This window comes from Suncus etruscus, chromosome 8 (assembly GCF_024139225.1).
Source record: "Suncus etruscus isolate mSunEtr1 chromosome 8, mSunEtr1.pri.cur, whole genome shotgun sequence".
NCBI classification, from domain to species: Eukaryota; Metazoa; Chordata; class Mammalia; order Eulipotyphla; family Soricidae; genus Suncus; species Suncus etruscus.
This window is the reverse complement of record NC_064855.1, coordinates 41,661,760-41,733,848: the sequence shown is the minus strand read 5'-3', so window position 1 is coordinate 41,733,848 and position 72,089 is coordinate 41,661,760. Positions and strand designations below refer to the sequence as shown.

General features: G+C 38.6%; 1 protein-coding gene and 1 non-coding gene across 3 annotated transcripts; one reads left to right on the top strand and one right to left on the bottom strand.

The window, feature by feature from the left end:
- The first annotated feature begins 49,603 nt into the window (after positions 1 to 49,603).
- On the top strand, positions 49,604 to 53,578 carry GPR12 (G protein-coupled receptor 12). 2 transcript variants are annotated; one of them, XM_049778298.1, is made up of 2 exons: positions 49,604 to 49,792; positions 50,600 to 53,578. In XM_049778298.1, the coding sequence occupies exon 2, from the start codon at positions 50,615 to 50,617 to the stop codon at positions 51,617 to 51,619; it is 1,005 nt and encodes a 334-aa protein (XP_049634255.1). In that variant the 5' UTR covers positions 49,604 to 49,792; positions 50,600 to 50,614; the 3' UTR covers positions 51,620 to 53,578. The 2 variants fall into 2 exon arrangements, with proteins under 2 accessions (XP_049634255.1, XP_049634256.1); XM_049778299.1 differs by lacking the exon at positions 49,604 to 49,792 and adding an exon at positions 49,872 to 49,907 and having other exon boundaries at positions 50,711 to 53,578.
- A 9,972-nt stretch (positions 53,579 to 63,550) lies between these two features.
- LOC126016660 (small nucleolar RNA SNORA51) lies at positions 63,551 to 63,680 on the bottom strand. The gene has a single exon (XR_007498445.1). It is a non-coding gene; the product is annotated as a small nucleolar RNA SNORA51 (small nucleolar RNA).
- Between the last annotated feature and the right edge of the window lie 8,409 nt (positions 63,681 to 72,089).

Here is a 72,089-nt window from a genome sequence, read left to right as displayed (position 1 = left end):
TGTTTCCACCTACATATAGATACATTTGGGAGTATTCTGAAAGTTTGATGGTGTAAAACAGGATGCTCTTCAGCCTCTACAGGGAGCCAAAGGAGTACTTCAAGACCAAGAATTACAACATGAGAATCAAAGAAGTGATGGTGCATTAGTACTCCTGGGAAATGAGATTGTGCTATAAAAGAATCGATTGCCTTTTTTCAGGGAGGAAGGACTCAAGGAGTTAATTTGTCTTTCTCTTATCTATAAGCCTTCAAATCTCACTTCAAGCTCAAAGGTAGCTTCAAAGATACCTGTATGCTTGCAAATTTGCCCAGTGAGTAGTGTGCAAATGCAGGGTAGTTCTAAGCCAGCACAGATCCTGTGCTAAGTAGCAGGTTTGCTTGTGATCTAGAAGGTGTGTGTGTGCACATGTGTGTATGCATGTGTGTGATTATGCTTGCTAGTCCCTCAAAAGACAAGGGTGGCCTTGGATGATTTTCTCTTATTCAGATATAAGAGCAGATATTTATTACCTGTCCTATTGAAACCTGGACAGACAAGGATCTTACCCCTTTTTCATTCCAGGTGTCCCAGAAGTGATCCCTAAATTTAAAGTAAGGATTAAGTCCTGAGCACCTTTATGTGAGCAAAATAAACAAACAAGCAAACAAACTACCACTTCCACCCAACATAATAGACCCTGCAGGAACCCTTGGACAGCTGACTCCTCCAATCAGAGCTTTCCTTGATCTAAAGAGAAAACCAAACAGCATCTGCTGAACAAGATCAATCTTCAAGATCTGAGACCTAAATTCTGAAAGGAGGCATGGATTAGCCCTAGTACCTTTGTATCTAGTAGCTCAAGAACAGAACACTGGCTCTTGAGTTGGTGGCTGGTGGCCAGGCAGGTTCATACCATTAAAACAATCTTTAATTGGATAATTGAATGTATTCTTGATTTGCTAAGCTATTTATAGCCTTCCTTGTCTTCTCTCTCTAGATACAGCTGGACTCTGGAGAGAAGGAGAAGCAGAAGTGTTGTGCATGTAATCCATAAGCTTCTCCAGGGAACTCCAGGCATAGTGATGCTTTACTAATCATCCATACCAGGAAGCATGACTAAAAGCACTGACATTGTCAGCAAACACTTGTAGGTGCAGTAAAATCCTTCTCAATCCAGGACACAGTGTCCTGCATTGCATAATGGGTTCTTTGTCTTTTGTCCGCACCAAACCTTGTCTGACAGAAGGAGAAATGAGGTTCAGTACCTGATGATATGCAAAGATGGGAGTCAATCTTTGCTAGTTTCAAACTTATCTCATTCTTTCCCTCAATCTTCCTCTCTCCCCATGGTTAATGTAGTCTTAGGCCTGTTAAAACCCATTCTGCCTAAAACTGGGATAGTACTAGAAACCCCAACCCTCAAAGACAGTCTGCACTCAGAGAGCCTTGTGAACACTAAATTCAACTACATCTCCTCCCTTCCTACACTTTCCCTGCTTTGTTCCCTTGAGGGCCCAGCCTCTGTAGAGATTCCCAAGTCCAGTTCTGTGGCTCTGCTATCTAGCCTCCTCCAAATACCCAGTTCATCCCGTTTTCCATAAGTCAGTAAGGATCTTAAACCAACAAAGTTCCAGGATTCCTTTCATTCTGATTTACCAGGTGCCCAGATAAAACACTGTTTTGTTTTGTTTTGTTTTGTTTGAATTTTTGGTACCACACCTGGCAGTGTTCAGGGTCTACTCTTGTTTCTGTACTCAGGGATAAATCCTGGTGGGCTTAGGCTTATGGTGCCTGGGATTAAACCAGGTTGAATACATCCTATGCAAATGCCTACCTGCTGTACTATCTCTCCAGCACCTAAAACACTCTTTTTCTACCTCTCCTTCAGCTTTGCACCTCAAATGGTGTATGCAATATTGTTTTCCTCTAATTTATTTTGAATATAGAAAAAAATGGTTGTATATATATTAAAAATATTGCTATATAGAACTATTGTATATATTCAAATATTCAGGCTAGTTCTCCTGGATAATCATAAAACTTTTAGCATTGTAATCTATCAGATATATCTTATTTACTGTTTTATTCAACTTAATAGCTGCTGTAATAAATTAAATACCATTGACTTAAATACCATTTAAACAACATACATTTATTTTTTTCTTAGTTCTAAAGGCTAGGAACTAAACTTCTGCTGAGGACTCTCATCCTGACTTATAGATACCATTTTCTTGCTATAGTTACACATGGTAGAGAGATAGTCACTCATTTCTCTCTTCCTAAGGGTATTAATGTTATGGCAAGGTATCTACTATTGGGGTATAATTACCTCTCATAGTCCCATTACTGAGCATCATTACTCTGGAATCAGGACTTCAACAGGTAAATTGGGGGGGGGCATGTATAGATCATAGCACCCACAGGTTATTTTTTACAATATTTTTATCTTATACATTATATAGGTATTTCCCAATTTAGGGACCTGGAATCAGCCCTAGGTAGTCTATGCAAAGTAATATATCTGTGACATTTTGAAACAGTCCAGAGGGATATTCAATCAGAAACATCAGAAAACCAATGCCTGAAAGGAAAGAGCCTTGAGTTTGGGTAGTGAATGAAATGGGGAAAACAAAATCTCTTCAGCTGTGGGCTCTTCAGACTCTATTTTTTTTTCAGGAATGATCCCTGAGTGCAGAGCTAGCAATAAGCACTTAAAAGCTATGGGAGCCACTTGGCCACTGAGAAAAAAGAAGGTATCAATCTTTTTTGTGTGTGCAAGGCACTATAAAAATATGTTCTAATCACATGTCTGTCAAATAACTATTAATATCTACATTTTATACATGTTCAGACTCTAATTTTAGGGTTTGCTTTGAGTGAATTGAGGCCTGAGCAGCACCTGGCTCTGGCAATCATAACTTCTGAGCACCCTAAGCCAATAAACTAAGCACCTCTATACAAAGGCAGATGCTATTAAGAGAACTTAGAAAACACAGGAAGCCTTTGCATATTGCCTGACTTTTCGATGATCTCAGTACATCAGAAGATTATTTTTGAATTCACAAGAAGGTTAAATCTGTTCAAGAAGTAGGAGGCCTGCTTGAACATACAAGTTGATGTCTTTGACAATAACACATTAAGTTTCCCATTACCAATTATTTCTAAGACTGACATCTAAATCCCAGGACTCTGGTCAGACTCAAGGAAATTAGTCCCTGGGGAAATCTTCCTCAGTTTTCTGATGAGTGCTACTTGCCCAGAGGCTGGTCCTTACTGATACATCATATGTTCCTCATGGGCAGTCACTCTGCATCCTGTGTCTCTCCTTATTGAAGACAGAGATACCTATAAACAGAAATTTAAAGCTAAAATTAAAGTTTTAAGGCTGCCTTGATTAAATTATAAATAAAACACTGAATTCCAGTAACATGGCTTTCTTTAAAAAGAGAGCTTTGACCTTTACTGCTGCAGATGTCTTGCATCCCTAAGCAAAACCTTAGTGGGGTCAGAAAACCTTCACGGAAAGAAAGTGGGTTCACAAGCAGACAATTATGAAATATGAAATAATTGAGACAAAATGCATTGTATGGGGACCCACATCTATGAGACAAGAAACAACTTTACTTTTCAGCTGATGACATTTTAAGCACAACTCTGGTATGCAAGGTATTTCCAGGGGAACAAAAGGCTGAGGATAAAAGAAAGGCTAATTTCTTACATATCAAAATAGTACCTGGCCCTAGGAGTCATTACTGATGTAAATTAAGGGATAGCAGGAAATCCTGGTTTTCTCCTGATAACAAATATACTTAACCTGAAGGAAACAGTATTCTAGCTAGAGGCTAAGACCCACTTCCTATGATCTGGTAATAGAAAGAGATTAAAACTAAAGACAGGGGTGCAGAATTATTCAAAGTGACAGGGAAAGTTCCTGAGATAAAAATCATTCTGCTGTGGTGCTCAAAGGCAGGGAGAGAAGACCATTGTCTTGAAGATGCTATGTTTTGATTTGGTCATAGGAAGCAAATAGTCTAACAGAAAGAGAGGTATCTGGCTTGGCTTTAGAGATGCAAATATACTTAGCCAGCAGGGAACTTCTAGCAGTTTTCTTTGGTACTAAAATTTCTTTATGACTGCAGGATAACTAAAGTCGAATACTGTGGTTTGCAAAGGAGACAAAGTCAAATAAATAAAAGTAAAGAGATATATAATGTCACAGCCATGTCAGAAATATGACAGAAATATCACCAGTGATCCATGCAAGGGTTCTCCAACGGGCCTTCTGGCAGAGATATTTCTTGGGAGAAAAATTAGGCACTGCACTAGGAAAGCCAAAAGCCACATCTGGTGTGTGTTTTCATAATACTGGAGACATGCATGCTGCATGCCTCGACACTTTACAACTTAATGAAAAAAAAATAGATTTTTTTCCTTTCAGTGAAATCACTACTTTTCTCTAGAACACTGTTCTTGCTTTTAAAGATGGTTAAAAAGTATTTTTATTTTACCTGTTTCATCTCCATATTGTAGGGTTTCAAATTTTCAGCACATTTTGGTTATCAAGAAGAAACGTTTTATTTACTTAGTATCAGAAATCAAAGCATTTTTCCTCTAGAAGGGTGTTCACTATCCAAAATTAACAAACAATCACTGAATTCAAAAACTGTATTTCATGGTGGATGTTACTTCACATCTAAATCAGCTTAATCATAAACTACAGGGAAAAGGAAACACAATTTTTTCGATTTAGAAGTTATTTCATTTGAAAACAAATTATCTGTTTTTGCTCAAGATTTTGAGAGAGAAACTATGATTCACCTTCCAAGCCTGTTGAAACATCGCCAAGATAATAATTCTGATATTGGCATTACCTATTTTAAAACAGCACTTTTTAAATATGAAGGAAGCTTTTCTCAAGAGGTTTCAGGATTTCAGAAACAGCAAAGCAGCATTGGCCTTTGTTAAAAAACCTTTGGATACCACTGTAATGGAATTACATTTTTCTTCCTTTAATATAGACATTGGCAACTTTGAAATGCAATTTCTGGATTTAAAAAACAAAGAACTGTGGAGCTCGAAATTTTAATGTCTTGTGTGCTAATTTAGAAAGATTGGATAAACACAAATGTGAACTTAGTTCACAACACAAGTGGTCTGCTTTGAGAACCTGGAGAAGGAAGATATGTTGATTTTTAACACCTGGAATAGTATTCCTGACTCATATAATCAACTAAAAAAGCTAGAGTTTGCTGTTCTTTCCTTGTTCAGGTCTACATATTTATGCGAACAATCATTTTTGAGCATAAATCTTATCTAGAGTAGATTGAGAAATCGTCTCATCAATGAGAACCTGGAATCGTACCTAAAATTAAAAACAACAACATACAAACCTGACTTACTCAAACTATCCTAGGAAATGCAAAGCCAATGTTCACATTAGTGTTTGTGACTTTTTCAGTCATTGTCAGGATGTAATTTTCTCTACATTGTAAGGAAAATTTTTATGGAATTTAACATTATTGATAAATAATATAATTTTAAAGTTTTTGTTTTATTAGTTGTGTTATTTGTATCCTCCCGACCTATGTGGATACTTGCATGCAGAATATTCTCAATAAAAGTTATTAAAACTAAAAACAGTGTACCATCCTATGTATTTTCGGTTTTAAAAATGTGGCTCTCAGGGCTGGAGAGATAGTATGGAGGTAAGACATTTGCATCTCATGCAGAAGGTAGGTGGTTCGAATCCCGGCATCCTATATGGTCCCCTGAGCCTGTCAGGAGCTATTTTTGAGCATAGAGCCAGGAGTAACCCCTCATCGCTGCCAAAAACAAACAAGCAAACAAACAAAAACAAAAAAATTAAAAAACCTCAAAGACCAAAAAAAAAAAATATGGCTCTCAAAATAAATTTCAATCGTGTGTTTTGGCGATAAGCATTAACCTCAAACTCTCTATGTCTTTGTGCATTTTGAAACTTAATGTTGAGTTCACTCACTCATAATATCTCGTGGTATAAATTAGACAAGTCCAGAAGCTGGGTGTGGGTATGCAGAAAGCCTAATTTTCAGAACCATGTAGGGCCAAGTACATTGATTTGTACAAACCTAGGAAATCATAAAAGTGCTTGCCATGTCCCAGGATTGGGCTTAGCCTTTTACGTGTTATCTTGTTTGATCCTCCTAATAAATTTGCATAATGGTGTGATCATTATTTTCATTTGCCAACAAAAATCAGCAGCCCTGGCCTTCTACCCAAATTGGCACAGTGGCAGAGCTACACCAGACAGGAGATTGTTGTCTTCCAAATAAATGCTTTTTCTGACAAGTGCACTGGATTAAATGCAATTAATAATGATATAAAGAAATGCCTGAAAATTAATAGCTATAAATCTGGGACAGATGGAGTTTAAATAGCAAGCAAGACACATACTTGACATGTATTTTATTCTATGAAAAACTATACACAAATGTCAGAAGAGAGGTTAATAGGTATTAAGATAATTACCTTGCATGTAACTGACCCCAGTTTACTTTTTGGCACTATAAAGCCTCACCAGGATTGGTTGGTGATCATGAAATCAGGAGTAAGCCCAGAATAATGCTGGTATAGACCTCCCCCCAAATCAAAATAAAGAACTATTTTATAGCCCTTCAAAATAAAAATAAAAAGTAAACTATATGAAAAGTGGAGGCTGGAATGTAGCACAAGTGGTAGAGCTCATATCTAACAAGTGGAAGACTAGTTTCATTCTGGACATGGGGGGGTAGACAAAGAGAGAGGAGTGGGGACACTTGCATCACACTGCAGTCTTCTTATTGCCCAGTTCCCATAAATCAGTGAAGGAGTTACTCCAAACTAGAGCTTTGTAGACAACTGAACATTGAGGACCACTAAGACTGCATCAAACTATACTCAGAGGACCCACACTATGTCTTCTATTTCTTCTATTAACCCACAACTATGGCATATCACAACCTTGCTTTCCAATTCAGCTTATCTCTGATGCTTTCACTGAATTTTAGCTCTGTCTAACTAAAGATCAAAAAAGTGCAGTCACAAAAAAAAATGGGACTATTTTTCACTTCACGCAAAATGTCATTGAATCACAACTCTATGAGCTCTTCCATGATGATGTTAATGACTTAGCTTAGAGCTTTCTCTCTGGAAAGGCAGGTGTCACCACACTGAAATTAAAGGGCAAATCAGTCCCCCTTCCGTTCACCCCTCCCGTCTTCTGCACTGTATATCCCAAGTTCTGATCCCAATGAACAGTCCCTCTCCCAATGACTCACAAATTGTTTTCCCCATAGGTGGTATTGCTTACTTCCCCAGAGGTGGATTGTAAGTACCCCTGAATTTGCTTTTAAAAAATCTTAATTTCCAGCACTTCAGAATGGGACCCCATTGCTGTCCTTTATCAAGATGAGTCATTCATCATAGTAGCAGACTGGGACCCTAGCCTGAGCTGACTGGGTTCCCTACAAGAAGTCGATCCTGGACACATACATGAATGTCACTTGGGGATCTGGGATGCCACCAACAATGAATTATAGGCATCAGGGGAGAAGTCTCCCTGAGTCTTCAGATAAAACATAACCCAGCTGATCACTTATTTGTGGACATCCAGCTCCAGAACCGTGACAGTGGAACAGCTCATGATTGCCCCCTTGACACTGAACCTGTCTCAGAAACTCTAATTCCACTAGTTTATGCTCTCTAGCATCTACTCTTCTATTTCTCTACTCATGTGGGGCTGACAGCCCTACTGGCTCTGCTGCTTTGTTTTAATATACAGGATTTGAATCTGAGGGACTCCCAGATACAAAAATTCCAAGAGAAGTCACCTCCTTTTGACTTGTGATTGCTGTTGTCTATGAAAATTTTTGACTTGCTAGTGTTGAGGCTATCTTTTCTTTCTACCTATTCTATGGACAACAGCTCTTGCCCAGGTTAGCCCAAGTTGCCCAGAAGAATGGGAGCTTCTTCCACATTGGGTGCTGGTTGCTTCTCAAGAGGCTCACCAGGATTCATGTTGTCTCTCCTGGGTCTGAGGGGAGATTGGTGGGAGGCAGACATAAAAAAAAAAAGTCATCACAAGTATCTAAAATTGTGGAACAATGGTCTGGAGTACTTGAGAGTGATGGAACATCACACCTGTTTGCAGTTTTTGTTTCAATTGCTGATGAACCCGGTACCCCATATAGATGTTTTCCCTGGGCCTTTACCCCAATACTTCTGAAATACTCTGAGGCTCTATTGATAAAAGAGCTTAGAATCCTGACAAGTGTTCTGTAATCTTCCAGAGAAGACCACAGGCCAGTTGCCTACCACTTTTATTTTGTGTGGACATTAGCTGGGGCTGAGAGGAGGAGCAGTCAATTAAGGTGTGTCTTGTTTGATTAGAAGGTTCTCTGGGGGCAGCTAAGAAATGCAGCTGACCCTGGTTCTGTTCTTGGTACCACATAAAGTACCTGAGTATCACTAGAACTATTCTCTGAACAGAGGCAGGAGTAAGTCTTGATCACCCCTAGGTATGGCCCAACAACTTAAATACATTCCCACCCCAAATCAAAGACAGAAACACAGAAACTCAAATCTCTATGATCTTATAGAGGCCTCTGTCCTACTTCTTTAGGCTTCTATGGAAAAGAGCTACATATGCTGCTAACCCTAATGGACCAAAAGGATGGTGCCTTGTTTTGCTCTCTTCCATAGAACAGTCATGATATATCAGAGACTACAGAATCTTGGAAAGAGGAGATCACATTGTAAAACAAACAGAAGAAAAACACGGATAAGAACTCACCATTCAGGGAGTTGTGCTGCAGAGAGAAGTGGGAGCACTGAGCATGATCTTGACTTATGCTCCCTGCTTAACCTTCATCCAGCACCAACCAGCTCAGGGCTCTGGAACACAGAAGGCCTTCTCTTCAGGGAGCTCCAGATGTCTCCAAAGGCAGGTGAGCATGGAGAGAAGCTAGAGGGAGGAAGGGAAGGTAAAAATCGACTCACACTGGAATTAAAGGAGGAACCTGGATATGGAGAAGGGAACCCAGACTCTAGATTAAACTGACTTGACTTTGCATGACTCCCTTTTCAAAGAAGAAAATTTTCAACATTCCTGTATTAATGTACTTTTATGCAAACAAATATAAAGTGACTTCCCCAACTCCGAAAGCTAGAACAACCCTATGGTACATCTAGCTTCCCTATTGTGTGGAGAGAGTATCATCATTTTGAGAAACACTGTGATAACCCCAGATGGGACAAATAGTTAAGAGGACACAGATGTAGATAGGATAAGTACTTGGGATCACTAAAAAAGACATAACTTTATCAAGTTGCTTAATTGATAAAAGCAAAAATCAGGATAATAACTACTGGGATACGGGAGGGCTTTTAATAATTAATATGTATGTGAAGAGGGCCTAGAGACAACGATATTATCAATCAAAAATCACATTAATGAGTAAACCAGACTCAGCTGAGTTCCCAAGGAGAATAGGAGGGGGAACTAGGTTAAGATGGCCCTTGTCCAATCTATGCTTCTTAGAAATGAGGCTCCGTGCAACCCACAATGATGATACCACAGCCCACATGGGGCTGACATTTTCTGCAACTAATTATCCATGTCGTACACTACAGAATAAGGTTTTACAGGAAGTGTGCATGATGAATGAGCAAATCTGCTGCCTGATTATAATGTGAAACAAAATTTAGAGAGCAAAGAGTAATCAGATATAGAAGAGAGACTGACAAAAAGAATTGATGATGTCCTGAGATGTCTAACTCAGAAGACTCAGAGCTGATTCCCCACAGAGCTGCTTTAATCAATGCAGAGGCAGGTAGCACAGGTTTGGTTATAGCAGGCACCCTGAAACTGCCACAGCACACTGAGCAAAACATCTACTTACTCGAGGAAATGGAAGGATCTATTTCCTTCTCTTAAAACAACACACAGTAGAAATACTAAAATACTACCTGTATTTTGTTGTGGGAAAGCCACAACATTGTCTTATTAATTCTATTCAATTTGCATGTGTGTATGTGCATATATATTTATGCATTTTTAAAAAGCCAGACCTAAATTCCACAAAAATTTTGAGAATACAAGTTATTATTTCATCCTTTCCTGACCTGCAATTGTTGAAAGTTATTTTGTTGAAAGTGATAATTTCATAAGAGCCCAAATTTGAAAAAATAGCAGATGATAAATATATTTTCTCTCTCTCAATATATGATTATGACAAAAAATTGTGAAGTTTAATATTGTATTTAAGCCAATGTTGGCAATTAGTGAGTCAGTTTTACTTTTCCCGTGATTACTAATTTTTTTCTGAAAAATAAATATGCATTTATGGGAATTTTATTTTGACATTTGTCAAAATTTCAAATATAGATATGAAAATAGGCAATATTTCTAGATCAACACATACCCTCATGTTAGAACTACAATCTGAACTGAGAGCTTTTGGAACACAGTGCATCCAGCTATCAATAGGGTGAAGAATGAGATTCTGCAGTAAGATGCAGTTTTCCCAGGGTGAGAAGGAACAAAGAAGGTTTAGGTTAAAGTTGCACTTTTCTTGACTTCAGGCAGTGCAGAATGGGTGCTGTCCTTTATTTAGACACTATTGGTCAAAAATGTTGGTCTACATTGTTGCCTAGCAATGTCCACTTTCTTGCAATCAAAACAAAGCAAAGCCAACTTTTGAGACCTAGATAACATCATTCAATGGAGAAATAAAGCATCCCCAAACTCTAGCACTTAAAGGCTGAATCCGTAGAGCTCTCCTTACTGATGGCTCCATACACTTTTCTCTGCACAGAGCTGGGGACTTATGCCACTTTCTTGCCTTCCAATTCCCCTATCAATGGCTCCACCTTCAATCTGCAACACACAATCCCTTATAGTACAGTAACATCATAAAGAACTAGGTTGGCTTCACAGATCACTTGATATGAAGAGTCACCTCTTCCAAGACCACCGCCTCCTAAATCATTCCTTACAATGCGATACTTATTGTAATCTGATTCAACTGCTTTGCTCTTTCAAGTGGATGTTCATAAAGTGTTGGCAGCACTTCAACCTCTCCTCATAATAGCAGGCTGTGAACTTGGGGCTTCAGAGGCTGTCTTGGGAAAAGGTGTACTTCAAGAATGGGAAAGAAAAGGAATTGGTATTAGTGTTAGTTCATTATGACATTTATGACATCTATTAATATATTTGATCATTTGTTAAGAATGAGTTCAGGAACTCTTTTTAAAGAAATGTTTTATAGTTACCTGATTTTATAATACTGTTAATCATATTTTTATGCCTACATCATTCCAGCATCACATATAACAACACAGAGCTTGCCTCCCTCACCAGTGCTCCATTGACTCCCTCAAACCACCACAATGTTACTCCACCCTGGATTTACGTGTAGCGACCTGAGACCCACCCATTTCTGGGAGGGGTCTTGGGTACCGGATAATAGGTGTGACCTTACCTGCAAAGCCCGGCCCATTCCTGGGAGGGGTCTTGGAATAGGTAGATAAACCCGGAAGCCAAGGGATTAGGGGGCTTTTGCCTTTTGGCCCTGCTGGGCTCGCTGAGGGAGATGGCTGAAAGAGGATAAGACGCAGGGCAAGCCTAGAATGGCTGTATGCTTGAAAGGTTATGAGTAGGCCACACACATGTGGTGGCTAGGGCCTAAATAAAAATGATTCTTCCTGAAGCCTGCCTGTGAGTAAGTGATTTCACGTTTCACCTGGGCCTGGAACTCGCCTGCTGCATGGGGGATGAAGCCACGTGGCTGGGGCCTAAGCACAAAGGCCTCCATCCATCGCCATCCAGCCCCATCATTAATTAATTAACACTACACCACCTCACCTCACAGAATCTCCGTTCTGTACATAAAATCTTCTATTCCTAGATTCCTAGGATTCCTAGATTCCATTTATAATTTGTTGTTCCCTCACTTTTATATATATAGCACACATGAGAATATCTCTCTAAGTCATAGAAGTGGTGATACCAATACAGAGTTGTTTGAAATTTCACAATATTGTAATCAATTGTACATCAACAAAGTTTTTTTTTGAAAATCAAGTCTTTTGGGGCCAGAGAGACGATAATACAATGGGAAGACCACATGCAAGCATACAGACAACTTAGATTTATTTCTGGGTACTCTGTTTCATCCCTTGAGCACTGCTAGATGTGACGATTGAGCACAGAGCTAGGAGTAATCCCTAAGCACTGGTAGGTGATACTCAAAAGCCAAAAACAAAAAAATTAAATTTTTTGTAACATTTAATCTGTAATTACATACATTCAGTGCATTTTATTTAATGTCTAAGATTTTTATTTTATTATTTTTAAATAATATCTTTCTTTGAGCACTATGGTACAAACACATTTGTGGTTGGGTTTCAGTCAAAAAAAGGACACCCTCCCTTCACCAGTGCAACATTTCCACCACAATGCCCCCCATCACCCTCCTCCCCCAACCCCTGCCTGTATTCAAGATAAGCATTCTTTTTTTTTTTTTTTTTGGTTTTTGGGCCACACTCGGTAACGCTCAGGGGTTACTCCTGGCTATGCGCTCAGAAGTCGCTCCTGGCTTGGGGGACCATATGGGACGCCGGGGGATCGAACCGTGGTCCGTCCAAGGCTAGCGCAGGCAAGGCAGGCACCTTACCTCTTTGCGCCACCGCCCGACCCCTCAAGATAAGCATTCTACTTCTCTCACTTATTAACATTGTCATGGTAGTTGTTGGTGTAGTTATTTCTCTAACTGTACTCACCACTCTTTGTGAGCCAGTTCTTTCTGCCCTCATCTCTATTGTTTCTGAACATTATTACAATAATGTCTTTAATTTTTTTTAAAACCCATAGATGAATAATACTAATCTGTGTCTATCTCTCTCCCTCTGACTTATTTCACTCATATTAATAGTTTCCATGTCCATTCATGTATAGAAAAGTTTCATGACTTCATATCTCCTGGCTGCTGCATAATATTCCATTGCGTATATGTACTACAGTTTCTTTTTTTTCTGTTTATACTTTGTTTACAGTTTTTTTAATTATAAATTTTTATTTTGACAATATTGACTTACATATCTTTCACAGTAGTCTTTTAAGTACATATTAACATAGAATCAGGGGAATTCCCATCACCAAATTTGCCCTCTCTCCACCCCCTTTCCCACCCTGCATCTCATAGCCCCCATTCTCACCCCCAGGCTGCTAGAATAAGTCGTCCCCTCTATGTCTAGCTTACTACTTAATGAGCATACATCTGTTTGGTCCTGGTACTCTTCCTTACTTCCCCCTCTATTTGAGAGGTGGAACTAAATAGTTCAAGTTATGTGGCTTCGTTTGAAGAAAAGAAAAGCAATAAAATGGGGTAAAAATCAAAAAAGCCAAAAATGGGCAGAGTCCTTCTAGAGGCTCTCAACCTCAGTTTGAGAGAGGAAAGAAAACAAGGAGTTGAAACACCACAACAATACAAAAAGAAGTATCAAATAAGATATCCAGTGGGCACTACAGCTATAAAGACAAGCACCGCATAACAGCCATGGTCCTGAAATATTAACATGGCAGAGCACAAAAAGGAAAAAGAAAAAAATAATGGAGACACCAACTCACCAACTTCAATATCCACATCAAGACAAAGAAGTAAAAAAAAGTAAATAAATGGATAAATGAATAAAAAAGATTATTTTGTGGTTTTTTTTTCTGCATAGGCACAGTAAATAATGGGGACATTAGAGAGGGAACTCCCTTGGCCCAAAAGATACAGGGTTTCTCCACCCTTGAAATATACTGTCATGGGATTAACTATAGACCTCTTGCATATTCATTTACTCTCCCCTCAGTGCTTTTGTGGTGTATGGAAAACTTCTGCTCCTTCACGGGTTATAAACTCAGATCTCTGTAACTAGAAATCTTGGTATTTTACAGGTCAAGGAATGGAGCTTATGCTGAAGTCTTTCTTTGTGGTTCTAGAAGTTTTGTTCCTTCAGTGTCATTTTAATCCATCTTCTGTAATTAGTGGTCTTGGTCATTGCGCTGATCCTAGGATGGTACCTGGAATAGTCTTTCGTTGTGTTTCCAGTAACCCATTCAGTTGTGATTGTCTCAGTCAGACCACTGGAATTAGAGATCTTGTTTGTTGTACTGATTGTAGATGAAAGCCTACTGTAGGGCTTTTTTTTTTTTTATCAGTCCCAGGATACGTACTGACTGGTGTTGGTTGTAAAAGTCAGTCATCTGTAGATAGCGATCTTGGCTTTTGCACTGATTAAAGGGTATCAATTCTTCTGATTTTGTCTTATCATTGGCTGGTGTGGTAGGACAACCTGCTCTTAGGTCAAGTTGTTCCCATTTCCTCCTTGTCAGGCTATCGTATTAGAGCTGGCACATGTTGGTGTCAGAGCAGTATTAAGGATGTCCCGGAGGAAATTTGGTTCCTGGAGCTGTTATGGAGAACTGTGTCGTTTCTATATCTGGGATCCAGGAGTCAAGACTGGACGGTCGGTGTCTAGTCCCCTGGGGTCTAAATTGGGTCCACATGACATATGTTCAAGGTGGGAGGTGCCCCTGTATTGTAAAAAAGTATGAGTTTTTATCCCTAGTAGATAAGAGCTTGTTTTTATGCGTAAGATTCACCCCCCTTATTTTTTAGTATGTCTTTGCAGAAAGAAATGATGCTATCTTATATTGCTGGTGCATTTGGAAGTGGAAAGAGAAGAAAACAGAAATAAGACAAAAATAACAATATATATGCTCATATATATATAAAGAAAAAAATTTTAATGAATTAAAAAAAGTAATTGAAGGAACAAAGTGGTGCTGGATTCTACCTTACAATTGGGGAAAAACAGGTTATGAGGTAGTGTTATATAGGTCTTATACTTATGATGAAGGTATAGACTTCCCCCAATGTCTTTTGAGATTCTTTTGTGGGGTGTGTGCTCCAGGACACCTTTTCATGACACACCCTGGCCTTCTTGAGATTGAGGAAAAAAAGTATGAAGGGAGATCTTGGGTAGAGTCCTTGCAGTGGGGATCCTTTTGGTACTAAGTCCAGTATCAAGCAGCAGTCCATGTAAAGGAGATGTGGTAAGGAGGGCCACACAGCATGAGTCAGCAGGGGTGTTGGTTGTATTTTCTTGTCGGGGATGAGGTGTGGGTTTGAGTGGGTGTCCCTTCATTTGGGTGCTGGGTACTGGTTCTTTGGGGTAGGAGGTCGTTCTTGATACCTACTGGATTAAGAACTGAGGGTGAAGAGTTTTAATGAGGTGGGGAATTGGGATGGGATTGAGGGGTAAAGGGATCGTCGGATTTCTGAAGGGGGGAGAGGCGATAGAATATGGGAGGGGCTATATCACTATAGGTATGGGTTGTTTATAATTTAGGTTTGGGTCTCCAGGAGGATTCCTATCTCTGTGTTCTCCTGCCCACATATAAGCATATAGAAATTAGCTTGGGTATAGTTTAATGACAAGAGGTGGGGAGAGCAGGAGGTAAGCTGAGTACAGAAAGATAGGTAAATACAATACATGTAAGGTAAAGAAACTAAAGATCAGCTTATGGATATATGTAGGTTTTGCATCTCGAGTATTAAACATTGTGTTAGTGATGTTTATCTATATAGGTGTTTACCTTATGCAGTAATGTCTGCAGCACCTTATATATCAACTTTCCTTTCCTTAAAGAGGAGATAACAGTGTGGTGTTTATTTGACATGGATTGAATTGATGATAATGAGGAGGAAAAGGTAGAGGAAGAAGAGGGAGTAAAGAGAAGAAAAGAAAAAGAAAAAAGTAGTGAGAAGAGAGGAGAAAAGAGCAAGAGAATGTTAATTTGCTTGAACATGTTTGATGAGTAGGCCCTGTAGTATAAGTCTGTGGGTCACAGTTGCTGTTTCAGTGGTCTGGTGGTCTTGCTGGTCACGTGATTCAGGTCCTAGAAGAGGGCATAGCCTAGGAATAAAGGGTATGTTAGAAAGTTTTATAGAGACATTTTCATAATCCAAGCTGAGTATGGTCTCTCGTGTGACTGAGCACCGAGGTGCCACCTTAGGTTGTCCACCCTTTGTATCCTAGAACCCTTGTGGACAGAAAAGCTGAGAAATTATTTTAAATACAATGAGAATAAGGCATTAAAACACATTTTTTAAAATGCTTCCTTTGGAGTCAGTGATTTCCCATTCTATTCTTTACCTGTAATCCTGTATAAGATACCTAAGAAATTATTATGGGCCTTTAGTAAAAGGCTGATTACATACCATTTGTTTTGGACACTACTTCCCAGTATATTATGTACTACAGTTTCTTTAGTCATTTATTTGTTGAAGTCTGGGAAGTAGTGTCCAAAACAAATGGAAAAGGAACAACACAAAACCTTGACTACACATTATACCATAAAGAAACCAGCATCAGCAGAAACAGCAGCATGGAGAGAACAGGTATGTAATCAGCCTTTTACTACAAAGGTCCATAATAATTTCTTAGCCAGACTTAATCTCTCCTGATGGCTGCATACTATTCCATTTTTTGTGTTTCTGTACATATACACATGCATATGTACCACAGTCTCTTTAGCCATTCATTTGTTGAAGGGCATCTTGGTTGTTTACAGATTCTGGCTATTGTAAATAACACTGCAATGAATATAATTGTGAAGAAGGCATTTTTTGTATTGTATTTTTGTGTTCCTAGGGCACAGCCCTAGGAGTGGTATAGCTGGATCATATGGGACTTCAATTTCCAGGTTTTTTGAGAAATATCCTATTGTTTTCCATTAAGGCTGAAATGCGAGTTCTTTCTCTCCACATCCCTGCCAGCACTGATTGCTCTTGTTCTTCTTGATGTGTGCCAATGGTGTGAGATATTTCATTGTTGTTTTGATTTGCATCTCCCTGATGATTAGTGATGTGGAGCATTTTTAATGTGTCTTTTGGCTATTTGTATTTATTCTTTGAGAAAGTTTCTCTTCATTACTTATTCCCATTTTTGATGGGTGTCTAAAACTTTTAAACTTTAAAATTTGGTTTCAGGTTTTTACACCTATGTGTTTCTTAGTATTTATTTTTTCTGTGCATTCATACATTTAAGAATATGTATAAAGGCTATTTAACATATTTGGTGTTGATTTTGCTTTTAAAAATCTGTTTATATTATTTTCTTTCTCTTAGGTAAAATATTTCTGCTTCTTTAAATTCCTAGTAAATTTTTATTGAATTTTGAACAATATGCATTAAATAAATTCTGGGTTTGTATTTCTTTGCATATTATTTGCATATTATTATTTTAGTGACAATACAATTGCAAGTAATTATACTCATATTTTGAAAAGTGATTGTGTGGAGCTAAGACCCTCAGAATGCTTATGCCTGTGTCCCCTTCGGGTGTTTGAGAGGCTTCTTTGTGGGGAGATGACTGACACCTGAAGATCTTCTGCTGCAATTAGCAGCTACTGCTAGCTCTCTTCCTAGAGTCTTTTGGAAATGGAAGACTGCAATGGGGATGGAGTAGTTATTGCCAGCATTTAGGGGAACAGACACTAGGGAAGCTGGGACATTAACAACATTCAAGTGAGTTGACATGAAGAAGAAATTCCCCCACAGCCACAAACACCTGCAAAATGCTCATGTCAACATCTAGTTCTGCTCATATCTTTTGCAGGACTTTATATCTCATCTAGATGAATACAAGCTTGCTTTTAATGACTATTAGCTGGGAGAACTATTCACAATAAACCAAAACTGGAAACAACCTTAGTGACCAAGAGCAAATGACTGGATAAAGAAACTGGTATATATATATATATATATATATATATATATATATATATATATACACAATGGAATTCTACTTAGCTATAAATAAGATAAAATGATACAAATTTCCACTATGTTGATGGAATTGAAAAGTGCCATATTGAGCGAATTCAACCAGAAGGAAAGGGACAAATACAAAATGAGCTCTCTTTTATGCAAAATATGAAGCACAATGAGAAAATAAAACGAATGGCCTAAAGCAATAGAAGCTGAGATCTGGTCTGTAGAACTGAATTTACTATGTTAGGTAAGGGACTTCAGAAAAGTCCTGAAACAAAGGTAGAGTGAAGCAAACACTGTTGGAGAGTTTGGGTTAGTAATGTTGCATGCATAAAATCCTATCGTTTATGCATGATATATGTTACATTCAGTAACAGTATTGCAGACAGTGCCTAAAAGGAAAAAAGAAAAGAGAGAGATATGGAGGGAGAGAGAGATATGGAGGGAGAGAGAAAAAGAGAGAAAGTCTGCCACAGAGGCAAAATGGGAGTAGGGAAACTGGGGACATTGTTGGTGGTGGGAAATTTGCACTGGTGAAGGGATAGGTATTGGAACTCAAACATCAACAATTTTTTTTTAACTATGTACCTAATGGTGATTTTTTTAGCCCCATTACTAAGGCTTTATTACTAGGGTAATATGCGTATAACATTTTATGATAAATCATAGTGACTCAAAACAAACAATAAAGAATAGAGACTATTGGCTGCAAGGTCAGACAAATTATCCCTCCCTAATAGCTACATTTTCACCTTCATCAAAGCATACACACATCTTGATCTTGCCCTCATGATCTCAGAGGAAGATTTAATAGATCCCCTGCTGCCAAGCTTAGTGTTGTGGGGGCTTTATTCTCACTGAGAGTTGGAAGGAAGCATATTCCTCCAGCCTGTTGAATCAGGCTACTGAGGCAGGTTTCCAGGAAAAGCAACATGATAATTATTATACCTTAAGTAGCACACACTCTGCTATGGTCCCTCACTTCCTACTGTGCAAGTTTTGGAGGGAGGTTCCTGCAGAGCCTCTTATGGAAGACACTGAGCTCGTGTTCAGTGGTAGAAAAGCACCTCAGCTTCAGTCAGGGTGACATTTACTGTTAGTGTTGAAGCAGGATTATCCTAGGACCATACTACCTCATTGTGAGTACAAGCCTTATGATACTGCTGATGCTATTAAATAGAATGTTCTGGAGTTCACCCTTCAGGTAACCTAACTGGGGTCTTTGCCAGTCCAGAAAGATGTCTCCCAGTGTTGGCAGTTCAGAATCACAGGTATTCCATACACCCTTCCCCAGCCACAGAGGAAGCAAGTTCATGAGATAAAATAGGAACAAAAAATGCTCTCTAAAGCTGCTGTCACTGTTCTGGTGCTTGGAACTCCTCTGTTAGGCTCCAGTTTTCCCAGAAGACCCCTTGCTAGTATTACATAAATAGGCACCTGGCAGCCTGTGCTATAAATGGCCATGCAGGTCCAGGCTTGCCAGCTGTGCCTGATAAACACAGGTTGCTGTCACACTGAGAAGGGAGGAGATGGCACTGAATAGCCTCCACACAGTATCGAGCTCTGAAATTGTCCTCTGCATTGTTCTTCATTGAAAAGAGAGGTTTCAGGAGAGGCAATAGCTTCTAGTTCATGAAAATTTACATGCACTGTAGTGGAAAGAAAGCTCTCTCCTGGACATAAATGATCATAATACATTTGTTTCCAGTAAGTGGGAGCAAACATCATAAAAAAGAAAAGAAAGTAAAAGAAGGAAAAAAGAATCAGGAACAAGAAAATTTGACATTGTCAAAGGTCTAGTAAGCTCTTGTTGCTACTTGATCATTCTGTTACTTTTTTTGTTTCTGCACATTAAGTTGCTTCAGATACACATTAGCAACTAGATTAGGGATGGCAGTATTAAATAAAATACTAAACAGTATTAAACAAAAGCATACTTCCAGAAGTATGAGAAGCTATGGTGGGTGCACAGAATCACTCCAAAAAAAGTCCTGGTCATCACCAGCCCAAATGCTGGTAGTACTTGGAGGTTAAGTCAGTTTGGTGTCTCTACATAGAACTGTAAAGAAGTGGTAAAGCAGGGCCAAGGCAAAGTAGTGATTGTGGGTGATGGCTTTGGCAGGACAAGGACTCATCTTCTCTCTCTTTCTGAGATTGTCAGTTTTCAGCTGCGTGGCCAGTACTCATAGTTTACATGGCTTGGTTTACCTCTCTTTTGAGAACAGAGTTAGTCTTAGAGCTGGCTAAATGCAGACCTGGTGACTACATTTGCCATGTTCTTTGTTTTTTGAGCCACATCTGATGTTGCTTGGGGGAACATGTGGTGCCAGAATTCAGCCTGAGCCTCCTACATACAAAGCATGCTCATCAGTCCATTGAACTATCTCTTTGACCCTTTATGTTCTTTAGAAAGTTTGTCAGATTCAAATTTACTCCAGAGTTAAGGAAAGTTGAGTGTCCTCTCTCTACCTCACTTGAAAGCCAAGTTCCAGATAGATGGTACAGGGGTTAAGGCCTTGTAGGCAACCGTGCTCAGTTTTATCAATTAATTGAGCCTGCCAAGAGTGATTTCTGAGCATAGAGCCAGAAATAAGCTCTGAACACAGCCAGGTGTGATCTATAAACAAAATCAAGACCAAACCAAATTCAAACAATTGAGATTTATAAGTAGTTGTAAGAATTATAGGGGTTTTATACATAAAAAGTGTAGTTTATTAAGTGTATTGTAAATGCTTGACCAATGTTTGGTTCTACATCTCAGTCTTTTCTGTAGCCAAGGGAGTGCTTATGCTAGTCAGAAATCCTTATTCTGCTTTTCATGATGATTTTGACATTAGATATCTGTACACAAATGACTAAGCCTTAGTAATTGTTATCTGTGAAAAGTGGTCAGTTGTTCTTAAATAACTTCTATGAAAGGTCAGCCTTTGCTGAATGAGACCTGCCAAATGCCAGGAATTTTGTGGATTCTGTTCTCAAGGCTTTTTTATACTGATAACTGGCACCTAAGGGATGTCTGTGACAGGGCACCTTATTGGCTGAGGTGCCTTTAGAGGCTTCTATGTTTCACCATTGGTCACCAAAGAAATTTACAAGGATTATCCTCATTCACATGGGCTCACTATCATGCATTCCTTTTAATGGTTTTAATAGATACCAGGTGAGTATGTTTGCTCTATGCACTAAACATGTGAAGGTAGGAAAATCTCAAAAAAATATAATAAGTAAAGGTGACTTTTGCACTGGGAACTATGAATTTTTATGAGGTACAGTAAGTTAATGTTACTAATATGTAATAAAAGGTTGATTTTAATTGGAATTTTTAAACAACTCTCCCAGGTTTTTAAAATCTTTTCTTTGCTGCAACAACAAACCTACTTGAACTCTACTTGTAAAAATAAATTGCATCATTTTACTGTTTCATTGAATTATTTTACAAAATGGATGCTAACAAAGAACTCATCAATTGAAACAACTCTGATGCTTAGAGGTTAGTACCAGAAGAGCTCAAGGGATAAGCAATGCTGAAGGTCAAACACAGATCTCTGCTAGGAGAACCATGCACCTTTGAGATCTCTCCCTTGATTGGATTTTTTGATTAGGTTATTTATTTGAGTTGACTTTCCCCATACAGTCCCACTGAACAGGGATCTTCAAACTAGCATGAAACTGATGTCCATCTATAGGAACCCTTCTGCATCCTTGACCTACATTCAGTTAGGCCAACCTACTTCCATGGGTGTCCTCACAATGCCAGCTGGTATCTCCTTTCAGAAATGTCCATAAAAATACAGGCAACTGGGGCCAGAGCGATAGTGCAGTGATAGGGCATTTGCCTTCCACGCAGCTGATCCAGGATGGACCGCAGTTCAGTCCCTGGCATCCTATGGTCCTCCAAGCTAGGAGCGATTTCTGAGTGCATAGCCAGGAGTAATCCTTGAGTGTCACCGAATGTGGCTCAAAAACAAAGAAAAGAAAGAAAGGAAGGAAGGAAGGAAGGAAGGAAGGAAGGAAGGAAGGAAGGAAGGAAGGAAGGAAGGAAGGAAGGAAGGAAGGAAGGAAGGAAGGAAGGAAGGAAGGAAGAAAGAAAGAAAGAAAGAAAGAGGGCCCGCGCAAACGGTCCGCCCGCCCCCGCAGCGTTTCTCTGGCCTCCAGAGGCTAGGGAGGCTCCGCCCGCCCAGGCGGTCCGCCCCGCCCCCGCAGCGTTTCTCTGGCCTCCAGAGGCTAGGGAGGCTCCGCCCCGCCCCTGCAGCGCCCCGCCCACCCACGCCGGTTCCGCCCCGCCCCCCGCTTGGCTTTTGCTGCCTCTCAGCACTAGCTGACAACAATAGGGCAAAGCAAGGAATCAGGCCACAGAAAGAGCAAGGAGGAGCCAAACCTCAGCAAGCTCTCCCAACAGTAACTCTAGATCCACCCTCAGGGAGGAGACCCATTCCCACACAACAGGGGATCAAAACAGGCTGAAATCGGAAGGAACAGCACTCCAAAGCACACCAATAAATACAAAAAAAATATGGTAAATCAAAGAGAACCCTAAGTTCTGAAGATACAAAGACAAACCCTAACAAGTTTCCAAGTCCGCCAAAACGCACAGATCCCTGGGAAGGTGAACTAAAAGCAGCAATGAGGAAGGAAATGCAAGAATTAATAAAAGAAATGAGAGAAACCTTAGCTACAGAATATAAGATAGCTATGGATGAACGAATAAGCCAAATTAAAGAAGAAATGTTAAAGAGCATGAGAGAGTCCATACAAAAAGAAGTGAAGGAATTAACAGACAAAGTAACGAGCCTTACTAGCAGAAACAGAGTTGGAGAAACACATTGAAGAACTCAAAGGAAAACTGCAAACAAAAAATGAACAAGAAACCAACAAAGAAATAAAAGGCAAAGCACTGGAAGGAAAAGTCCAGTACCTAATGAACAAGGACAAAAGAAACAATCTAAGAATCGTGGGTATACCAGAAGGGGAGGAAATAGGGAAAGGGGAAGAACAAGTAGTCAGAGAGATAATAGCAGAGAACTTCCCCACCCTCTGGAATGAAACTTCAGGGCAAATACAGGAGATCAAGAGGGTCCCTAATAAAATAGACCCCAATAAACCAACACCAAGACATATAGTAATCCAAATGGCAAAAAACAAAGAGAAAGAGGAACTTCTTAAAGCAATAAGAGAGAAAAAAACCTCAAATACAAAGGTAGGGACATAAGAATCAAACCAGATCTCCCAGTCGAAATAATTCAAGCAAGAAGACAGTGGAATAACATATTTAAACGACTGAATGAAAGAAACTTCCAACCTAGAGTCCAATACCCAGCAAAACTATCATTCATATGGGAGGACAGACTAAAAACATTCTCAAACAAGACCGAACTAGAGCTATTTGTGCAAACAAAACCGATCCTAAACGACCTACTCAGAGATGAATTACACAATCCAAACCCCCGATTGTAACAAAAACCACCCTACACAACACAACTGCACAACAGTCCTCTCTCTCAATAATCTCCCTAAATGTTAATGGCCTAAACTCCCCAATTAAAAGATGCATAGTAGAGAACTGGATTAGGAAAAATAAACCGGACTTCTGCTGTCTACAAGAAATACACCTACAGCTACAGGACAAGCATAGGCTTAGAATAAAAGGATGGAAAGTAATTATTCAAGCCAATGGAAAACAAAAAAGAGTAGGGGCAGCCATTCTTATATCAGACCAAATCACTTTCAATCTCAAGAAAGTGATCAGAGATAAAGAGGGTCACTACTTACTGATCAGGGGAACACTAGATCAAGAAACACTAACCCTGGTCAATATCTATGCACCTAATGTAGAGTCAGCAAAATATGTGAGGCAACTGCTCGTAAACCTGGAGAAACACATGAAGGGAAATGTGATAATAGTAGGGGACCTCAATACTCCACTATCACCACTGGACAGATCCACCAAACAGAAAAATAGCAAAGAAATAAGAGCTCTGAATGAAAAATTAGAAGATTTAGGACTAATAGACTTATATAGAGCCCTCCACCCTCAGAAAACAGAATACACATTCTTCTCAAGTCCACATGGAACCTTCTCCAGAATAGACCATGTCTTAGGAAACAAAGCCAACCTATATAAGACCACGAAGGTAAGGATCATTAGAAGTACCCTTTCAGATCACTATCCAACAGAGCTCAAAATTGGGGTTAAGAAGAAGGAATGGAGAAAAACTAATACCTGGAGATTAAACAACATGCTGCTCAACAACAGCTGGATCAAAGAGCAACTCAAGGAAGAAATAAAAAGATTCCTTGAGACAAATGATAATGAAGAGACAACATGTCAAAATTTATGGGACACAGCAAAAGCAGTAATTAGGGGGAAACTCATAGCAATACAGGCCTATGTCAAGAAACAGGAAAATAACAAAACCAACAGTTTAAAAGATCACCTCAAAGAATTGGAACAACAGCAACAGAGAAACCCAACCACAACCAGAAGGCAAGAAATAATAAAAACCAGAGCAGAAATAAACAGCATAGAAACTAAGAAAACAATACAAAAAATCAATGAGACCAGGAGTTGGTTTTTCAAAAAAATAAACAAGATAGACAAACCACTGGCAAAACTCACCAAAAAAAAAAGAGGGAAAACACCCAAATCAGTAGGATCACAAATGAAAGGGGAGAGATTACAACAGAACCCCAAGAAATACAACATATCATGAGATCATATTATGAGCAACTCTACTCAGCTAGGATAGAGAACCCAGGAGAAATCGACAGATTCCTGGAGAAAAACCCTCTTCCAAGACTGGACAAAGAAGAACTAGAAAGCCTAAACAGATCAATCACCTCAGAGGAAATTGAAGATATAATTAAAAAAACTCCCTAAGAACAAAAGCCGAGGCCCAGACGGATTTACAGGTGAATTCTACCAAACATTCCGAGAAGATTTACTACCACTTTTTCATAGGCTCTTCCAAACCATAGAAAAATCAGGAATCCTTCCTAACTCCTTCTATGAGGCAAATATCACACTCATCCCCAAAGATGGCAAAGACACCACTAAGAAAGAAAACTACAGACCAATCTCACTAATGAACATAGATGCAAAGATACTCAACAAAATCTTAGCAAACCGAATCCAGCTCTTCATCAAAAAGATCATACATCATGACCAAGTGGGATTCATACCAGGAATGCAAGGTTGGTTCAACATACGCAAATCAATTAACATTATACATCACATCAACAACAAGAAAAACAAAAACCACATGATCATATCAATCGATGCAGAGAAGGCGTTTGACAGAATCCAACACCCTTTCATGTTAAAGACACTCAGCAAAATAAGGTTAGAAGGAACCTTCCTCAAGATAGTTACAGCTATTTATGAAAAGCCTACAGCCAACATTATACTTAATGGCGAGAAACTAGAAGCATTCCCACTAAGGTCAGGAACTAGGCAAGGCTGTCCACTCTCTCCACTCCTATTCAATATAACCTTAGAAGTCCTAGCAATAGCAATTCGACAAGAGAAGGGAATCAAAGGAATCCAAATTGGGAAAGAGGAACACAAACTATCTCTATTTGCAGATGATATGATGATATACATCGAAAACCCCAAAGAGTCCACAGTAAAACTCCTAGAAACAATTAACCAATACAGCAAAGTGGCTGGATACAAAGTCAATACACAAAAGACAGTAGCGTTTCTATATACAAACAACGAAGTCGAGGAGAGAGAGATTAAAAATACAATACCATTTAAAATAGTATCAAAAAATATCAGGTACCTAGGAATCAACCTTACAAGGAAAGTGAAAGATCTATACCAGGAAAACTTCAAAATGCTTCAGAAAGAAATTGAAGACGATCTAAAGAAATGGAAGAACATCCCATGCTCATGGATAGGTAGAATTAACATAATCAAAATGACTATCCTACCCAAACTACTATATAGATTTAATGCAATCCCTATCCAAATCCAGACACCATTCTTTAAAGAAATAGAACAATCAGTCACAAAATTCATCTGGAACCACAAAAGACCCAGGATAGCCAAACACATACTGAAAAACAAAAAGCTGGGAGGCATCTCCTTACCTAACTTGAAACTATACTATAAAGCTATAGTAATTAAAACAGCATGGTACTGGAACAGAAACAGGACCTCAGACCAGTGGGTCAGAACAGAATTCCCAGACATAAACCCCAAAATATACAGCCAAATAATATTTGACAAAAGAGGCAAGTATCTGAAGTGGAACAAAGGAATTCTATTCAACAAATGGTGTTGGTACAACTGGAAAACCACATGTATGAAAGTGAAGATTGACCCATAACTCACCCCTTATACAAAAGTTAACTCAAAATGGATCAAAGACCTTGAAATCAGACCCGAATCTATAAAGTTCATCGAGAATAAAATAGGCAGAACACTATATATCAAAAAGGTCTTTGAGAATGGAGCACCAATGGCAATAACGTTAGCATCAAATATAAACAAATGGGACTACATCAAACTAAAATGCTTTTGCATGGCAAAAGAAACCCTACTTAACGCAAAAAGACAGTTAACAGAATGGGAAAAAAATCAATCCAACCTTCTGCTGCCTACAAGAAACGCACCTGAATAGTCAGAACAAACATAGACTCAAAATAAAAGGCTGGAGGAAAATCATCCAAGCAAACAACACCCAAAAAAAAGCAGGAGTGGCCATATTAATATCAGATGATGCAAATTTTATACTTAGGAAAGTTGTAAGGGACAAAGATGAACATTTTGTATTAATCAAGGGATATGTACAGCAGGAAGAAATCACCCTCCTAAACATATATTCACCGAATGAGGGGCCAGCAAAATATTTAATACAACTGTTGACAAATTTGAAAAATAATATCAATAACAACACAATAATTGTGGGAGACCTCAACACAGCATTGTCAACACTAGACAGGTCAACCAGACTGAAACCCAACAAGAATATACTAGACCTGAGGAGAGAAATGGAAGAAAGAGGCCTAGTAGATATCTACAGGACACTCCACCTCCAGAAGCCTGGATACACATTTTTCTCTAATGTACATGGGACATTCTCTAGGATAGACTACATGTTAGCACACAAAACATACCTCCATAATATCAAGAGGATAGAAATTTTGCAGGCTGCCTTTGCTGACCACAAAGCCCTGAAATTATATATAAACTACAAAGGGACACAGAAGAAAAATTTTAACACCTGGAAGTTAAATAGCCTCATACTGAATAATCAGTGGGTCCGAGATGAAATCAAAGAGGAAATCAAAACCTTCCTGAAAACAAATGACAATGGAGACACAAATTATCAGAACCTATGGGACACAGCAAAAGCAGTACTGAGAGGAAAATTTATAGCTTTGCAAGCACACATCAGGAAAGAAGAAGGGGCATACCTGAATAGCTTAATGACGCAGCTCATAGAATTAGAAAGTGCTCAACAAAAGGATCCAAAAATAGGGAGGCAGAAGGAAATAACAAAGCTGAGAGCAGAAATCAATGAAGTGGAAACCAGAAAAACCATCCAAAAGATCAACGAAAGCAGAAGTTGGTTCTTTGAAAAAATAAACAAGATTGATAGACCATTGGCAAAACTAACAAAGAAAGAAAGAGAGAGAAACTTGATAACTCGTATTAGGAATGAAAAAGGAGAGATAGGGGCCGGGCGGTGGCGCTGGAGGTAAGGTGCCTGCCTTGCCTGCGCTAGCCTAGGACGGACCGCGGTTCGATCCCCCGGTGTCCCATATGGTCCCCTAAGAAGCCAGGAGCAACTTCTGAGCGCATAGCCAGGAGTAACCCCTGAGCGTCACAGGGTGTGCCCCCCCCCCCCAAAAAAAAAACCAAAAAAAAAAAAAAAAAAGAAAAAGGAGAGATCACTACTGATATGGTAGAGATTCAAAGGGTAATCAGAAACTACTTTGAGAAACTCTATGCCACTAAAAATGAAAACCTGGAAGAAATGGATAAATTTTTGGAATCTTATAATCTTCCACGATTGAATGAAGAGGATGTAGCATATCTAAACACACCCATTACTATTGAGGAAATTAAGAAAGTAATCAATGTCTGCCCAAAAACAAAAGCCCAGGCCCAGATGGATTTACTAATGAATTCTTTCAAACCTTTCAAGAGGAACTACTACCAATCATGGCAAGACTCTTTCATGAAATTGAAAAAACAGGAAAACTTCCAAATAGCTTTTATGAAGCCAACATTACCTTGATACCTAAACCAGACAGAGATGCTACGAAAAAAGAAAATTACAGACCAATATCGCTGATGAATGCAGATGCAAAGATCTTCAACAAAATCCTGGCAAATAGGATTCAATGCCTCATTAAGAAGATCATCCACTACGATCAAGTAGGTTTCATTCCAGGAATGCAAGGCTGGTTTAACATCCGTAAATCTATCAACATAATAACAACATCAACAGCAAAAAAAATAAAAATCACATGATCATATCAATCGACGCAGAGAAAGCATTTGACAAGGTCCAACACCCATTCTTGATCAAAACTCTCAGCAAGATGGGAATGGAAGGAACCTTTCTCAATATAGTTAAGGCCATCTACCACAAGCCAGAGGCAAATATTATCCTCAATGGAGAAAAACTGAAAGCCTTTCCTCTATATTCTGGCACAAGACAAGGCTGTCCTCTCTCACCACTGGAAGTACTCGCTATAGCGATTAGGCAAGAAAAGGATATCAAGGGAATCCAGATAGGAAAGGAAGAAGTCAAGCTCTCACTGTTTGCAGATGACATGATACTCTACTTAGAAAACCCCAAAGACTCTACCAAAAAGCTTCTAGAAACAATAGACTCATATAGCAAGGTGGCAGGCTACAAAATTAACACACAAAACTCAATGGCCTTTCTATACACCAATACTAATAAAGAAGAAATGGACATTAAGAAAACAACTCCATTCACTATAGTGTCACACAAACTCAAATATCTTGGAATCAACTTGACTAAAAATGTGAAGGACCTATACAAGGAAAACTATAAAACTCTGCTCCAAGAAATAAGAGAGGACACGCGGAAATGGAAGCACATCCTGCTCATGGATTGGCAGGATTAGCATCATTAAAATGGCAATACTCCCCAAAGCACTGTACAGATTTAATGCGATCCCCCTAAAGATACCCATGACATTCTTCAAAGAAGTGGACCAGGCACTTTTGAAATTTATTTGGAACAATAAACACCCTCGAATAGCTAAAGCAATCATTGGGAAAAAGAATATGGGAGGAATTACTTTCCCCAACTTTAAACTTTACTACAAAGCAATAGTTATCAAAACAGCATGGTATTGGAATAAAGACAGGCCCTCAGATCAGTGGAATAAGCTTGAATACTCAGAGAATGTTCCCCAGACATACAATCACCTAATTTTTGATAAAGGAGCAAAAAATCCTAAATGGAACAAAGAAAGCCTCTTCAACAAGTGGTGTTGGCACAACTGGGTAGCCACTTGCAAAAAATTGAACTTAGACCCCCAGCTAACATCATGTATGAAGGTAAAATCCAAATGGATTAAAGACCTCGATATCAGCCCCAAAACCATAAGATATATAGAACAATACGTAGGTAAAACACTCCAGGACATTGAGGCTAAAGGCATCTTCAAGGAAGAAACTGCACTCTCCAAGCAAGTGAAAGCAGAAATTAACAGATGGGAATATATTAAGCTGAGAAGCTTCTGCACCTCAAAGGAAATAGTGCCCAAGATACAAGAGCCACGCACTGAGTGGGAGAAACTATTCACCCAATACCCATCAGATAAGGGGCTAATCTCCAAAATATACAAGGCACTGACAGAACTTTACAAGAAAAAAACATCTAATCCCATCAAAAAATGGGGAGAACAAATGAACAGACACTTTGACAAAGAAGAAATACAGATGGCCAAAAGACACATGAAAAAGTGCTCCACATCACTAATCATCAGGGAGATGCAAATCAAAACAATGATGAGATACCACCTCACACCACAGAGAATGGCACACATCACAAAGAATGAGAATAAACAGTGTTGGCGGGGATGTGGGGAGAAAGGAACTCTTATCCACTGCTGGTGGGAATGCCGTCTAGTTCAACCTTTATGGAAAGCGATATGGAGATTCCTCCAAAAACTGGAAATCGAGCTCCCATACGATCCAGCTATACCACTCCTAGGAATATACCCTAGGAACACAAAAATACAATACAAAAACCCCTTCCTTACGCCTATATTCATTGCAGCACTATTTACCATAGCAAGACTCTGGAAACAACCAAGATGCCCTTCAACAGATGAATGGCTAAAGAAACTGTGGTACATATACACAATGGAATATTATGCAGCTGTCAGGAGAGATGAAGTCATGAAATTTTCCTATACATGGATGTACACGGAATCTATTATGCTGAGTGAAATAAGTCAGAGAGAGAGAGAAAGACGCAGAATGGTCTCACACATTTATGGGTTTTAAGAAAAATGAAAGACATTCTTGCAATAATAACTTTCAGACACAAAAGAGAAAAGAGCTGGAAGTTCCAGCTCACCTCAGGAAGCTCATCACAAAGAGTGATGAGTTTATTTGGATAAATAACTACATTTTGAACTGTCCTAATAATGAGAATGTATGAGGGAAATTGAGAACCTGTTTAGAGTACAGGCGGGGGTCGGGTGGGGAGGAGGGAGACTTGGGACATTGGTGATGGGAATGTTGCACTGGTGATGGGTGGTGTTAAGAAAAAAAAATATTGTTATTCAATAATGGAATACAATGTATATACAATATATTATTATATACAATACATTGCATTATTTAATACATTGTAGTTCAAGCTAAAGCAAATAGCAATTAAAAGATACAATTGTGGGCCGGGCGGTGGTGCTCAAGGTAAGGTGCCTGCCTTACCTGCGCTAGCCTAGGAGACGGACCGCGGTTCGATCCCCCGGCGTCCCATATGGTCCCCCAAGCCAGGAGCGACTTCTGAGCGCATAGCCAGGAGTAACCCCTGAGCGTCACCGGGTGTGGCCCAAAAAAAAAAAAAAAAAAAAAAAAAGATACAATTGTAAATGAATAGGTAAAAAAAATGGCAAAAAAAATTAAGTTTAAAAAAAAATTGACTTAGAGTGAAAAGTTGGAAAACAAACATACAGGCTATTGACGGGCTGAAAAAAATATCAGGGCCAGATTTACTATATCGGGGCAAATTTAAGCTAAAAAGTAAAAGGAATGTGTACAGATAATGACTACATAAGGATTAGGGGATGATCTAGAGGTCTTAATTTTAATCAACATAAGTGCCCTAAATGAAGACACAGAAAAGTTTATAAAACCATTTTTAAGAAACCTAAATAGACACACTGAAAGCAACCCAATAGCAGCAGTATATTTTAAATATCTAGTCTCATAATTGGACAGATCAACCAGATAGAGTATTTAAAAAGAAATAGGAACCGTAAAAAAAAAAATAATAAAATAAAATTAAGTTATTTTTTAAATGTCTGTCCTACATATACATTTGTGAGCTGATACATTTTTATTCCTTTTTTTTTTATCATTTTTGGGTATGTGACCTGTTTCTGTTATCCCCTCTGTCCACCCCCAAATACACCAACAATATAAGGTAGCACCGTTTCTCCCTGCAAAGGCACACTAAATAAAGGGGAAATCTTACATAAAAAAAAGTGCTCTTGTCTACTAGAGATAAGAACTCATAGTTGTTTACAATACAGAGATATCTCCTACCCTGAAAATATGTCATGTGGAATCAACTTAGACTTCAAGTGATTAGATACCATTCATCCAGCCTTGAACCCTGGACCCCAGACATAGAAACGGCACAGTTCCTCACAACAGCTACAAGAAACAAATCCCAGCCGGGACAGCCTTAATACTGTGGGGCCACCAACAAGGACCAGCTCTAACGTGATATCCTGACAACGAGGAAAATGTGAACAACCTGACCTTAGAACAGACTAGCCTACCTTACCAGCCAATGACAAGACAAAACCAGAAGACTTGTCACCCTTTGGTAGGTCCAAAAGCCAAGATCGTGAGTTATAGAGGACTGGCTGCTAGAACCATGACCAGACTGTATATATCTTGGGACCAATAAAAAAGCCCTAGTTTAGGGTTTGAACTATGACCTGCACAATACTTATGATCCCCAGTTCCAAAGGTCTGGCAGAGACAATTGTAACGGAATGGGGCTTCGGGAAGCACAAAGAAAGACGCTATCCTAGGCGCCATCCCAGGTTCAACACAAAGACCAAGATCTCCAACCACAGAAGATGGATTAAAATGACACTGAAGGAACGGAACCTCAAGAACCACAAAGACTGACTTCATCATAAGTCCCACCTCAGGATCCGTGCAGATACAGAGACCTCTAGACACAGAGGTCTGATTGTATCACACAGGACAGGGCAGAAGTCTTCCACACACCACAAAAGCACCACCGGGAAAATAAATGATCCTGAGCAGAGTCTATAGTTGATCCCATGACAATATACTCCAAGGACGGAGAAACCCCATATTTCTTAGGCCAAGTGAATTCCTCTTTGAATGACCCCAATATTTACTGTGCCAGGGCAGGAGGGAAAAAACAAACAAAAAAAAAGTACAAAACCTCGGTTATTTTTTTATATATATATTATTTTTTATCTTCATTTTTTATTTTTATTATTATTATTATTTTTATTTACCTACCTATCTTTGGTAGATTTCTCTGTTTGGGTGTGATTATTGAAATTGTTGTCCCCAGTTATACTTTTTTTTTTTCTCTCTTCTTTTCTTTCCTTTCTTTATGTGCTATGCCATGTTTCTTATTTCAAGACCATAGCGGTTTTTGTTTTGATTTGTTTTTGTTTTTCTTTTTTGTTTTTGTTTGTCTGTTTTTCTTTTTCTTTTTTTTTCGTTTGCTTGTTTTTTTGTGGTGCTAATCGATATAGCCGGAATCCTCACTGGATATTTGACACTTCTTTTGGTACGGGGGGAGTGTTTCACCTTCTTTATCTCCTTGATCTCTCAAAGCGTTGATGAGAGCCCCTAGAAGGATTCCGCACATTTTCGGCATATTAGTCTCTTACCCCAGCTTATTTCTTTTCTCTTTTTCAAACAAAACCATGCATCTTGAACTAACTAGTCCTACCTCCAGTTAGAGGGGGAAATAAGGGAGACATCAAGACCAAACAGGTGCAAGACTACTAGGTAGTGGGTCAGATACAGAGGGGACCACATATTCTAGCCGCCCTGAGGGTGAGGGAAGAGGAAATGGGAGGGAGGACAAAAATGGAGGTATAGGTAAAGACAATCTGGTGATGGGAATCCCCCTTGCTTTTATGTAAATATGTACCTAAAATAATATTGTCAACAATATGTAAGCCACGATGATCAAAATAAAAATCATATTAAAAAAAAAGAAAGAAAGAAAGAAAGAAAGAAAGAAAGAAAGAAAGAAAGAAAGAAAGAAAGAAAGAAAGAAAGAAAGAAAGAAAGAAAGAAAGAAAGAAAGAAAGAAAGAAAGAAAGAAAGAAAGAAAGAAAGAAAGAAAGAAAGAAAGAAAAGAAGGAAGGTAGGAAGAAAAAAATTACAGATAAGTACTTCCTTCTTGAAATGCAATTCAGACTTCTGAGAATACCTTTTACACTCTCTATAAATCTTCTACTCTAGAAGCAATTGTAAGCCTCAGAATTTTTTCCCAGTTCAGCAAGCATTGGACAGCAAGAAGGTACTTAAAGGCATCCTTCTTCACAGATATAGACTGTTCCTCCTGGGACTCCTTCTGCCTTGAGCGAGTGGGTAGAGGGAGGTCCTCTCTGCTCTGCCAGGGAGAAAGGCCACCAATTGCATTGTGCCTGCGAATTTCTTTCAAATTTCTTCTCAAAATTCTAGCCTCCTTTGGAGCTTGAGGTAGTCATTGCTCAATTAGCCTAGCTATTTTACTTATTTGTTTTATTTACTTATTGTGTTTATCATAATTTAAGAAGTTACAGTAGCATTCAAGTCTATAGAGTTGACATAAAAATTTACTACTACTCATCACCAGCAAAGTACCATATTTTTCCAGCGTATAAGACGACCCCCTAATTTTGCAGTTAAAACATAGGTTTAGGCCTATATTCGCTGTATCAGACAGAACGTTCCTGTGCTGCAACTGTATTTACCACAGTGAGCCAATCACAACAAGCAAAGGTTCAAAGGTTATACTGTAATAGACTTCCTCTCTGATGAGCAGGCTTTTTACAGTGTAGATTCGGATACAGAACATTGTCTAGTTTGCACGCATAAAAAGCCTGCTTGAATTGGCTGAGTTAGAGAGGTGGTCTGAGCAGCCTTGCAGTGATTGGTGCAGGATCGAGTTGGAGAATTCGTTTTGTGGCAATATTCAGACAATTTTTGTTTAGCGGCATATTGAAACATTTTTTGGGATATTCTTGGCATATAAGATGATCCCCGATTTTCGGTTGACTTTTTTTGTTTCAAAAGTCATCTTATGTCCCAGAGACCCAGGAAGAAAATTTCCAGGAAGAATCAAAAGTCATCTTATACACCGGAAAATACGGTATTCACAATCCACCACACACCCAATAGTTTCCCTAAATCTTTTCTAGAAGTCTTATTGTCTTTCTTTTTACCTTCTTCCTTCTTTTGTTGATAGTTTCTTTGTTCTACTGATGAATAAAATCATGCTGTATTTGTCTTTTGCCCTTGGATTTTTTTGTTTGCTCTTTTTGGGCCACACCCATTTGACGCTCAGGGATTACTCCTGGCTATGGGCTCAGAAATCGTCCCTAGCTTGGGGGAACCATAGGGGATGCCAGGGGATTGAACTGTGGTCTGTCTTAGGCTAGCGCTTGCAAGGCAGACGCCTATCTCTAGCGCCACCTCTCTGGCCCCACCCTTAGACTTATTTTACTTAGCATATACCTTCCAGCCCAAATCACATGACAGCCAACTGGATGATTTCATCTTTTCTTGCAGCTGTACAATATCCTTTGTCTGCATATATCACAATTTCTTGATTTGTTCATCTGTACTTGGACTTTTGAGTTGTTTCCATACCCTGGCTGTTGTGATGACCTAGGTATTTTGTTTTGGTTGGGGGGGGCACACCCAACATTATTCGGGGTTACTCCTGGCTCTACACTAAAGAATAATTCCTGGTGGTGCTCAGGGAATCATATGGGAAGCCAGAGACTGAGCCCGTGTCAACTGTGTGCAAAGCAAGTGCCCTACCTGCTGTACTATTGCTCTGGGCTTGGAACAAACTATTTTAACTGCATAGATAAAATAAGGAGTTCATGTCACTCATTTTTCTCAGCTTTCAGATTATAGCTAAGCTTCTGATGCAAAGCATATTGGTTTAGTTGTTTGAAATTAGTGTAGACACTTGTGTATACGAAAGTCTATTATTAATAGTATTGTAAAAACACACTCAGTAAAACTTGGGAGAAAAAAAGAAACAAATGTAGACAATACAAGAACTGTTCTAAAATGATTCTATATGAAGCATAAAAAGGGGCAATTACAATTTTATATATGATGTTGTTTTGCATACAATAAATACTGAGCAACATGCATACATTCATTTGCTTTTGTGTTTCATTCAAAACTAGACATATGTTTTGGTCTTCTTTTCTTTCTATCATCCTTCCACTTTAGATTTCTTACTTCCTTTCTCTCTGTATCAAAGGAAAGGCTATGTCTAACTTTGAATCTCAGTACAAAATATGTATGTGTGTATATGCATGCATACACAAGGATGCATGCAGAAAATGTGTCTGAGGAGGTTCCAGTTTGTACCCCATTGGGCACACCCAGAGTTCTGGGCAAGCATGTTCTATTACACATTTTAAGCTTAATTTTTCTTCAGTATTCAATGCCATAGGAAAACAACATGTATCTGAGGCCATTTTATGCAGAAAATAAGTGCAGGGTATCCAATAATCGCGAGGTTATTTAATTTCCCAAAGAGAGAGCCACACAGATAAGATAGGCCCAAAGCAGACCAGTCATTCTAATTGCCACTTTTCTCTTTCTCTTAGGCATACCCAAAAAATCCACAGTTCCTACTCAAAGCCTCTAAGGACAAATATGCTTCAAGGCAGAAAATTTCACTTTAAAGAAAACTAATAGAGCTCAAATATCATATTTTATGCCATAACTCCAGGGTCTAGGACAGAACCTTATAATTAAGCTCATTAACATTTTTGTAACAAAGGGTATGAACAGCCATAATACATTAATTAATGCCTTCATTTTCAAGACATTGTTTTAGGTCAGGTTTTGCCACCTAATGCTAATGATCAAAATATAATGATAATAACTCTTGGTTTGGGGGGTATTGGGATTGTATTTTCAATGTCTTTAACTTGTTCCATCAATGATTCATCTTTTCTTTTTCTACTGCTTCTCTCTTCATTCATTAGCATTAATGGTGTGATATTGAGGCCATTCCTTGTCCCACACCACTCTTACTGTTCTTAAAGATTTCAGGGATGGGACCATAAAGATAGTACAAGGTTTAATGTGCTCGCTTTACATGTAACCAACCAGGGTTCAGTCTCCAGCAGAGCATAAAGTTCCCTCAGATTCCTACCAAAAATGATCCTTAATTATAGAGCCAGGAATAAGCCCTGAGCCTAGTTGAATGTTAATTGCACTTTATCCTGCAACTGAAAGCTTCTTTGAAAATATAGAACATTCTAGCCTAAGGTCAATATTTGAGTTTTGGCTTATTGAAACAATTCTGTGTCTTAAAGAGCATTGAAGACTCCACAAATTGAGAGATTTCTACAGAAAGAGAGGGCCTCTAACTAGTGTTTGATGAGTAACACCAAAAAGAACATTTTATGCACTGAGAAATTCCCATACCCTTCATTTACTGGCTAAATCAATGATGGTTATTAAGTGGTTCCTAAGGCCCCTTGAAAACTGCTTTGTAGTTGCAGATGACTTTTTGAAGCAACCTAAAGTTATATACTATGCGAGGAAATAAATCTTCAAAATACAGTCCAGAAAAATGCAAATGTGAGATGTTTCAAACAAATAATAAAATTTTACCCTCTGGACACTATGGATTTTACATCTCACTTGTAGATTTTATATCTCACTTTAGATCATCTCCAAATTTCATGCAGTACACTCAAAAGTTACCTGCCTCATTTATGACCCCAATAAATAGTGTTATTTATAGTAACAAATAGGTTGAAGCAGCCTTTGTCCACTTAAGTATGAATGCATAAACCAAAAGTGGTATACCTGCAAGGGAATATCATTCTTCACTTAGAAAAGAACTCTGTCAAATGCTAATTCATGGATCGACCTCAGAGACATTATGCTAATAAAATAAACTGGTCACAGAAAGGGAGTTACTGTAATATTCCACCTGCTTAAATATCTAGAAATGGACATAATGTAGAATTGTGGCTGTCAGAGCCTGGAGAGAGTAGTGGAATGTTGCTATTTAATAGCTATAGTGCTAATTACACAAAAGGAAAGGATCCTGCCTGACAATGAGAATAATTAGTCCCACTGAACTATACACGTAAAATGGTCAAGAATGGCTTCTGTGGGGCTGGAGAGATAGCATGGAGGTAAGGTGTTTGCCTTTCATGCAGGAGGTCATTGGTTCGAATCCCGGCGCCCCAGATGGTCCTCTGTGCCTGCCAGGAGCAATTTCTGAGCCTGGAGCCAGAAATAACCCCTGAGCACTGCCGGGTGTGACCCAAAAACCACAAAAAAAAAAAAAAAAAAAAAAAAAAGAATGGCTTCTGTGGTATCTTCAGTTTACCATAATGAACTAAAAAAACAAATAAAGAACTTCTTCAAAAAAATATAACACAAGTGGTACTCAAGTGGATGGGCCTTGAAGACATTATGAAATAATGAAATAAGCCAACCACACTATATTGTACAATTCTTCTAGGTGAGAGACCTAGAAGAGTGGAACTCATAGAGATAGAATGTAAAGAGAGGTAGGGGCAAGAGCTTAAGAAGCAAGCATGGGAGTTGTTTAATAACTGTGTGGTGTACTTCTGGAAAGATAGAAGGTTTGAATAATGGTGATGACGTTTGCAAAACAATGTGGATCCATATAGTGCCATTCAATGGTAGATTTAAAAAGTGTTGAAGTGGTAATTTTTATTGTTTATATATACTACATAGTATTTTTCAGAAACGTTTTCTGTTTCAATTATTAATGATTCCCAGTGGAAAGGCATTGACATATACCTAAAACCAAAAGGAAAGGGGGAAAATAAAATCAATTACCACCAGTAGGGACACATTTAAAATGGCCTTTGTTTTTATGTGAGCATTTTTAATTTACAGCAATAATGATTTTGACAAAAGGGAACCAAATGAATTGCAGCTTTAATAAAAAGAACACAGTATCATTTATGAAATTAGGTATAACTATTTTTTATTTAGAATTTTTTCTTAACTATTGTCATGATAAATCAAAGCACACACCACACCAAATGAACTTTGCTCACAGCTATTGGAAAATTGCTAAATTACATGAAGATCAATCTTTCTTGATACCTGCCTGTCCTGATGTCTCAAGCTTTTGGAGACTGTTGGTGCCAGCATGCACATCTGCCTTCTGCTGTGAGGATGGGCCCATTTCTACAGTGCATGGATATCTTTCAGATACAACTCCTCAAACACAACTGCAGGCTCTTACCACTTATAGCTCTGGTACTCAACTTAGGTTATGCACATAATCACCAGGGAGATTTTTAAATCCAAATACCCAGTCCTTTCTCCAATTCCAGCAAAGAAGTTGGGAGCCAAGTTCAAGATCATGTCATAAATCCACTCTATTTTTTTCCCAGAATATCTGGGAGAGTAATAAGAACTACAGTTGGCTCTTGAACAACATAGGTTTAAACTATGAAAATCTGCTTAATCAAGGATATTTTTCTATCTGTGGATTCCTTATACATTGAACCAATACACTGCAGATAACAGTAATTGTAACAGCAGGTGTGAAACCCATGAGTACTAACATATGTGTGTATTTTGTAGCTTAAACAGGTCTTAAAAAAATCCCTCACCCTCTATTGCTCAAATAGAGATACCAGGAAATGTTTGGGTAGAAAACTCCCTTTTTTCAGCAGAGATAACTTCTGTTTTTGTTTGTTTGGTTTTTGTGTTATCATCCAGTGGTGATCAGCACTTACTCCCAGCTCTGTGCTGAGATATCGCTCCTGATGTTGCTTGAAGACATAATGGTAGGGGATCTAACTGTGTTCTACTATAGGCAACCTAAGTCCTGTAACCCTCAGCCTAAACCACCCATTAGGATTTAAAAGTTATATTGGATCATCCACTGCTTGGGGATTTGGTGCCCCAACTGTCTTAGCCACTTGTTTGAGTCAACTATACATATAATTTTATCTTTAAAAAATAGCTTCTTGGGCCCTGAGCGATAAAGCCGCAGGGTATTTATCAGCTGACCTGGGACGGACCTGGGTTAGATTCCCGGCATTTCATATTGTCCTTTGAGCCTGCCAGAAGTGATTTTTGAGCTCAGAACTAGGAGAAACCCCTGAAATTTTCAGATACTCCAGGAGCTGACCTTGAGGTGGTAGTAGACAAGTAGTAGACAAGTTCCTGTTGGGGGTAAAACAAGCAGAGGTCTAGCTGTGAGGACTGTACATTCCAGGGATCACAGCACAGCCCAGGCCTCAACTCTTCTCAGTCTTCCCAGACTTCCTTTCCTTGACCAGAAGGTGTTGATGCCAGTAAAACTTTCTGAATGCAGTTTCCCCCTCTGACAAAGAGGATGTCCTAAGACTGTAAGACACAGAGTGGTTGGAGCAAACATGGGCAAGGTGGAAAAGTTAAAGATATATGTTGGGAGAAGAATATATAGAACTTACTGATGAGTTTCAGATGAATGTTGAGGCAAAGAGAGAAATTTAAACTATCTTCTAGGTTTGAAATCTAAGAAACTAGGTGGATAATTCTGCTACCATTGTCTGAAATTCTTTAGGAAGGATCGATCACTAGCCACAGAAATTTTGTTGTTCATGGAATTAGGGTTTCCAATTGAATTTTCAAATTATTTACTGCCTCTTTAATAATACTTACTACTATTTTGTGTTCTAAGTTCTATTAATACATTACATACTGGTTTAATTTTCAAAGCAGCTCTACAGAGTACTAGTTTCCTGTTTATGAAATTCCTTAGGCTACCTATGTCTCTCTATTTCTTCCAGTTTTAACATTGCAGGCCTCTCCCCTTTGCACACACTAAACCTCTATTACTACATGTATGTAACATCATTGGTCTAGAATACTCTGCTCACCACCTCCATTCTTCTCCTTGGCAGTTGAAAGACCACTTACTCAATTTGACTATTTGGCTATTCAGGTGACATTCTGGTCTAGTCTATCTATTTATTGATTCACTTTATAGAACAGCTTTATCCAATGTCCATATGATATTAAGTATGTCTTTTGGTAATTATAGTTAAGCAACTATTTGATGAACCATTTTCTCTATAAGTATGTATTATGGAGAATACAACTATATTTACTATTAGCTATCAATGATATGAACTTACTATAAAATTTACCTGTGTTAAAAACAATTACTAGTCACACAATTTTATTTATGCTAAGCTAGGTGAATTTAATTTTCATAGGAATAGGACTGCATTTGCTCTTAGCACTGTGTTCAATATATGCTAGCTGTCCAAATGTATCTACTGAATAAATGAAGGCAATGCTAAGACTTTATGAGATTACAGAACTTCTCAAGGTTACAAGTCAATTAATGGTAGAGTTGTGAACCCAGGCTTCACTGATCCTCCTACTACATGGTTTTCTGAGCACTGCCAGGAGTAATCCATGAGTACAAAGCCAGGTGTGGCCCCTCAAACAAAACAAACAAAATGCAAAGCTCTTTAAGTCTCTTTAAAGACAATGAACTGAGTTAACATGGGGTGTTTTAATTCTGTGTGACCTGAAAGGTAGGTAGTTCAGCAATTGGTTTGATTGGCATGACTTTGTTATTCCTATGCTATAGGAAGAAGGGATAGATCTTGTCTTTGAGAACTTCAAGCACTTGCATGATCAGAATGTCAGCAGAGGGGCCAGAGCAATAGCACAGCAGTAGGGCATTTGTCTTGCATGCAGACAACCTGGGATGGGACCTGGGTTTTATCCCTGGTATCTCATATGATCCCCTGAGACAGGTAGGAGCAATTTCTGAGTGTAGGTAAAGCCAAGAGTAACTCCTGAGCAGAGCCAGGTGTGGCCCCAAAACCAAAATAAATAAATTTTAAAAAAATCAGCATACTTGCTTTCTTGATATCTGGGGGGGAGGGGTTCTGTGTATGTTTTGATTGTCAGGAATGGAAGCTCAAAGCTGGTCCAGTCACACCACAGCAGTGTCACCACCACAGCCACACACATGTGATACTATCAGCCTAAAAAGGCATGGTGCCTTTGTGAATTTAAAAACTCCTATAGTTCTGAGACTCAGAAGATTCATATTTACTTTCAATCACGGACAAGGCTGGGACTAAATCCGTGTCTCTTGGGTCCTGGTCTAGTCCTCCCGTATTTATTATACTTATTCTTTGTGCCTAAATGAAATGAGATTCTCAGAAATATGGGTTGTCTCTTAGTGGTGAGCCCTCTCTGTGCTTCTGTGATTTGTGCCATGTACATGTACTGCACATGAATTTATTAATAATCTCAAAAGGCAAAGGGTCAGGTATGTGACTAAATTGTAAAGTACAGACCTTGTATGCATGAGTCCTGGACCTATCCCTGTCAATACACGAGCATACATAAATACACACACCATTAATTAATAAGTAAATGTACAACAGGCCTAATTTTTTGTCATTATGTCCCAGTAGATTAAGTAGATTAAGGGTAGCAGATGGATATTTTTTCCTTTCTTCAGGCCCACGATTCTTTCAGAGCCAAAAACACAGACCCTAGAACCAAATGTGTCTTTTTAAAAAGAAATCAAAATGGCCTTTGCCTGGACTCCTCTGAGTCATGGGTAAATACATTAGAGAAGGAAATGAATTCAATTGAGCTGGTTCAAATTTCATGCCATTTGATTTTAATAGAAAGAATATTAGCCCATAAATAACACTTTTAAATAGACAGAATATGAATATGTGCAGTTCAGTGTAGAACCAGAGATATTATTTCAAAATCATTTAATTTGATTCTTCTCAGGGGAACAGAAACAGGCGTTTTAGTGGCCAGAGAGGTAGTTGACTGAAACACTAATAAATCTAGGAGCAGATGAATAAACCACTGTCCCACACAGACTGAATTTAAGCAACTCTGAAGCAGGAAAAGGCTCTGCCAGACATGGGCAGAGCTGTCACAGAACAGAGGACAACCCTGTAGGTATTGCTTGCTCTTCTTTATTACCACTAACCAGTGGACCCCTTTGCATTTGAATTAGCAACCTCTGCCTCATTGCCTTTAAATAAATTACTGAAATTCATATCTTATTTTACCAAATGCAGTTCCTCACCTCTGCCTTGACATATGTATACCCTTGTGGGTCTACACAGGCCCAGCAACAATAAAAAATAAGCCAATAACATACACTTCCCTTTCTTTCCAACCCACATATTCTAGAATATGTTAAGAACATTCTAATGGAACAGAGTGTCAAGTGTCTTTTTAGAGGATTTCTTGCAGTCTTTCATTTGCTTCTTAGTGTTTTCACTTTCCTAGAAATACATACAGCATTTAAGTTGTCTGAAATTGTTTGGATTCCCCCAAATTTTTAGCCTAAGTGATATATACTGATGTAATTCCAAGAAAGAAAATACAGAAAATAAAAAGCTTTCTTTCTTTGTTTCTATGGGGTTGTTATTTTGAGAGGGCACATGGTGATGTACATGGCTTCCTCCTGTCTCTATGCTCAGAGAACACTCCTGGCAGGATTTGGAACCATATGGGGTTCTGGAAATGGAACTCTGCATATGTAAGGCAAGTACCCTATGCACTGTACTATTGCTTCAGCCCCAGAGAAGATTTTCTAAAGTATGTACCTGTTATGAACAGAATGTTTTTCCCTCTTCACAGTTGGTATTATAAAGTACTGAATGTTTTTTTTGGGGGGGGGATAAAGCATGATGGAAAGTTTTGAAGGGAAATTGCAATCAGAAGGAAGCCCCTATTGATTTTGCATAAGTCTCTCCTATTTTCACTTTGTCTGCCTTCTTTCTGTGTATTGTTCTATTCACATGAGAGCCCATGACTGGATCAGTGCCCCATTTTAACACAATCTCTTCAAAGACACTGGCTTCAAATACATGCCAAGGGCTGGTGGGAGGGTCAACCAATCCATTTTAGAGAGATAAAATTTAATTGATCACACCCTCTGTCCCAAGAACTTTCACTTGGAAAAGACAAAAGGTTCCTAAGTAAATAGCACTCAAGCATCACCCCAAGATTCATGTGTTTCCCTCAAACCAGAGGTGATAAGTATAAAAGGAGAGATATGTAACAGAAAGAGAATGAGTGAGCATTGAAGTAGATTGTACGGAGATGGTTTCACCAAAAATGCAACATTTGCAGGGGCCAGAGTAAAAGCACAGTAGGTGAAGCTTTTGGCTTGCATGTGGCTGACCTGGGTTTGATTCCCAGTGCCACTTATGACAGTAGTGTTCCCTCAGTACAGAGCCAAGAGTAAACCCTGAACACTGCTGTGTATGCCACCCACACAAAGACAAACAAAAATGAAATGTTTGTGGAAGACCCTAGAGAAGGGTGGGATAGTAGGGCTTCTGCAGAAAGAATCTGTTTGAAGAAGGGGAGAGGCCGTGACTTGGATCTAATATTTTATTGGAGATCTCTTTGGAGAGAAACATGGTTTCTCTTAGGTTCATTATAAAAGGCTGAAAAGAACAATAGTGGAAGGAAGAACCCAGGCATGAAGGTAGAGGGACAACCTAGGTAAGGAAGGACATTCATTTAGATCAAAGGGTTTTCAGTGGAGTAGATGAAAAGTGGAATTTTATCTTCTCATTTCATTATTTTTATTTCTTCTTTGTTTACTTTTGGTTTGGAGCCTCACCTGGCAGTGATCAGGACATAATTCTGACTCTGTATTCAGGGGTTACTCCTGATGAGCACAGGGTCAGGGTCAGCCTCATACAACTTCAAAACCCTACTCACTGTACTATTGCTTTGGCTAGTGTTTTAATTTTTTTATCATTGATGCCATGTTGGAACTTTTTTTTTTTTTTGGTTTTTCGGGCCACACCCGTTGGATGCTCAGGGGTTACTCCTGGCTAAGCGCTCAGAAATTGCCTCTGGCTTGGGGGGACCCTATGGGATGCCAGGGATCGAACCGCGGTCACGATCTTTCCTTGGCTAGTACTTGTAAGGCAGACACCTTACCTCTAGCACCACCTCGCCGGCCCCAATATCATCTATTTAAAAAAAAAATAAACATCTTTTTTTTCTGAGTCAGCCAAATGGGGTCAGAAGCATAGAGACTTCCTGTCTGCCTCTCATCTCTACACAGTCTGTGAACCTACATCCACCATAACTAGCACTCCAAGTCCATGCTTTTTCTTAATGTCAATGACATAATGAAATTTCTGTCCTAGAAAATGTGTAAGGAAATAGAGCCTCTGCTCAAGGCTTACAGAATAGTTTCTCTGTCCTCAAAATCCAAGCTTAAAAAAAAGGGAAAGCAAACTGAGTCTTGGAGTTTGAAGGGTGAAATGTCTCTTCAGGGGAGAGGCTGCCAAATCTTGCCTCTGACTAGACAAAACTGAGTCCTAAGAATTTATTTACATTGATACATCCCCTATGTCCCTGACTGGTCAGTATAAACTTGTGGAGTGCAGTGTGGTTCTTTCTGCACCTCTAATTCTTATCATCAGCCTCAAAAATACCCCAATAATGTCTTTCTGTAATTTTCTGTACTTATGACATATGCCCATTGTATATTTCTCAGCTGTGCATGCTTAAACATTTCCCTTTTGAATCTATAGACATTTCTGGAAACTAACACATGTATAAATTGTGCTGCAGAACAGAAAGCCACACCTCTCCCTTTGTACTCTCTTTCAAGCTATTCTCAAGAAAGTTCTGGTAGAATTTCTTCCAAAGTGTGTTTGTTTCATGCCCATTTTGTATTCAGTTTTCTCTGTGCTTTTTGGAGGAAAAAACTATCTTCATTATGTTGAATTTTCTTGGGTAGGTTATGGTTAGAAGTAATTCTTTCCCACTGTTTTCCTTGGAGATTACTCCCAAGCAGTATGTATGGAGGTCTCAAGGCTATTGCTAGACATATATAGCCAACCAGATCAAACTGCATGCAAAGCATGGGGCTCTGTCCACTGATCTATATCCCCAGCTGCACACTGTTTTTTTATTTAGTTCTATTTTTAATTTCTTCTCAGGAGACTTTCATCAACAACCACAACAGCAAAAATGGAGAGATAGACATGAGGTTCCACACTTTTATTCTGTTAAATTGATTCATTTAGGAAAAAAACATCTATTTTCATAATTGTCTCACAGTAAAAGGAACATTTTTGTGTCAGAAATTAAACTTATTTTTGAAAAAAAAAACTGTTAATGTGCTGAATAAAAATGTCACTGGAATAAAAATGTACTGGAAGTCTCCTGTTTTCACACAATTGTTCCTATCTAGAAAATAAAGGAGGAAGTTTACATTACCTTTTGGAATCAAAGAGAGGGTGCAAACATATGTCAAACACAGGACCTTGTCCTTATTCCTCTTCTCCTTTCTCATCTCCCTACCTCTTTCCACTACTCTACCAGTTTTTTAAGAAATCATTTCAAGAACTGCAGATAGGGAAAATGCCAAACAAATATGTTTGTGTTAAGAAACCCTGATTATATGGATTGTCTGAGACAGTAAAAGAAGCAGTGTTGCAGCTCAAAAAAATACTACTTTCCTACTTCTAGCCATCCAACACTTAACCCTCTATCTCTTTCTTCCAAAAACATGCATTTAGTGGGTAGATATGCCCAAATGTCCAAATCCACCAAAATAAAGAGCTCTTCCTTTGCTCTCAGCACACATATTCTCCAAACACCACAGTGAAGCCTATCAAGTGCTTTTAGATTTAGGCCACAAGAAAACATGCAATACCTGCTTAGATCCCTGAGGAATGCCTCTTTTCAGGGGAAAGTTTCATTGACAAGCTAGCCTGCAAAGATTTCTAACTATTCCTCTCAAATACAAAGCATTTTGGGGAAGTGACTAGTACTTACTCTTCAGTGATTCACTGAATCAATACTAAGCCTGTTCATTCTATTCCTCTCCTTGAGTTCTTGTAGAAACATACAAGAGTGCCAAGTAGATAACATCCTGTAATCATCCAATGGGGCAAAACAACTTGAGCTGGCAGCTCACTCCAGCTCATCCATACTAGAACTAGATTGGTGCTGCCAAAAACGCATTGTTAGGAACTCAGGCAAGAGGCACTTTCTTCTGTTGGCAATTGGAATAAAACTCCAACTGAGCGCTTCCTTTTATACCCAAATAATGATTGCCTAGGCTTGATTGTTTAAAGTATGACCTTGAAGCATCCTCTAGTGATTTGGGGAACCCCGGAATGCATTTTCCCATTGTCACATGCCCTTTTCTTCCCCTCCCATGCATATCTAGCATCGATAGGTTGTTCTATCCACTGGGGGAGGCAGGTGGCTGGCTGACATAGAAACAGGGACCTGGGGGCCGGTGAGGTGGCGCTAGAGGTAAGGTGTCTGCCTTGCAAGCGCTAGCCAAGGAAGGACCGCGGTTAGATCCCCTGGCGTCCCATATGGTCCCCCCAAGCCAGAGGCAATATCTGAGCGCTTAGCCAGGAATAACCCCTGAGCATCAAATGGGTGTGGCTCAAAAAAACAAACAAAAAAGAGTTAAAAAAAAATAAAGAAACAGGGACCTGTTCTCTCTTGTCCTGGAGCTTGTACTTTTTAAATGAGGAAATCTCAGGAGTTCACTACAATGCATGGACAATGACTTTTTCACATCCCATGAAGATGCCTGTATTCATATTTTTCATACAAGAAACCCATCTGGAAAGATTGTATTCTGGGTGACAATAGCAACCAAGCAGTCTGGAAAAGGCAACTCTCTAGATAGTAGAAAAAAGTGAGGGGATGTTGGCAGGGAAGAATGTAAAAAGAGGGAGGAACAGGGAGAACAGGGCATTTTCAGGACAGTGAAGTGCTTCTGATGCTACTGTACTGCTGGGCACAGAACATAATACATTCTTTAAACTCCTCAAAATAATATTAAGTGAAGGTAGTGGAAATTATGGGCTCTCAATATAATATTGTATCACCACTGCCACATAAATCCCACAAATTGAAATCTTGAGGTCAAAACAGGTCCCAGAACTGCATTCCTGTTAAATTGAACACAAAAAAAGATATACACATTGTGTGATTTCATGTGTGTGAATTGCAAAAAAAAGCAGATATAGATAAGAAATAAGACAGCAACAGAGATTTGGCTCCTTCTTTGCCATAAATGTAACCAGGATCTTTCCCAGGATTCATAGCCAAAATGAAATGCTTCTACCATTTATCCAATAGTCTTTTCTGTTCTCTGTTCTTTTTTATCTCTTATTTCCCAAATTCACTAAAGTGTAGATAAACTGTACTGTGAACTCTGTGTTCTGCACTAGAATAACATCTGCCTGGAGTGCATTGAGGTTCTCACATACACACACTACCCTGGACGACTCCTCAAATCCTGGTTGGTGGTTTAATTGGATCTTGCTGAAAAGGGTATGTGTAATTTACACAACTTGGGGCAGGAGTAACATTCAAAAATGTTTCCATTCATCACATAGAAATTGAGAAGATGTACATATTTCAATTCTGCTGTGACAGCCTGGTATTATCATTGCTTTTTATATGTCACTAGCAGTGCCTGCATCAGAGTTTTTGTTTTTTTTTTTTTTATCTTTCTGATTTGGGGGCGGAGGGTCACACCCAGCAGTGCTCAGGGCTTATTCCTGGCTCTACGCTCAGAAATCGCCCCTGGCATGCTCAGGGTACCATATGGGATGCCTGGATTCGAACCACCCTTCTGCATGAAAGGCAGACACCTTACCTCCAGGCTATCTCTCCAGCCCCATCTTTCTGATTTTTTAAGCCAACCCTCAGCACTCTTCATAGCAGGCATGGTCCTAATGCCTCCACAATATGTATGCCCTCCCTCCCTCTTTTCTTTCTTCCTCCTTCCTTCCTTTCTTTCTCCCTTCCTTCCTTTCTTCTTTCTTTCTTTTTCCTTTCTTTTTCTCTTTCTTTCTTCTTCCTTCTCTTTCTTTCTTTCTTTCTTCTTTCTTTCTTTCTCTTTCTTTCTTTCTTTCTTTCTTTCTTTCTTTCTTTCTTTCTTTCTTTCTTTCTTTCTTTCTTTCTTTCTTTCTTTCTTTCTTTCTTTCTTTCTTTCTTTCTTTCTTTCTTTCTTTCTTTCTTTCTTTCTTTCTTTCTTTCTTTCTTTCTTTCTTTCTTTCTTTCTTTCTTTCCCCAGAAGTGCAAGGATTTAACTCCTGTTTCTGCTCAGGGGTCACTCTGGGTGGTGTTTTGGAAACCATATGCAGTACCTGGGATCAAACTGAGGTTCAGGGGATGCAAGGCAATCTGACCAACCTTGTTGGTCTCTCTCTCTCTCTCTCTCTCTCTCTCTCTCTCTCTCTCTCTCTCTCTCTCTCTCTCTCTCTCTCAAACTATTTTGACGATTCCTCTAGAATTTTTCAAAGTGTGATCTATTGCAGCATGATCGCTAGGAAAGGGGGTTGAAAGTGTAGAATATGGATGGTACTCTAGAATCATTGATTTGTAGAGAAGTGATGTGTAAGGAGCTAATATTAAATTAGATTTAGGAACTGAGGGAATTAAAGGAAGTCAGGGCAAGACTGGCCTGCAGGACCAGGGAAAGAATTCCAGTGAGTTTAAGAGGGCCTAGCAGCAAGAGTTGCTGCAGAATTATTTCTATTCACCCAAGAGCCCGAAGGGAATCAGGAAAGATCTACCCAGACAGACCAAAACGCAACACCTTTCAATTGCTAGGTCATCTCTAAACGCAGGATCCTCTCTAAGCTCTGGTTTGGCTTCCTGAGAAGAGAGATGTTCATATAGTCGCTGTCCCTGGACCCACTGAACGTTTTAAAGGGGGGGGGGGGTATTAGCACCTCCAGGAATTGTTTTTGGCCAGCATAGGCAAGGAAGGAAGAGTTCACAAAACCTCAGCAAAATAAATCTCCTTTTCAAATTAGGAGCACCTAATAAATGCAAAGTGAGGACTACGTGACATTTTAAGGGGAAGGTTCCTGAGATGGTAATAACGAAGCTGGTCTAGGGCACACCCAAGGAAAGGGTCTGCCTGGAGTGTGCTCTTAGGGCAGCCTTGAAAACGCAGGCTGAGCAAATGTGCTTTCTAATTTGCTCACCCCGCATATCTACTACTGTGCCCAGCATAGAACTAGGTCACCGGGCTCTGGACAGCGCCCTCAGTCCGGAGACCCGCATGCGGGACCAAGCCGGGTCGCCAGCTTCGCTGGGGAGACACGCTGGACAGCAGGCAAGAAGAGAGCTGGCGCATTACAGCGTCGGGGGTGCCCCCACCCAGGACTCACAGAAAACTGTAGGGGGCTCATGGCCCGCCCTCGTTCTCCTGCGCACGCCCGCCCTGTAGGGGCGCGCCCGGCTCCCCGGGCTGCGGCGAGCGCGCGCGTGCGGACCGGGCGGGCGTCGGCAAGAGGCGCGCGCGGGAGCGGAGCCCGCCGCTCACCTGCCGCAGCCGCTCACCTGCCACGGAGCGCGCCTCTAGCGCTCCCCGCGCCTCCGGAGCACGGCCCCAGCCCGGTCTAGCCGCAAGCATGCGACGCGGGTAGCCGGTGCGTTCCGGAAGCTGCGGAGAAGCCCCCCTCGGCCTGGGCGCGCCAAGGTGACCCCCGCGAAACCCCACCTCGCCGTCCCCACGGGCTCCTGCCTGGATTCTTGGGTGCCTGCCCAGGAGCGGCTCCGGGCCTGGACGTCTTATGTCCGTCCCTCTGCTGTCTGTCAGTCTTCCTTCTGCCTCCCTGCACACCTTCTCTCCAAACACCTGCCTTTTGTGGCTTGCGTACTGGGCAAGTCTGGGACCCTCTTTGTTCTGGCTGGTGTGTGTGTGTGTGTGTGTGTGTGTGTGTGTGTGTGTGTGTGTGTGTGTGTGTGTGTGTGTGTGTGTGTGTGTGTACACATGCTCGATTATGGGGGGAGGGTGGGGTTGGGTGGAAATAGCCCATCCCCGGGTAGCAATGAGGATGGCGGACCTGGGCTCCGCGCTGCTGCAGCGTGGTTTTTCTGGCACCACCAGCAGCAGCAGTAACAACAACAACCCAGATGTGACGGGGCTCTCCGCCCAGAGCTGAGCTTTTCCAAGGTGTGTTGGCGGCACTTCAGCGAACTCGCATTCGAGATTCAACGTGTGTCCGCAACTGGAAAGCTTAGGACCCAGCCTACCACCCCACCCCCACCTGCTACCTCATGCCCAAAGGGTATTTTTCTGTTGTGGGTGTGCAATCACGGCGACTTTGGCTTTTGTTCGACTCCATGCCATGCAAAATTCACGACGCTGGTGGCATTTGGTAGCAATATCTGAGCCTGGGCTGCATGCTTTCTGTTGGGGTGTTTTGTTGTGAATTTTGCATGCTTTTGCATGATTGCCCTCTTTCACTAACTAAACAGTAAAAAGCCTGTCTTTTCGTTGAAGAGCACGGGGGTTAAAATGAATGAAGACCTGAAGGGCAATGTAAGCGGGCTGCCTCGGGATTATTTAGATGCCGGTGCTGTGGAGAACAACTCAGCTGCTGTCTCCTCCCAGGTCCCTGTGGTAAAGCCTGAGCCAGAGCTTGCTGTCAACCCCTGGGATATAGTCCTCTGCACCTCCGGGACCCTCATCTCATGTGAAAATGCCATCGTGGTCCTGATCATTTTCCATAATCCCAGTTTACGAGCACCCATGTTCCTGCTCATTGGCAGCCTCGCTCTTGCAGACCTGCTGGCAGGCATTGGACTTATCATCAATTTCGTTTTTGCCTACTTACTCCAATCGGAAATCACCAAGCTGGTCACCATTGGGCTCATAGTCGCCTCTTTCTCTGCCTCTGTATGCAGCTTGCTGGCTATCACCGTGGACCGCTACCTGTCTCTGTATTATGCCCTGACCTATCATTCAGAGAGAACGGTTACCTTCACTTATGTCATGCTTGTCCTGCTCTGGGGGACTTCTATCTGCCTAGGGCTGCTGCCCATCCTGGGCTGGAACTGTCTGCGAGACGAATCCACCTGCAGTGTGGTCCGACCCCTCACCAAGAACAATACTGCTGTCCTCTCCATCTCCTTCCTCTTCATGTTCGCCCTCATGCTTCAGCTCTATATCCAGATCTGTAAGATAGTCATGAGGCACGCCCACCAGATCGCTCTGCAGCACCACTTTCTGGCTACTTCGCACTATGTGACCACCCGGAAAGGGGTCTCCACTCTCGCCATAATCCTGGGCACCTTTGCTGCCTGCTGGATGCCCTTCGCCCTCTATTCTTTGATAGCGGATTACACCTATCCTTCCATCTACACCTACGCCACTCTTCTGCCTGCCACCTACAATTCCATCATCAATCCTGTCATTTATGCTTTCAGAAACCAGGAGATCCAGAAGGCTCTCTGCCTCATTTGCTGTGGTTGCATTCCATCCAGTGTCTCCCAGAGAGCTCGGTCACCCAGCGATGTGTAGCCGACATCCATCCAGGGTTAGCCTTTCCACTGATGGCTGCATTTACCAAGCTCTCCCACTGCTTGAACGCAGTTGAGATATGGTCCTTCAATTCTTTCTGTTGGCTTTGCTCTCAGGCCACAGGAACACTTGGCATCTTTGCAGCATTCATCATTCATTTAGAAGAGTTTAAGTGATCAAAGTGAAAATAACATTGGTCAGTGTTCAACCTTGAAAAAAAAGTTGCTTTATTTTTCTCATTATTTTGTTTTGTGCTAGAGGGTGGGTTTTTTTTTATTTATTTGGAAACAGAGTTTTTGTTTTTTATTTTACTTAGAGAATTGGTCTGGGAGGAAGAAAAGGGCTGTTTCCTGGCTAGGATGTTATAAAAAGTAAGTTAATTGCACTTTTTTTTTTACCAGATTTTTTAATAAAATTGTGTTATTGGGGAAAATGGAATAGAAATGATTTTTTCCAGATTTTTTAATGTCAAAGTATATTTTCAATGTTGTATGGGTCTAACAATTGAAACTCATTCAAATCAGTGAATATGGTTTACATGGTTATGTTTCAAAGCAACCTGATATTAATATGAGCTCAGCAATGAGTTATTAATACTGAAAGTATAAACCCATTCTTACTCGTTCTTTCTTTACTTTCAGCAAACACTGTTCATAAGAATTCCTTTAGTATTCTATGATTATTCTAACTTTCTGCACTGTTGCCTGTGATAGCTAGACCACTAGTTTCAAATGTTGCCATAAAAAACAGAATCAAATAAATAATTTTTCTGTGTAGATTATCAATATATCCTCTATAACAAATTTTAAAACTTGTTTGATTTACATATAAAATAAGAGTGATTAGATATACTATTGTCATTTCTTGTGCTACAGTCTAGTCAAATCCAAGAAAGAAAAGAAAAAATTAATAATTTTTATTGAAATTTGATTGATTTTATTTGGGTGTTTATTCTGAAATATGAATTAGCAAAACTATCAAAAATATAAAAAGCATCACCTTCCTATATCTAAGATTATATTGTTATTCTTGATTGAAACAGAATTAAATATTGTACACCCAGTATTTCTTGTTCTATATTGTCTGTGGTGTGCATGCATTTGAAACAGGTGGCCTCCTATTTTATAATTACCTTGTTGTGTGTGTGACATACATACATGATTGAAATAGAATTCTATATCCTGTAGTCTCATGTGTACATTGAACCTGTTGTTGTTCACAAAATGTTCACTTTGAACTTCTTTCTTTCCTTGAGTCACAAAGTGACTTACATACAGTAAAAATGGTGTTTCCTGTGCTCAGAAAGCAAAGGTTTAGTTAGGAAATAACATGAAAAGCTTATTTTAAACATTGTAAAATCACTGTGTAAGAATCATGCCTATTATTTGTGTGAACGTGTATTTGGCATAGATACCATCCTTCCCTTGACAGTGGAGTTAAGAACTGTGTCTGTTGAACCAACTGAAGAATTTACGCCTAGCACACCAACTCAGTATGTGCAGACAGTTAAGACTGGTATTTCAGGGTTCTTGGGGAATTACTGATAGTTAACAGGTCTTCTTAGTTTATCCCTTCCATTGTGCCCATGATCTCAGTCCCCTTCTGGCATCTTGCATGTAGATGCTATTTCTCCAAGTCCCTTGTAATGTAGCATACATGTGAATAAATCCTATACTTGAATTTTGTCTCTCCCTTAGGTAACTTATTAAAGCAAGAGAGGGATTTCAGGAATGAAGATAAATTTCATTACATGTCACTGTGTGATCAGCCTAATCAAGTTGATGCCTTTTAAAATATGTCAACATGTGATGGAGTTGGTATATTGAATGAGTCTGTCTCTAGACACTTAAAAAGTAATGGCCATTCTATGTGAGGAATGATAAGGTACGTTGGTTTTGACATGGTCTGGGAGGTTTCCTGAATGATGCTTTAAAGCAATAAATTGTATTTTTGAAGAAATGGTGGTTCGTTCCCATTTGCTTATCTCTAAAAGTATAAATATTAATGATAATAATATATACGGTGCACCAGGTTGTCTATAGTCTACATATTTTTTTCTTTCCTACATACACCTTCGATCCCTCACTGACTCAGAGAGCAGAGCTAAATAATTTACAGCCTTTTATTATCACTATGCTTTATTTCTGCAAATAAAACATCAAGCTTCCTATGTAAGATTTCTGACATCATTCTCAACATGGATCTACATACAGGAGGTTAGGTGTTTTCTTCATTAAATTTTTCCTGCTTCAGAGACATGGTCAATCCTCAAATGTACATTCAAGTATTTGAGTGCAAAGAAATGAGGGTACTATTATGACACAGAATTTTCCCTTCATTTATTATCTTAAATAATTTCATCTCCTACATTAACATGTGTTGTCAAGATCTTATAAACACTAATAACTGTTTTTACTCCTGTGTTTAAAACATCTGACCTCAGTTAAGATAATTTTGATTGAATTTGTTCATACTGTTGACTATGAAATTTTGGGTTGATGATGTGGATTCCACAGGGTTCTTTATTTCTACTGAGTTAAAAGACTGAAAAATGTGTTCATCTTTCAATATCTGTGGATATGTTAATGTGACTACATATCTGAAAACATGAGTTTTCAACAATCAAATGCATCATAAGAAAAGTCATGATACCAATTTATGTGACTAGAGTTCTTGATTTGAAATTAATGTCAGAACAAATTTAGTACTTTTAAAAAGAACTATACAAAATGTAAGCAGAAGACAACTTAACATATGTAATGAAAGGCATCAAACACAATAAATAGCTACAAAGAAACAAAACTGATGACATTTTTAAACAAATGTGTTAGTTGATTATGAAGTTTTTAAATACCAAGGAATTTATATTATTTCCAGGACAAAGAATAATTTTTCTAAGTAGGATGGTTTAGTCACTTCACCAGAATGCTTAGTTGAGGTGAATTACCAGGACATGGCTGACCAGTGTGTATTTCTATAATTCTCTTTAGCTCTTTGCTAATTTATTTATTTTGTATTAGCCTTTTTTTTAAGTGTGAAAGAGTCCATATTTATTCCTTGTATCTGGAGATGGAGTGAGGAAGAGGGAGAAGCAGAGTTCTGCCTTCCCTGGAAGCCTTAATTAAAGAGCCAAGTGTAGAGGAGAGGGTTGAAGTAGCTTCTAGAAAAGTTTTGAAGTCTCTGAGAAACTAAAGTGGGGTTTAAACAAGAGATTTAGAAAAGCACATATGAAATAAATGTATTTAGTGCCAATGAAAGTCTCAAATTAAAAAATATGAATCCATTATTAAAATAATATTGAATTTTCATGGAAATATATATTTATGTATGTACATAATATGTATCATAGGAAATAAAATCACTTGCCAATTCTGATTTTAATACATATTAAATAAGTGATTACTATGGTGTCATATTGAGCAATGTGTATGCTTCCATTATCATTTATTTATTGTTGCCCATATGTAGTTAATCATTTCTATTTTCAAATACATATGAAATAAGTGACTACTATAGTGTAGTATGAACAATGTGTATGTAATAATAATTACATACTTTATATAATAAAAGACTAGATTGCTTTCTTGTCTCCCTTCACAGTTTTAATGATCATTAGATGGGTAATGATTATAGAAAAGCCCAGATAGAACATTTTAGAATATCAAGTGCAATTTATATACATCAAGGAAGAAGTAAAAACAAACAACAAACTCATTTAGTAAAGAATGTAAAAATAAAGATAATTTTGACTTTAAATATACAAACTTTACATTTTAAAGGGCATACAAATGACCTGGAAATCTTAATAAATTATAGACTCTATTTGAGTTGTCTGATCTTACAGACAGAACATGGAGTAGGATGAATGACTAATAGTCACTACTTCCACAGATACTTACATGGATATAGCTGCAGAGAACTAGATAAACATATAAATACAAAATGAGATATACAAAATTCCTATTTAATGTAGTTGATTAATCACTGACAAAAATAAAGCCTTAAAGTACATACAGTATCTCAAATATATGTACATAAAATATTTGTCTTTTTCAGAAGTTAATAGTTTGTGTTTTTTGGACATGAACTTAGAACTTTTTCTAGAATTTCTGAGTATCTAATAAGGACTTCTAAATACTTTTTCGTCTTAGTATTCTTATTTTTTCAAGTTCTAATTACCATGATCTTAAAGTAATTAGTAATATAATATGTTTCTATATGCATGATGAGAATTCATAGCAATGAGACTTTCTCTTGTTTCTTTCAAGAAGGATAATTTTCTTATTGATACATTTGGCTTATTTGGGGTCTCGTATTTGCTTATATGCATTTTTCTTGAGATAACTGGCATGAAAACTTTCTCTGTATTCTAGCTAACTTGTCCAAAACAACCTTTCTCTAGATAGGTATATCAGAGGAAAATTAACAATATTTCATCCATAAACTGAAGAGATAGTACAGGAAGTACTGCATTTGCCTTGCATATGCCTGATCTGGGTTTAATTCTTGACATCCCATATAGTCCCCCTGAGCACTACCAGGAGTAATTTCTGGGTGTAGAGCCAAAAGTAGTCTGTGAACATTATAGGATGTTACTCAAAAACTAAAAAAGGTTAAAAATAAAATATTTGATATTGACTTTTTGGGTAGTATTTTGTTATTTTTCAGCATCAAAAATACTATTAATGACTATCATATCAAGTGTGCTTCCTTTCTGCCCAATAGCTTTTTTTGAATCCAACAAAACTATATTAAAGTACATAGTTAAAGTGCATTTTCACACATAACTTATCTACATAGCATAAAACACAGGAAAAATGTAGGAATGTTTTAATTATAAATATTAAGTTCATTAGTGAACAAACTTTTCATTGAAAATAAGTTCAGAGTTTAATGAAAACATTTGCTATGGCTCAGACTCCCTGATAAAGGTGACAAAGTTAACAATTACAAGTTGTTTATTTTTGAAAGCTTAAAAATTCATAACATTTTCTGAAAGACTTCACTGTTTTTTGTTTGTTTGCTTGTTTTACCATTTTATTAATTATTTAACTTAAACACTATAGTTACAAGGTTGCTCATAATATAGTTGGGTTTTTATTTAAATCACAAATAGTAATTCCTGATTGAGTTTTAGTCATATAATGTACAATATCCTTCACTAAGGCACACTTCCCACAACCAATGTCCTTAGTTTCCCTCCCCTCTCCTCCTTGCCTGCCTCTGGGCAGACATTCTCTCTGTCTCTGTCTCTGTCTCTCTGTCTCTGTCTCTCTGTCTCTCTCTCTCTGTGTCTCTCTCTGTGTCTCTCTCTGTGTCTCTCTCTCTCTTTCTCTCTCTCTCTCTCTCTCTCTCTCTCTCTCTCTCTCTCTGTTTTTCCCCCTTTATAGACACTGGTTTGCAATATTGTTACTGAGGGGTACCACAGAAAGGCTTGTTTTTTGACTTTATGAAGTTTATATTTGAACTGTGAAAATGTCACAAAACTTCAAAAAAAGGGAAGACAATGGTGAGTCTTTTACAGATATTTAGGTTACTGGGCTGAAAAACTTAAGAGAAAATTATTCAGAAGTGATCCTATTCTTACTCCCCACCTCCCAGATTCTTTCAGTACTGTAAGCAAATATATTATTGTATAGTAAGAATAATCTATCAGAAGAAACCTTATGGTATGAAGTGGCATTTTCTATATCAAATCAATCTAAATCTGGGTATCTTTGGAAATGAAAATTCGATATTTTCTCTCAAATAGTGGCAGTATTTAATATTTTAATTTTGGAGGGGCACACCTGGTGATGCTCAGGGATTACTCCTGGCTATGCGTTCAGAAATTGCTCCTGGCTTGGGGGACCATATAGGATGCCAGGGGATAGAATCTTGGACCGTCCTAGGCTAGCTCAGACAAGGCAGATGCCTTACCCCTTGCATCACTGCTCTGGCCTCTTAGTATTCTTATTTTAGATCTTTTTACTCATTTTTCTGATTTCTTATCCCTATCACCTATTTTTTCTGCATTATCTTAAAAGCTAGTCATACAAACTGCAACAAAATAATCATGAATTATAGATTTCTAGAGTGGAATTGGTGAAGCCATTAGTTTTGGAGTAGGGATGGGCAGTGGGCAGTGTGTCCAAACCAACATATTCTGGAACTGTGCACAATGCATACATAGGCCTCATTCTAGTAGCTCAGAAATTTATGAGGTGAGGATTCACCTCATATTTTAATAGGGCTTCCAGATTATTCTTTTTGTGTTTGAGTTTGAAAGAATTATAACCTCTTATTAATGTAACTGACAGCATTAATACTACAGCTTACCTTGGGTTCAATTTTTTCTGCCATTTTCACCAGACTGTCCTACATGTACCATGATTGATGTATATACCTTGACTGGATACCTGGTGTTTGCTATTATTTCCTAAGTTCTTGAGTTCAACTAAATTTTGCCCCTTCCATTAGATCAATTCCACTGTAATTTACCACCAAAGTTATGGTGGACTACAGTGAAATGACACATGTTCAGGTGGATAGTTCACTTGATATAGGGGTAATTTAATATAAAGAAAAGTCCAATTAGACCTTTGTCCTGGACGCATGGAGACTAGTATGTTCCTATTACTATTCATTACCTTTCTGAGAATTGTTCAGAATATTCTCTAGTTGCATTGGCTATCTAGATGTGCCTATGAATATAAGTTTGTATATATACATATATATAAGCAGATATATATGTATATATATCACATACATGCCAATGTACGATTGATATACATACATAAACAGGTGACCCCTTCTCTTTCCCTGAGATTTCATTTATCATTTTTTATTCCTACATTATAAAAAATCAGGGTCAGGATGGTGTCCAGAGAGTTATGGTCTACCAGGTGTTTGATTCAGAATATCTGACCTTCAGGCTTGCTTATGGTATCCCTCTGAGATGATGCTATTGTGAGTGTAGTTCTTGGAACACTCTTTGTGACTTCTCCATTCATCCCTGCACTAACTTAAAAATACTATCTATAGTTTGCAGTCTGGAAATCTTAACAAACAAAATGATGGAAGGGCTAGAGAGATAGTACACCTTGTAAAGCATTTGCCTTGCATGAAGTTTGCTTGAGTTTGACCCAGTATCCTTATGGTCCTTTGAACACAACCAGGAGTGATCCCTAATCTCAGTGCCAAGAGTAAGCACTGAACACCACTTGGTGTAGCTACCAAACCAAATAAAAACAAAACAACAAAGAAGAATTTTCAGGACCTTGTGAATTATTGAAACCATTGAGGTTATAACTAAATTGTTTCTGCACACCTATAGCATAGAATAAAGGTTGGTTATCGATTCTGTTGTCGTTGACTTTGAGTTCAGTGTTTAAGTATGATCCTTTCTTTATTTCTACTCATTGTTTATATGACTGTTTGGTTCTGGTACCATCCATTTTTCTTTCCCCTCAATTTATGAGGCAGAACAAGATGATTCAAGTTATGTGGTTCTGTTTGAAAGAAAAACAAACAAACCAACAAACAAAATAACTGGGAAGTCCATCTAGAGGTTATTAATGTCAATTTAAAAAGAAGAAGGGGTAAAAAAGAAGAAAAACATAACCAAAAAAAAAATATATATATATAAAACAAAACCTGCTGTGGACGTGCTGCGTTCCTAAGCAAGACCTTAGTAGGTCCATAAATCCTCACTGGGAGTAAGTGGAAACACAAGGTGGACAAATATGAAATGTGAAATAATAATACCACACGCAGTATGTGTGGGGTCAACACATTTCTGGCAAGAGTGCAACAAATTTCATCTTCAGGCAAGGGGGTATATAAAGGGAAAAAGAGGCAGTCATAACATGAAAGGAATGCAATGTTCATTGTTTGATTTTAGAACAAATACACATAGATTTAGGTGGTTTGTAACCTTAGAATAGAATAGGTTTCAGTTAGGAGTTAAAGGATAAAAGAAAGATTAAATTCTTACATATCAAAGAAGTTCCTGGCCCTAGGTGTCATTACTGATGTAAATTAAGAGATAGCAGGAATCCTGGTTTACTCCTGATAACAAATATTCTAAACCTGAGGGAAATAGTATTCTAGCTAGGGGCTAAGACCCACTTCCTATGATCTGGTAATAGAAAGAGAATAACACTAAAGAAAGGGGTACAGAATTATACCTAGTAAAATAGCCTAATTCTACACTGACCATACCTGTTTGTAAGCAGGTATTCAAAGTGACAGGGAAAGTCCCTGAGGCAGAAATCATTCTGCTGTTATGCTCAAAGGCAGGGAGAGAAGACTATTGTCTTGAAGATGCTAAGTTTTGACTTGGCCTTCGGAAGTAAAAAGGCTGACAGAAAGAGAGGTAGCTGGCTGGACTTTGAGTTGCAAATATACTAAGCAGTAGGGAACTTCTAGCAACGTGCTTTGGTACTGAAATTCTTTAATGACTAAGGCTGAATTTCTGTAGTAGAAAAGGAGACAAAAATCAAAATAAAAGAAAAAGAGAAATATAGTGTCACAGCCATGTCAGAAATATAGCCAGTAATCCACTTGAGGGTCAATGATTGAGTTCTCCAAACGGGCCTTCTGGCAGATATTTCTTGGGAGGAAAATTAGGCACTGCATCAGGAAAGCCAAAAGCCACATCTGATGCATGCTTCCTTAATAAATGGAGACATACCTTTGTGGGTAGTGACAAAAACCTACAACAGAAACAAAACAGACAAAACACACACACACACACACACACACAAGACCAAAACTAGCAACTATAAAAAAGCACTACAGCAACAAATGCAATAGCCAAAAAATGACTATGAAAATGAAAGAAAAAAATAAAAAGAAAAGGAATGCAAAGAAAAATAAGATAAGAGGGCTGATGTGGCAAGGTTTTATTTTTTTAGATTTTTTTTTTGTTTTGGTTTGGTTTTTTGCATAGGCATGGTAAGTTGGGGAAATTAGAAAGGTCTAATAGATACAGGGTTACTCCGCCCTTGAAACATACTTTCATGGAAATACTACAGGTTCCATACATGCTCCTTTTTACATCCCAAGGGTTTTTTATGGTGCCAGGAAACTTTCAGTTCAGTTATGGAGGATAGGTTCAGGTCTCTATCTTGAGATCTTGGTGTTTGCACAAGTCTTAGGATGAAGCCTAGTTTTAGTGTCTTTCTTTATGGTTCTAGAAGTTCTGTTTCATCACTGTTGTTGTAATCAGTCTTCTGTAACTAGTGGCCTTGGTTTTTGCACAAATCCTAAGATGAAGCCTAGGGTAGTCTTTCATTCTGATTCCAGAAGATCTGCACTGTCGCAGTTGTCAAAGTCAGATCTATATAGAATAAATATGATGGCCATTTGTTAATTGCAAAGCTGAGTCCATCTCCAGGTGTAATACAAATCAAAATTTACTTTAAATATATGTTGCCAACTATCACTCAATTTCTTAGAATACTGTTCTAAGATCGGAAAGTCTTTTATTTATTTAGGTTTGATGCTAAAGTTCTTGCCATTGGCATTCTATCCTCAAAGATGTTTTTGATATATAGGTCTTGGAGTGTTCTGCCTATTTTTTCCTCAATAAACTTTATAAATTCAGGTCTGATTTCAAGGTCCTTAATCCATTTTGAGTTGACTTTTGTGTAAGGTGTGAGGTATGGATCAATTTTTAATTTCTTACAGGTGTTATCCAGTTGTTCCAACATCATTTGTTAAAGAGACTGTCTGTTCCATTTCAAGGTCTTGACTCTTTTGTAAATATTAGTTGACTGTATATTTGGGGGGTTATCTCTGGATATTCTGTTCTAACCCACTAATCTGAGACTCTCTTTGTTCCAGTACCATGCTGTTTTGATCACTATAGCTTTATAGTAAAGCTTCAGGTTAGGTAAAAAGATGCCACCCAGCTTCTTGTTTTTCAGTATGTATTTGGCTAATCTGGATCTTCTGTGGTTCCAGATGAATTTTATAAATGATTTTTCTAAGTCCTTAAAAATGATGTCTGAATTTGGATAGGAATTGCATTGAATCTATATAGAAGGTTGATTTCTAGGTAGCTATATATTTGGATACTATTTTAAATGGGATTGTCTCCTTAATCTTTTTCCTCTACTTCATTATTTGTATAGAGGAATGCTACTGTCTTTGGGGAAAATCTTCTTAAATTGTCTAGTCTACACTAACATTTCCTAAGTTAGAAAAATAAGTCTAAATATAAATCTTGACACCAAGGTGGCAATAGAGTAGATCCTACAAATCAGACATTGTCAAGTGCTTTCATGTATATGACCATAGGCTGGGGGAGAAAAATTGACATCACAGTCCTACTACCAAGACTTTTAAGAATGAAATTGCAGGAGTCAGGAGGCCATCATAGCAAGAATCCAAGGTATAAAAAGTGAATATTAAGAAACCACAGGAAGGACTTTTCTAGACCAAGTCCTGAGAGGTTCTGAGGAAGCATAAAAAATGGGTGAAACCACAGTTCAAGCCAGTTGAAATTAAGCAGTCCTGGTCTGGGAATCAATATTTTCTTAATAAAACAGAAATATGTTGAATAGTTAAATTTTAGTCACAGTCAATTTTAAAAGAATACTAATGAGATGGGGAAATGCCAATGAAAATAACATCTAAAGGGGTGTTTGCCAAGTGTTTTATTAAGCCTTTCCTTAGGTCACATCTCATAGGCACTGCCAGGTAGGTAGGTTTCTGCATTCTGATAACTTATTTATTTATTTATTTTTAATTGGTTGGAATTCTGTTTCTTATAATACTATTAATTATATAATTCAGTGCACACAATTTCAACACTATATTTATCACCAGTGTACCCACCTCCCATCCCCAAGAATTCCAACGTTACTCCCTTTCACCCCCCCCCCCACACACACACCAACTTAATTGTGTGGCTCAGTTCTCTCCTTGTGTATTGTGTTACTTTTAAACCTTTATTGCTGGTGGCATGTATCTTTAAGTCCCATGAGAGATCATTCTGTCTCTGTCCTTTCATTCTGACTGACTTCATTCAGCATAATGCTTTTTAGTTCCATCCTTACTGTTACCAATTGTATGATATTTGTATTTTGGATCTTATTTATAAATGGGAGCAGGCAGAGTGGCAGTATAGTAGGTAACCAGGTGTTTACCTTCACATGACAGATCCAGGTGTAATTCCTAGCACAACATATAGTCCCCAAACCCAACCAGTAGTTACATCTAAGTAAAAAACTAGGATAATCCCTGAATACTGAAGGATGTGATCCCCAAAACAAATAAATACAAAGCAGATGCTTGGATTATCCCTGTACTAACCAAGGCAAATCATCATGGAGTAGGACTTGGGAAACTTTAAGTAAATCCTTTTATAGTGTAGCATTTTAAAATTGAAACAGTTACTGGGAAGATAGCATAGAAATTTTTATATACCCCCCTCACCATTTTTCCTCCACTACTCATACTATTCTACTTATTGTTACTTTTGTTATGACTGATGAATGATTGTGAACTGAATCCATACTCTATGTAGATTTAATAAAATAATCCCCACTACTAATTCACAGTAATTCATTAGACTTCTACTATGTAATGAGCCACACTTTCACATGGGGGTTAAAAGAGCTTCACATTTTCTCACATTATCTTCTCGAGATTCTGAGAGATGCTTGGTATCTTGACATCACTTTTTAGAGGCGGTGTATGCAGGTTCGTCACACTGGTTTGGCCTTTGCTAAGCAACCTCCCCATGGTGAACTACACAAATTTTGTGGGCAAGATGCTTAACCTTTGGGGATTTAATTGCTGTTTGTCCTGGAGAACACATAGCCTACCTATTCTCATTTTAGTTTTGGCAAAGGAAAACTGTTAAAAAGCTATTTATATAGCTTAATATATTTTTATTTTTATCCCAACCCAGCTTAATATTTATGTTTATTTATTTTAAATTTTTGTCCCTCAATTCACAATACAGACCAGGCAAAGGGCCTGTGTTGATGTGTATATGGGGTGCATTTACTGTACCTCCTCTTTCTATACAGCCAGTGTAAAGAACACAGCATGTGTTCTTTGGGAGGTCTTATCTTTTCTTTTCTTTCTACTTCCCTCATTCAGTCAGATTTTGTTATGATAGTTCTCAGTGTAATTATTTCTGTGACTGCACTAAACAATTCCTGTGGTGAGCTTCATGTCAGGAACTGGACCCACCAGTTCTCCTCTATTTTGTCTCTGAGAATCATTACACAAATGTTTTTCATTTTTCTCAAAACCCATAGATGAGGGAGACAATTCTGTGTTTATTTCTCTCCCTCTGACTTATTTCACTCAGCATAATAGATTCCATATACATCCATGTATAGGAAAATTTCATGACTTCATCTCTTCTGATGGCTGCATAATATTCCATTGTGTATATGTACCATAGTTTCTTTAACCATTCATCTATTTGTGGGCATCTAGGCTGCTTCCAGCATCTGGCTATTGTAAATAACACTGCTATGAATATAGGTGTGAGAAAGGGATTTTTGTATTGTATTTTTGTGTTCCTAAGGTATATCCCTAGAAGTGGTATAGCTGGATCATATGGGAGCTCAACTTCCAGCTTTTGGAGATATCTCCATATCGCTTTCCACTAAGGTTGGACCAGACAGCATTCCCACCAGCAGTGAATAAGAGTTTCTTTCTCTCCACATCCCCGCCAGCACTGCTTGTTTTCATTTTTCCTGTTGTGTGCCAATCTCTGTGGCATGAGATGGTACCTCATAGTTGTTTTGATTTGCATGATGCATGATTTGCATCATGATTAGTGATGTGGAGCATTTTTTTCATGTGACTTTTAGCCATTTGTATTTCTTTTTTGTCAAAGTGTCTGTTCATTTCTTCTCCCCATTTTTTGATGGGGTTAGATTTTTTTTTGTAAAGTTCTGTCAGTGCCTTGTATATTTTGGATATTAACCCCTTATCTGATGGGTATTGGGTGAATAGTTTCTCCCTCTCAGTGGTGGCTCTTGTATTCTGGGCACTATTTCCTTTGAGGTGCAGAAGCTTCTCAACTTAATGTAGTCCCATTTATTTATTTCTGCTTTCACTTGTTTGGAGAGTATGGTTTCCTCTTTAAAGATACCTTTAGTCTCAATGTCATGGAGTGTTTGACCTACATGTTGTTCTATATACTTTATGGTTTCAGGTCTGATATCTAGGTCTTTAATCCATTTGGATTTTACCTTTGTACATGATGTTAACTGGAGGTTTAAATTAGCTTTTTTACAAGTGGCTAGCCAGTTGTGCCAACACCACTTATTGAAGAGGTCTTCCCTGTTCCATTTAGGATTTCTTGCACCTTTATCAAAAATTCGGTGACAGTATATCTGGGGAACATTCTCTGAGTACTCAAGCCTGTTCCACTGATCTGAGGGTCAGTCTTTATTACAATACCTGCTGTTTTAATAACTATTGCTGGGCCCGGAGAGATAGCACAGCGGCGTTTGCCTTGCAAGCAGCCAATCCAGGACCAAAGGTGGTTGGTTCGAATCCCGGTGTCCCATATGGTCCCCCGTGCCTGCCAGGAGCTATTTCTGAGCAGACAGCCAGGAGTAACCCCTGAGCATCACTGGGTGTGGCCCAAAAACAAAAACAAAAACAAGATAATAACTATTGCTTTGTATTTCAGTTTGCAGAGGTCTCAAACTCAATTTACCTGCAGGCTGCAGGAGGCAAAGTCGGGTGATCCTTGAGTGCAAAGTCATTTGCACTTGAACATTGGAGGATGTGACCCAAACAACTAAAACAAAACAAAACAAAAAAGATTCCTCTAAGGCAGGGCCACAAAATGTTGTATGAAGGGCCATTTGTGGCCCTCGGGCCATGAGTTTGAGACCCTTGGTAAAGTTAGGGTAAGTAATACCTCCCATATTCCTTTTCCCAAGTATTGCTTTAGCTATTCATGGTTGTTTATTGTTCCAAATAAATTTCAGAAAAGTTTGATCCACTTCTTTGAAAAATGTCATGGGTATCTTTAGAGGGATCACATTAAATCTGTACAAAGCTTTTGGGAGTATTACAGACCAATATCCTTGATAAATACAAACACAAAGATCCTCAATAAAATCCTGGCAAATAGAATTCAATGCCTTATCAAGAAGATCATTCACTATGATCAAGTAGGTTTCATCCCAGGAATGCAAGGATGGTTTAACATTCGTAAATCCATCAACATAATACACAATATAAACAAGAAGAAAAATAAAGATCACATGATCATATCAATAGATGCAGAGAAAGCATTCAACAAGGTCCAACACCCATTCTTCATTTAAAAAAAAACTCACAGCAAGATGGGAATGAAAGGAAATTTTCTCAATCTAGTCAAGGCCATTTATCACAAGCCAATGGCAAATATTATCCTCAATGGAGAGAAACTGAAAGCCTTTCCTCTAAACTCTGGTACAAGACAAGGTTGCTCCCTCTCACCACTCCTATTTAACATAGTACTGGAAGTACTTGCTATAGCAATTAGGCAAGAAAAAGATATCAAGGGAATCCAGATAGGAAAGGAAGAAGTCAAGCTTTCACTGTTCGCAGATGACATGATACTATACTTAGAAAACCCTAAAGATCTATAAAAAAAACTTTTAGAAACAATAGATGCATATAGAAAAGTAGCAGGCTATAAAATTAACACACAGAAATCAATGACCTTTTTATACACCAATAATGATAGGGAAGAAATGGATATTAAGAAAACAACTCTATTCACATTAGTCTCACATAAACTCAAATACGTTGGAGTCTACTTGACTAAGGATGTTAAGGACCTATACAAAGAAAACTATAAAACCTTGCTACAAGAAATTAGAGAAGACACACGTAAATAGAAATTCATACCCTGCTCTTGGATTGGCAGGATTAAAATCTTTAAATATTTATGTTTAATATTAATATATTTATATTTATCAAGCTTAATTTTTTTCCAAGAAATACAGGACAAGGGCAAGACAAATGTTCAAGACCACATGCTTAGATTTTTCAACATTTCATATGCTTCTGAAGCACACATTCAATAAGTGAGTCATATTTTGTGTGCTTAGGTGTTGTGTTTTTGTTGCTAAATAATTTGTATAGAACTCTTATAGTTAAATTACCTCTGTTTCAAAAACTGTACCAGCTTGCCTTCAATTTTGATTACCTAGAAGATATCTGGCATGGATGGATCAATAGAAATCCCCCTGCTGATGGGCTCTCCCAGGTCTCTGTCAGCTACCCAGTTCATGCCTAGTGGCTATTGAGAGATGAAGTGTGGCTAGTGAGACTTGGAAACTGAATGATTTAATTATTTCTTTTTAATCTGAAGTTACATTTAATTTTGAAATGGCAAATGTTACTAATATCCACTATGTTGGGTAGCATATGTCTGGATAGACACCCAAACTCTCTGAAGATAGCAAAAATAGTATTTCTTAAATGAATATGGGTTTAATATTTATAAATTATGTTTCTGCCTTGCAGTGCTCTAAACCAGACTTTATTTATAGATGATACACTGGAATCTAAAAAACATAAAAGGGAACCTCCTAGGTAGTCCTGGGGTAAGGAGTGCTGTGGGACACTAATTGATACACAAATCTATAATTCTGGGGGCTACTATATACCCTCTGGTGGTTTGAGGGGGATCTAATTTGGAAACACAAAGGTAATTGCTCCAGCCCTTCAAGCTCACTCTCCAACTATCATTAAATAAAATTGAATGTGTGATAATTTCAAATTGATGAAACTAAAATGTAAATAATAGTTTGGATCTCTCTAGTCAATAATTTTACTTGAAAGTATTCACAATAATTATTTTGAAATAACTATTTACTTGTCTTAAAATTTTAACTTACAGTATACATAGTTCCAGTTACATAAAATGAATGTATACAGGTAGGGGTTTGGGGCCATACCCAGCAGTGCCAGAGCTTACACCTGAATCTGTACTCAGAAATCGCTCCTGGCACCAAGCATAAACAGGGCCTCCTTTCCAAACTTTCTAATGCCCCCTTCTGGGTTCCAGTGCCATTACTGAAACCCCCCTTCTTCCCATCAGCCCTCCTTTTCTCAAACCACATGTATGCACTAGCATCATTTTAATTCATATCATAGATTTCCTGGCAGATTGGATCTAGCACTTCTTTCTCTTAGAAAATATAGAGTTCAAAGACCAGCTGAACAAATCAATAAACTAGTATGCAATATTTTTACCATACTTAGACAACCTTGCTAATTTAGAAAAATGACCTCTAAAGAAGATATACTTCAAGCCACATTTTATAAAAACAATTAAATAGATCACTTTCTTAAACACTCTGACACTCTAGCATTCCAAACCAGATCAATGGAGAAGCTAAGGAAGACAACTACTATGGGGAATATGAAGAGAAATCCTGGCAAATCTCCAAGTCTACCCAAATGCCTGAACCTTGTAGATGAGGCCCTAAAATAAACACTTAGTGGATTAGCAATGTAAATCAAGGAGTCACTAGTCTGTGAAATCAAGAAATCTATAGATGAATAAGTCAACTAACTCAAAGAAGAATTCCTTCAGAAGATGAGAGAAACCAAACAAATGGAACTGAATGAACAAAAATCCTGGTTGCAAGCCATAATAGTAGAATTACACAGGTGGAGAATTGCAAAGACACACTTGAAGACAAATTACAAGCCAGCAATGATAAAGAAGTCAAAAAAGAAAGGAGAGACAACACCCTGGAAGAAAATGTAAGATACTTAATTAACAAAGACAAGATAAATAATCTCCAAATTATAGGAATTCCAGAAGGGGAAGAAAATGGGAAAGGAAAGAACAAGTAATGAGGGAGATAATAGCAGAGAACTTCCCCAACCTTTGAAAAGAGGTTTCTCTACAAATCCAAGAGGCAAAAAGAGCCAAACAAAATAGACCCTAACAAAATAACACCAATACAGTTAGTAATCCAAATGGCAAAAAAAAAAAAAAAAAAAGATTGTCTCTTTAAAGCAGTATGAGAGAGGAAAAACTAAAATATAAAGGAAACAACTTAGGAATCAAACCAGATCTTCCATTTGAAACAATCCAGGCAAGAAAAGAGTAGAATGACATATCCAAACTACTGAATGAAAGAACCCAAAGTTCTTTTAACCTAAAGTCCACTACCTAGCAAAACTCTCATTTACATGGGAGGGAGGATTAAAAACATTCTCATATTAAAAATAATATTTGCACTAACCAAAGCATTCCTAAATGAACTACTCAAAGAGCAATTACACAAACCAAATCCTCAGTTGTAACAACAACCCTACACAATATAGTGGAACAATGGCCATTTCTGACAATGGTTTCCTTAAATATCAATGAAATAAACTCTCCCATCAAAAACGGATGCACTGTTTAGAATTGAGCAGGTGTCTAACTACTCTTTATAGTCATCTGTAATAATGTTCTAATGCTTTAATCCATAGAAACATGTGCAGAATGTATTTTGAAGCCGTAGTCTCTCACTACAGTGCTCACTATAAGAAGTTTTAATGTCTAAATTTTACTATGTCTATAATAACTCCTTGATCTTTTTGTCCACAGTGCTACTTGGAGATATAGGTTGGCAATCCCAGTTCCACATTACAATGCTATACTCTATTAGACTCAGAGATAGTGCTCATTAAGATAATGTCTTGACAAAAATTCAAATCCATTCATTTTCTACTTGATTATGCCTGTTAATATAACCTAATGTTTAAGTCCACAAATAGCAATGAAATGTGCAACTTCATGCATAAACTTCTACTACAGAGCTCATTCATAGAATATGTTATTATAATTTGTTTTCAATTTCAGGAAGTTCACCATCATTGCTTTTTGGAAAGAAACCTGAATGCTTAAGACTCTAGACGATTCTTCATGGTATAGACTCCTCTTACAGTGTTCATTATCATAGTTTTCTATAATTGAAAATTATCACTGTTTTTAAGAATGCCCTATGCACAATCTAACCCATAGAGCCTTTCTTCACCTTTTCTTTCTTTACTTTCACCAATGCTGATTGGCCTAGAAAATGGAAAAGCTTTACATTTGATTTGCTGGCTTTAGATTTTCTAAATGTTCCAACTCATTCCACCTGGGTCAGCTTTTCAACTGTAACCAGTGGCTCAATCCCCAATGTCTACATGTGTGCAAGAGTGTATGTTTTGGCCACCTCAATGTCTGTCTAATATTTGTCTGTAATATACATAATGTCTATGTTGTAATTGTCCTTCACCCTGTTATATATAACCCCGCACCCCTTTTGCTTACCTCCTTACAAATCTTGTTTTAGCCCTTCACTCTCAGCCCCTATCTGTTATTTCCTTCCATTTAACCCCTTTTACCCTCAGTTCTTTACTCCGCAGGAACTGGAACATTCCTCCCATCTCAGCCAACTGCCAACCAGCTCCCAAAGTAAAAAGATAGATTCCCGACATGCCTTGCCTCAGCCCTAGAAGAAGCTGCCACTGCCATCACTGCTGACTTTCTCTCATCATCCCCCTTTCCCCACCTCCCTTGGCTGTGGACTGTTACTCTCTGAAATTTGGTTTCTGAGAGGACCTCAATTTGAGGACATTTCCTAATATGTGAGTGCTGGGAGCCATTTTTAGATTACACAAGACCATATCACAGGCAGAAGCTATGCTCTGGATTTTATCCACCCGCCCAGACTATTTCAGACTTAAAGGGGACATATATATCTCCTTTGAATATTTCTTTATATGTATTTCCTTAATAGGTATAACTCTTATTGTTTATCTCCTTATGTAGTGACAATTTCCCCCACTCATTTTTTGTGGATCTATTTAGTAGGAAATTCTAGTAGATAAGTTTCTCTAGTGTTCCGAGTTCATGTTAGAACCAGGTTATAGGGTTTAACTTGTCATTTTTCCCTCATACGCACCAGTAGTACCATGTGGCATTGTTCCTTTTTAACAGGCATGTCAAAATTGGGGGATCTTATGTGTGCAAACAAGTTCTTATCTAATAGAGATAAGAACACACAAATTTTATATTGCAGTGGGACCTTATACTCCGAACACTTGTCATAGTGACTTGGCTTGGCCTTCAGAAGATTGGACATTGACCACTCACCCCTGAACCTTGAGTCCCATATATAGAATCAGCACAGTTTTCTACACCAGCACCAGGGATTGGATTTCTACTAGGGAAGGCCCTAATGTTACCCTGGCATTGATTTGCTCCAGAGTGGGTTCATATGACATCACAATGACTTGGTAATAGAACAATCTGCTTTCAGGGCAGTTTTCTGCATTTCCATCTAATGGTGAGATGAAACCTGAAGATCCTCCGTGTCACACTGACTTTGACATTGGGTCTGTACAATAACCAGTATCTCTAACTATAGAAACATAATCACAACAACCGTGATTGTAAAGGGCTTTCACTAGGACCACAAATGGAGATTTGGGGGTTAAACAATTTAGTATGCCTGGAGACTATAGTTCGTCTTATGCCAGGATGCTGTATAGGTAAGTTCTCGCTGTTTTTAGGTGACAGGTTTGTTCTTTCTATTTTCCCCATATTTTGCTATGCCTATGCAAAAACAACAACAACAAAACCAACAACTGCCACACACACTTTTTATTATATTATTTGTAACTCTTATCTTTTAAATTGGGGCTCCTGCCTTTCTTATAGAATCTTAGAACACAGATTACTTTATTTTACCATATATTTCCTCATTTTTCTGAAAAACTAAGAGGAAAAGAATAAAAAAAGGCTGAGAACCAGAGACCAACTGGTATCAGATGCATTAGCAAGAAAATAAACAAGGACAGAACTAAATATCCAAGCCAAAGTCGTTGATAATAGAATCAATGGACCTAAACTTTAACAATCTAAACTTAATGGGGCCTGTTATATTTAAAGGGGCAGGCCGGGGGCAAAGAGTGGTCATATAGGATGCAGTCGGAGGCCATTGGTGGGGGAAGGTTGACACTGGTGGTGGGAAGGGCCCTGACTCATTGACTGTATATCTAAAATTCAACTATAAAAGAGACTGTAGGTCACAAATGTTTTAAAAAATGTTTTTAAAAAGAATATACAGAACTCTGATGGAATGCTGAAGCCTGGCACATCTCTCTGGACTGTCTGTCTTCTGTGCAGCATCTGCAGGCCTGATTTTCTGTGTGTGTGGCTTCATCTGCAGATGGCTAGCCTTCCCTGGAGGTGAGTTTTTCCACCCAGAAAGGGAGGAGCTGGTTGAACTCTGATGGAATGCTGAGGCTGGCACATCGCTCTGGACGGTCTGTCTTCTGTGCGGCATCTGTGGGCCTGATTTCCTGTGTGTGTGGCTTTATCTGCAGATGGCTAGCCTTCCCTGGAGGTGAGTTTTTCCCATAAATGAAGGAGCCAGAGGAGCGCAGTCACTCCACTTTGCTACACAGAGGCGCAAATCATTTAGCCAATGAATACAACCACAACAAGTAGAAA

What these genes read in the sequence shown, in the direction of transcription:
- GPR12 (XM_049778298.1), top strand. Translation starts at nt 50,615, where the DNA reads ATGAATGAAGACCTGAAGGGCAATGTAAGCGGGCTGCCTCGGGATTAT.